The following is a 71,476-nucleotide window of genomic DNA, read 5'->3' as shown; positions in this document are numbered from 1 at the left end:
TGGGGTTCAAATCTCAGCCCCACCTTAGCTTTTGAGTCTCAGTTTTCTTATCTCCAAATGGGGCTGATGAATAATATATGACAGTTGGAAAAACCAGATGAGAAAAAATTTGCAGAGCACTTAGCATAGGTCACGGAACCTAATTAGCGCTCAGTAAATGACAGCTTTCTCATTATTGCTGTTGCTGTTGTCCCAAATGCCTGAGGTCTGACGCCTGTTGAAAACCACGTCTGTGTACATCAGAAACCATTTAATTGCCCTGGAAGAACATGCTATCAAAACCAGGAGGCTATCGCCAGGACACAACACTTTGGAAGGGAACAGAACACAGCAACAAGAAGTAAGCAACAGGAGCGGCCGGTTAGCTCAGTTGGTTAGAGCGCGCTGCTCTTAACAACAAGGTTGCCGGTTAGATCCCCACATGGGCCACTGTGAGCTGCACCCTCCACAACTAGATTGAAACAACTGCTTGACTTGGAGCTGATGGGTCCTGGAAAAACACACTTAAAATTAAAAAAAAAAAAAAAAGGTAAACAATAGCCACAACAATAACGCAAAACTTTGTCCAGTGCTCTGTATTTGACAAATAGTGTCCAATCATACTATTTCACCAACGCTATTTAACATGCTCCCTGTCCTGAGATAGGGTGTTTTCGTTTCTTTTCCCTTTAAAAAAATACCAAGATGCACCTGCCCTTCCTCTTGCTCCTACACCCCCCAGCTCCTCACCTGCAGGTACCAGTGTTTCACCAGCCGCAGGAGGTTCTTTAGCTTAATAGGTCGACTTTTCACAAAGCGCCTCTGCAACTCCGTGAAGCTTGGTGAGAACTGCCCAGGGCGGCCGCCAACGGTTATTAAGTTTTCATAGATTTCCGGTCGTGGTTTACAGTCTGGGGAAATATTTCCTGGGAGATAAAAGTGCCTGGTCAGGAAAATCTGCCCATTGAGGTGAGGAAGATGGGAAAAGAACTACAGCACATAGAGTGTGCAGACATTATCTCATGCATTCCTCGCTACAGCGTTATTTTTTCCCACTTTACAACTAAATAAGGGGAGGTCTTAGAGGGTTTGGTTGCCAACTCAAAAGTCAGATAGGTAAATTTTAAATAACTGATGTTGACTAAAGACTTCACCATATGTCAGGCACTGGATCTAAGCTCATGGTATCCTCAGAACAGCTCCATGAAGTAGTAAATGCCATAGGAAATGCCATTTTTTGTGAGTCAAACATGGTCAAATATTGTCTATTTCCTATGATTCAACTGGATATTATTATCCCATTTAACAGGTTGGTACATTGAGTCTTGGAAGTTTTAAATAGCTTGCTCAAGGTCACACAATTAGTAAGTCTTGGAGCCAAAATTTGAAGACCTTAAGAGGTCTGTTTTTAAAATGATTCCTATCAGTTCTTGCAAAGACCTTGAAGTGCTTGCTTGCCTGGGTGTTTCCCAGAGGATCAGAGAAGAATCTCTTCGTTGGGTTGGGTAGGAATCCATTATCTGGGAGAAGTCCCCTTTTCCCGCAAGAATGGGCTTTGGAAACACCTGATTTATGGGAAGATTTCATTTTCAAAGTATAGCTCCAGACCCATCCCCCTGAAAAAGAACAAACTCCACTCTCACCCATTGGTTTCCACTTTCCCAAACCCCCTCCCGAGGCCAGGCTGCTGAAGGGCCCCTGACTAGGTTCTCTGGACCCAACCCATCGCTGTCTTTACCTAGAGCATCGAAAGCTGGGAGCACATCCACTTTAATGACATCACTGCTCTTCCTGGCCTGGACCAGGAAGGACAGGGAGCGGGAGGCCCTGCTTCCTGCTCTGTGCTGGGCCACAGTGATGTTGTAGGCCAGGCTCCTGCTACAGTGATCCAGTTTCTCCTCGATGATGTTTAGGATGGACTCACAGAGCCAGGCCTGGTGTTGGAAGCTGGAGAAGCAGCTCAGGAACAGGATCAAATCCACATCGGAGCTGTGGTTCAGCGTCGTCCCCTTCCCAGAGGAGCCGCCCTGGGGAGGACATCAAAGTTGAGCTTCACCTTCCCCTGAGGCCTGATGTTTTGAGGTGGGGGTGAAGCCAGGAGCACCCATGTTGGGCTAGTCACACAGGTCCCCAAAGGAGCCCTTGGTCTCCATCATACATGGACTAGAAAAATTAAGTATGTGTTACACAATTCTAAGGCTATAAATGAAATGTAAAGCTCCATTGCACCCCAGACCCTAAACCCTTTCCTCCAGAGGCAACCCTAGTTACCAGCTTCTTACATACATCATTCCATAAATGTTCGATGCCTCCACTTCTGCCATTCAACATGGTAGCCACATGTGGCTACTGAAATTTAAATAAATTAAAATGAAATGAAATAAAAAATTTCAGTTCTTCAGCTGCACGAGCCTCAATTTCAAGTGCTAAGTAGCCACCTGATTATATTGGACGGTGCATATATAGAACATTTCCATCATTGGAGAAACTTCTATTGGACAGCTCTGGCTTAGACAAACATTTTTGTGTATACATTTTATATACATATTATGGGTGTGTGTATGCACAAATGTACATTGTTAGACTTTTTATTTTGAAATAATTATAGATTCACAGGAATTTGTAAAGATGGTTCAGAGAGGTCTGATGTGTCCTTTGTTTGGTTCCCCCCCACCATGGCTACCTCTTAGATAAATGTAGTGGACTACCAAAACCAGGCAATTGCCATTGATACAATGTGTGTGTTTAGTTTTATGACATTTTATCATATGTTCAGATTCCTGTTATCACCACTGAAACCAAGATACAGAACTATTCCAATTCTACTTCCTCATTCTACTTTTTAATAGTCACAGTTACCTCCCTCCCCTCCACCATCCCTGAAACCTGGAAACCACTAATCTGTTTTCCATCTCTATAATCTCACGATTTCGAGAATTATATAAATGGAACCATACGGTATGTGAGCTTTTGACGTTGGCTTTTTATTTTCTCTCAGCACAAGGCTTTTGATATTCATCCATGTTGTCACATGTATTAAGAGTTTGCTCCACCAAAATCACCCTTGTTACAGCTTGTTACTCAAGTTTTAACTTTAGTCCCAATCTGCTGGCTATTCTCTACTTTTCAGAGTTGTCAATCATTTGCTTTTCCATGTCTCTCCAGAGTTTTAGTTGTGATTTGTGAGATTTTGTAAGAGCCTTACTCCATCTGGGCCAGCACCAGAAGCTTACAGTCTCTTAAAATATTTAGAAATACATGTGAAACAAAACATTTTCTAATTATTTATAAACATAAAATGTGATTGTAGTATATGAAAATTTTAACAGTGCTCATTTATGCATAATACGGTCATTCATTAAAAAATTTTTTTGTTTTTCCCCCCTATATTTTTGTGATTAAATGTATTACTCATGTAATTTAGAATATCATGAAACAATTTGACCTCAGGTTCCTATGTGACCTGAATTTTGGCATTGGGTTCCTTGAGCTGAGGAAACAGAATAGTAGAAGAGAATCAATATGGTTTTCCGCAGGTGGCAGTGATTAGCATAGCAAGAGGTGACTTTGAAAAAGACTCTCCAGGCCACTCATGGTAGGAAACCAAATGAAATTAGTAGGTTTAACTCTAGAAAAATACAACACTCTCACCACAATATAGATGGATGAAACCAAGAAAATGAGACGTAATTCAGAAAATCTAGTGCTTAACAAGGTCGAGAAAGGCAGAGAGAGAAGAAATGTTAATTTATGTGCAATGTACCCTCTTCCTCCCAATATGGAAATGGAAATGTAATGAGCAGGTGTCCTTTCTGCTATGTTTGTTTACCAAGATATATCCAAATAGAGTGTTTAACTCCATAAATACTTTGTACTAGGCATTTTCCATGCTACTCAAAATAGTTGGAGATAGTCAAGGGGTGTTTAAACTTCTGGAAATAGAGATCATTGAAAGAACAAGAGGAAAGGGAAAATAATTGTTTTTTCCTCCAGACAGTCTCCACCTGTAATAGTGGGAATGGGAACTTCAAGATATGGGTACTTGGAGTAACATAAATGGCACGTCTCCAGTGGAAACAGCACCTTCGAACCCATAGAAAAGCTTTATTTAGAACCTATGTTGAAATATTTGAATACTCTCAAACCCATCCTTCAGAGAATATGCGTCCCATTTCTGGTTTTGATGGGCGTTTCCTTTTTCCATTTAAGGTCCCGAAAACAAAGATTCTGATGGAGCTCTAAGAGCAGAAAGCAGAGGTTGCAATTCCTCTAAGAAGTTCAGATATGTGGAACAGTCAGAGCCCAGAAGTGCAAGGCTGGCTCTTTTGAAGCAATTATAGGAGCTTGAATTTTTTGAATTTCTGTTTGGAAGCTCCTAGTTTGCTGATAACACCCCCTGAGTCTTTGGTTTCAACTTTTTTATTTAAAGATTCTTTAAAGCTGCATGTCCTTCCTTTTCAGCCTTACCCTCGGTAGTCATTGTCACCCATAGGTAAAGAGTGATTTATTTAAGTTAATGTTAGTCTTTCATTCTAGTAAAATGAGAAATATCTAGATTTACAGTCAAGGAACTTTTGATTTAGGGTGATATGTTAGAAGTTGAATTACAAATTAGTACTTTTCCAGGAGGAACCATGCTATAAATGGGTGTTGAATTTCATAATCAGCCCTGAAAAATCCATGTAACCCTGGAAGTACTCTCTGGTATTACATAATTGCTAGGTAGTTTCTAATATAACTGTATAACCTAGTGCTATTTTAGAAGAAAAATATAGAAGAATTTGGGGTAAAGTAGATTTTGTTTTCTTTTTTTAAAAAAGCCATCTTACTGCAGCATATAATGAATTGTTTATTGGAGATATTGTGTATTTATTTATTTTTAAGGAGGGCGCAGCTCACAGTGGCCCATGCGAGGATCAAACTGGCAACCTTGGTGTTATTAGCACTAAGCTCTAACCAACTGAGCTAACTGGCCAACCCAAAGCAGGTTTTCTTAAACAAGAAATAAAATCATACATTTTATAGAGACCTGTTACCCATCTTCCACTTGCCTCCCTGGCACTCAGAGAGCTGGGGGGGGTTGGGAGGGTGGGGAGGTGGGAGGGTGGGGAGGTGGGAGGGGGGAGGTGGAAGGTGGGGGGGGGGGGAGGGGGGGTGGGTGGGGAGGTGGGGAGGGGTAAAAGAAAGGAGGGGGAAGCTCCAACATATATGGTACTCAGGAATGTGAGCAGTCTTTTGTTAATTGGCCCACAGATATTAATTATTCCTGTTGCTTTCTCTCTCTTCAGGTGCTGTGATTTAATTTAGAACATCTCAGACATTTTCTCTTGCCAATTGCGATAATCATCATCATCATCCTTTAGATTTGTAGGATTATTTACCGTTTAAAAACACTTCCCCACACTTTATCTCATTTATTCCTGATAACAAATTGGGTTAAAGGGGTGGAGGCAGAGACTGGGAGAGATGAAATGACCCGTCTCCCCAGGTCACACAGTCCCAAAACAGGAGAGCTGGGATTCGAACCCCCAGGGTCTCCCAAGTGCTCACCTTCACCACCTTCAGCACTCTGATTGTTTGGTCTCCAATCAGCTCATCATGGAAGCACACATCCCTCAAGAACCGCTCACTTCTGTCCCAGGCGTCTTGTACTTCCTCCTTCCAGGCCCTCTGGGGCTGCAGGCTCTGCCTCACAAAGGTGTCCAGCTCGTCTGCAGGGGTCTCATACAGGCTCCGGGAGGGTTCCATTTCTGCGGGACCCGGCTGCCCGATGGAATAAACCTCTGCTTCTGCCCAGCCCTTTTAATGCTCAGGAGTCAGCTCTCCCGCCAGGTCCTCCCTACTCACGTCATGTTTGGAAATCGAAACTGAGTTTGCAGAGCTAATTTTCGTTTTCCGTTTAAGGCTGCGAGAAAAAATGGCTGGGAGATAAGAATGAGACTTTGCTTCTCGCCACAGTCTCTCTCAGTCCTAGCGTTTCACAGAGTGTCCCGGAGCAAGGTCTCCCCCCAGGCCTCATGCCGCTCTGCACGGAGAGTAGGTCCCACCCTCTACTGCAACTGGGTTCCCCCTCCCCCTCTTGGAATTGGATGGTGTTTTTGCCCCTGGGATCAGGAGAGGTTGATGCCTGGGTGAGGGGGCAGAGGCTTGGGCTGAACCCAAGGAGTCCTGGGACGTGGGATGGTCTGAGCACACCCTTTATTTTTATTTTGTTTTTAATCTTAGTCATCCCCAACAACTCACAGGAAAGAGGAAGTCTAAATTTTCACTGGTGGTTCTCTCAAGAACTTGATTTTGAACAGCAAAGGACAGTTTGGGGGGGTGGACGGGTGGCTCAGTTGGTTAGAATGCGAACTCTGGGCAATGGGGCTGCTGGTTTGATTCCCACATGGGCCAGTGAGCTGTGCCCTCCGCAACTAGAATGAAGTCAATGAGCTGCCACTCAGCTCCCGGGTGGCCAGGTGGCTCAGTTGGTTGGAGGGGGGGGGGGCTCTCAACCACAAGGTTGCCGGTTCCAACTCCTCGACTCCCGCACAGGGGATGTGAGCTGAGACTCTCCGAAGGGATGGTGGGCTGCGCCCCCTGCAACTAACAATGGCGACTGGACCTGGACCTGGAGCTGAGCTGTGCCCTCCACAACTAAGATTGAAAGGACAACAACTTAAAAAAAAAAAAAAAAAAAGGACAGTTTGGGGAAGACACAATGGCCTTAAAAGATCTAAATGTGAATTTTGGAGGCCTAAAGAGGTGACCCTATAAAATCAGTAAAACAAATGGTAGAAAATTAAACTCAGATTCAGCAATTATTCCTGAAAGAGGACCTCACATTTGCTTGTGGGGGTGGGGGTGTACATAAGTGCTTTCATAGTCCTTGTAAATAAAAATCTCATTGATATTGTGAAGGTCACAAACACCCACCTACAGGATGCATTTTGAAAATATCCTAATGCCACTCTGTGGTTTGTCGAAAATGTCAGTATTCAAAAATGCCTCTCTGCCCTTCTTCCTATGGGAAGGGAAGACACTGGGTCCTGAAAAACAGGCTTAGAAGACACAAAAACTGCCTTGGAGATGAGAAAAACACTTATGTTGAAGATGCTGTGAAGAGTTTGAGTAAAAAATAGTTTTTGAAACATGAAAGTTGAAAAGAGTAATTCTTATTAGTCATACAACGTTTGAAAATATATAGCTGTATTGAAACCATTAAATAGTATATGTGCATATTTAATTTTCCTAAAGTTTACGTAAGCAGAACAACCTCAATAAATTTTCATTTTCTCTTTGGGAAATATTATTAGCCCATTGGAAAAATTGACTTAGATTTGAGGTCATGTTGTACTGGGGCGTTTTTGGAATACATATCTATACATGTATATATGCGAAAGTAATTGTCGTTTAAAAGGTTGAAAATAATTGCAAAAACTGCAATTACTTTTGCACCAACCTAATATATATCTATATATATAGATATATATATAGATATAGATATATATATACACATATATATATTTCATATATCATGTATATCACACACACATATATACATATTCCTGTTTTAAAGATTGGGACATCCTATACATGCCCTTAATATGTCTCTGCTACATTTTGACAATTTTCCTTTCTCCTCTGCTAGGTGGCGCTCCACAACACCTAAAAGAGCAGACTTCCTAATTCCTAGCATCCTACTTTGATAGAAAAAGACTTGTGTGGTCAGTGCTTCTCCTTTTCCAGAAGGTGAATGGAGACCAGGGGGTTTACCAGGGCTCGTTGACATTATGGTGACAATATTAACTCCAATAGTTACAACTGGTCGAGCACTTAGCATGTGCAGGCTCTTTTCCTGGATTAGCTCCTTAAAACCCCACAGAACCTTGTCGTGTAAATCCCATCCTAGGAAATTTGACTCAGAGAGATGATGTGACCTGCCTGGAGTCACATAGCACATAACTGGGTAGGCTGTGATTCGAACCCAGGTCATCTGAATTCCACATGCTAGAGACTTGACCCTCACACTGTACTGCTGATCAAGGCAGCTGCTCATTACTGAGCTCCTACATGTGGTAGGCAGTGAATGAGGCTTGGAGAATACAGAGATGAGTAAGAGACTCATTCAACGGGTGGTTTGTTATGTGTCCTCTCCACTGGGCACCTTGAGGAAAGGAACCGTGTTTCCCAACGTCTAGAACAGGGCCTGAGTTCATGTTGGCTGAATAAACCAAAGAGCTTCATCAGATTTCACAGCAAGAATAAGCACTTCATTACTAACAATTATCACCCCAATAAGCTTTAATTTTAAAAAAAATTTAAAAATAAACACTTCAGTAACCTGACCATTTTTAGTCTATAAGAGGGACAGAGGGTGGAGGACAGGGGAGATCCTGTGACCACCTACGTGTTCAGTCAAGGCATCTATCAAGGATTCCCACCTTTGGGCCATTCCAAAGGGCCCTCTGGTTCTGCGAATAGAACTTAACATTTTAATAGTTTGTCTCTCAACATGGTGCACTGAATAAACTACAATCATTACTCTTGAATCAACTTATTGATGGAATGAAAAAAATGAAACTAGACCACTTTCTTACTCCTTATACAGTGACTTCAGTGGTATAGCTTGTATGCGATGATATTTGAGGCTCAACCGTGTGTAGCCAGAGCCCATTTTGATGCTGCTGAATGAATTCGCACGTGTATCTTTTGTTTGAATCCATTATCTTTTTCTTTTTGTATCCCTGAAGCAAGGCGCTGGGAAATGCATTCACAATAGTGAGAATTATTGACATCTTCCTGGTAAAAATATTAACAATTTATTCCTAGGTCCAATTTGCAGAACAGATAAATGCTGTGCTCGCCTCCTTCCATGATCACATCAAAATTACAACTAAGTTACAGAACAATCACTCTGGAGAACCATCTGAAGACTAGCTGAATGGAAATCCTATAACTAAGCATATAAAAAGCCACGTCGAGACTGGTAGGAGAGGTGGAAATGCAACATGGGCTGGTCCCACACCCACGGTGAAGAGTGGGATGTGTCAGCTGTGGAGGCCCCCTCAGGAGCAAGGGGGAAAACTGGATAGATACATGAAAAAAAAATGAAACTAGACCACTTTCTTACTCCTTATACAAGAGTAAATTCAAAGTGGATTAAAGACTTAAATGTAAGACCCAAAACCCTAAAACTCCTAGAAGAAAACATAGGCAGTAAACTCTGACATTGCTCTTAGTAGTATTTTTTTGGACAAATCTCTTTGGGCAAGAAAAATAAAATAATAAACAAACAAATGGGACTACATCAAAGTAAAACATTTTTATGCAGCAAAGGAAACCATCAACAAAATGAAAAGACAACCTACTGGATGGGAGAAGATATTCACCAATGGTACATCCAATAAGGGGTTAATATCCAAAATATATAAGGAACTCATACAACTTAATAAGAAAAAAAAAATCTGATTAACAGATGGGCAGAGGACATAAATAGACATTTCTCCAAAGAGGACACACAGATGGCCAATATCCATATCAAAAGATGCTTAACATGACTAATCATCAGATAAATGCATATGAAAAACAAAAATAAGATCTCACCTCATACGTATCAGAATGGCTACATCAATAAATCAACAAACAAGTGTTGGTGAGGATGTGGAGAAAAGGGAACCCTCATGCACTGTTGGTGGGGTAACAAATTAGTGCAGTCACTATGAAATACAATATGGAGGTTCCTCAAAAAATTAAAAATAGAATTACCTTATGAACTCCAGCAATGCCACTTCTGGGTATCTATCCAAAGAAATGTAAAACGCTTATTCAAAAAGATGCATGCATCTTTATGGTTCATTGCAGCATTATTTACAAGAGGCAAACTATGGAAGCAACCTAAGTGTCCATCAACAGACAATTTAAAGAAGATACGATATATATATACATATATATATATGTGTGTGTATATATGTAAAAGATGCATATATATGTATATATACATATATATGTGTATATATATATTTTTTTTCACGGAATATTACTCGACCATAAAGAAGAATGAAATTTTACCATTTGTGACAACAGTAAAGACCAAGAAGGTATTATGCTAAGTGAAATAAGTCAGACCAAGACAAATACCATATGATTTCACTTATATGTAGAACCTGAAAAACAAAATAAAACAGAAACAGACTTATAGATACAGAAAACAAACTGATGGTTGCCAGTTAGGAGGAGGGTAGGGGTCTAGGTAAAAAAAAGGTGAAGGGGTTAAGTAGTACAAATTGGCAGTCACAAAATAGTCATGGAGATGTAAAGTACATCATAGGGAATATGGTCAATAATATTGTAATAACTATGTATGGTGCTAGGTGGGTACTAGACTTATTGGGGGCCTCACTTTGTAAATTATGTAAATGTCTAACCACTATGCTACACCTGAAACTACATAACATTGAATGTCAACTGTAATTGAAAAAAAAAAAGAAACTATTTCTAGGTCAAATTTCCGATCTCTTTGTCACCAGCTGAGGAGCCACCTGAATCAAAAGGGGGCTTAGAAGATTGATCTTGCAGTTTGGTGTGAACTTAAAACACCCAACAGACTGGTTATATAGGAATAACTATTTAGATGAGACAAATAGAGATTCAGTACAACACAGTGACTGAAAGTGCGGGTGCCTGATGGCCCAAAAGCACATCCCATTTGAAAGCCCCATGTACCTGAGAAGGTTACTTAGCCCTTCTGTGTCTGGGATCCCTGTCTGTGATACGGAAATGTTCATAGGACGTGCTTATTAATATTATGTTCAATGGCTAGAACTAAATACAAAGCCTGAAGAAAAATGGTTGATATCTACATTAAGTGATAAATGTCTGGGAGAATAAGCAAGGAATGCAGAACTGGTTGCCTCCAGAGAGGGTACATGGAAGGCTACAAGACAGGAGCACGGAACCTTTCTTTTCCACACTGAAGTGTTTTAGAGGTCATGGGAAAAATCTATCTTGTGATGCTCGCACCCGCACTATAGGGTGAGCTAAGTAAGGGCCGTGATCCGTATTTTATGGTTCAGGGCATTGACATTTAGAGAGATTAAGTGACTTTCCTAGAGTCATAACACTCATGAATGATGGATCCGACCGGGGGTCAGAGAGGGCTGCCTAGGAACAGAGATCCCCGAACACCTGGACATGAGATAATGTCCTGACACCTGAACCAAGAACTCTCCTCACTGCTTTTCCCACATCCTCCTGCCCAAAACTTGCTCTGTGGAGATAGCTGGTGCCCCAAGGAGGTGCCTGGCCCAAGAAAACGGTTCAAATCCTGACCCAACTCTTGGTTTTATGTTTTAATCCATGACCCGAAATACAACGCCTTTCCCTGAAATGAAGACCCCCCCCCCCACCGTGGACTGGGCGGATGCAAGCATGTGTCCATCTCCTCCCAGTTGCCCCCCCCCCACTTGATTCTACCGCTGCCTTGCAGTGAGACTTCCTGGGGGTCAGGTGACCACCCTGAGTGACCAGTAGTCTGTTTAACTCCCAACGGGGAAAACCCTGGACATTCCGAACCAACTGCCCACATGACAGTTGCGCAGTTTGCCTTCGATCAAACAAACCCAGATGATGAGCAGTTAACATCACCTGAGAAAGGGGTCTGCTGGGCTGATGCTTTGGGGGCTTAAAGCCTGAACTTGACAAGCCCCCAGGGTCTCACTGATGATAGATCTGAGCAGCCTGGACTCTGGCTTGGCTGAGAGTGGGCAGTGGCTACACTGGCTCTGAATGTCCCTTTCCTGCCCACATCCACCTTGACCACAGACCAGTCTCTGTGTACAAACTACAGCTACTACTCTGGACTCCGCTGACTGGTGTTACTTCAGCAGCACCTTCAATGTGGGGGAGTGTCGCGTCCAGCAGGACACGAGCTGTGGGAAGTGGGAAGGGCGGTGCAGGGCTAAGAAAAGACAGTGGCCAGGATTAGAGTGCGAGCGGGGCCAAGGGTCTCAAGCCTCAAGGACTGAGCCCCGAATCGGGCCAACGCGTAGTTTTTATTGGTTAACTTCTAAGGAGGTAAAAGATTGTTAATCTCAAGATCTGTGTGTTAGTAGCCTGCTGGCTGTCTTTCCGAAAGTTCCCATTGTGTTCCAGCTTGTACTTTGCCTTCACACACACGCACACCTCCAAGGAATCCATTGAAGGGGAGGGACCGATATGATTCCATCGGGCCTCAGTTTGCCGAGACTTCCCCTCAAAGGAGCTTTTCCGATATCTCTCCATGGGCCTCAGTTTGCTGAGGCACTCCCTTGTGAAATCCTGGGAAGAGCGCCGGGGGAGCAAACGGTTTGGCAGCTGTTAAGGCAACAGGGGAGGGAGGACATTTATGTCTCTACCTATCATTTGGCCAGATACACGTTTTTGTGCTGCTGAACCACTGCTGAGGACACCAGGAGGTTATCTTGATCGCAGATGGTTTTCTTGTGAATTCTGGGTTTGAATCCCTTATGCTCATCCTTTTCATTTTGTAACCTTGAAGCATGATCCTAGAAAAGTCATTCAAAATAGCTCTGTTGATATATTGTTGGCAGAAGACCATGGGAAAGTGTTAATTCATTCCCAGGTCACACTTCCGCTCTCCTTGTTCACCAGCTGCCTCGGGAAGCCAACCGAATCAAAGTTGGACTTAGAAGAGGGGTGTCGCAGTGTGGTGTGCCCTTAAAATACCCAGTACACTGATTGAGTGGGGACATGACTTTATTCTAATGAAGGAATATAGAAAGTCAGCACAGCACAATGACTGAGCATGGCAACTGGTGTCTGATGACCTGTATCAAATAATCCTGGAAGCCACATGAACCTGAAAAAGTGACACCCCTCTGTTCTCAGTTCCCTGTTCTGTGATATGGGGCCTACTTATTAGTATTATGAGGCTAAATATAAAAAAAACTCAGATAGAGCTGGAAGAAAAATGACAGGTCCTGTATAAGTGCTACATAACTGTTCAAATACTAAATGTATGGAAGACTAAGCAAGAAATGTGGGAATGGCAGCCTCCAGAAAGGACACATGGGTGGCTCCAGGGCAGGGGAGGGGGTGCAAGGTTACTTTCATCCTTTACACGGGTGTGATGGAGAGTATCTGTTATAGGAAATATCTGGTAGAAATCAGAGGAAGCCACCTAGGCTTGAAGGTTCTTTGGGGAAAAAACAGGTTTTGCATTTCTTGTTTTTAATTGATACTTACTTTACAGATCGCAAAGTGCCCCAGTCTTAAGCGTCCAGCTGTATGGCTTCTTATAAACATAAACACATCTGCTGCCAACACCCGGTAGCACACACGCAATGTCCCCAGCACCTGGGCAGCGTCCTGCACAAGGACAGAAGAAGCACACCTGAGTCACCAGGTTACCAGGATGGAGTCACGTACTCCAGGGGTGGTCCAAGCACAACGATGGCTCCTAATGAGCTCAATGTTAGTGTGGCAGCACCGTTGAAAGGTGGTGGATCTGGCCAGAAAGCTGGGGGAACCCAACCAGGCCCTTTGGGATTCGCTATGGAAGTGTGGGGGCAGGCAAGGGTGCCCAGAGAAGCTGCTCAGAAGCATCTGGGTTTTCACACAGTGGAAAACCCTGCTCCGCTAAGTGGAGTGCCCAGAATAATCGATGGCTACCGTTGCTAGGGGTGCTTTTCTATATTTGTGTTTCGTTTTATAGAAAAACATTTTAAAAGCAAGTGGAAGCAGATAAATACTAATGTAAAAATGTTCCAAGTGAAATAAAAGATCTGTGTAAAACTAGCACTAAATCTATACAACAAAATATGAACTTGATCTAAATGCAGCACCTTGGGAGAGTGGCAGCAGTGAGGCGGCTCCGTTCTGGGTCCTGCTGAAAGGTTCCCGACACTGTGGCAACCCCACCCCCTCTGAGGACCCGGCTGAGGCCAGGTCATGGCCTTCACAGGCGTCAACCAGGACCTGCCACACAAACCCAGGTGCTAGAATCCTGGGGAGGCACAGACACAGATGCAGGAGGGCTCCTGGGGGGCTGGGGTGAGGGGGTGCAGGGACGCTCCTCAGGACCTACAAGTGACCTTGGGCGCTGACATCCCAGGGGTCAGATCCACAGGAAACTGGAGGCTTTTGCTGCACTAGCCTGAGGGTGTTGTCTGTCAGCTGAGCATCTATAAGTCTTATAGGGGCGATTGCACCTGGGCATTTGGCAGGGCAGCCTTAGGTGACTGGTTCCCTGGACAGTAAAACTGATACACAGGAAATGGGGGGAGGGGGTCTCTAGGACTCCAGGATGGAAAGGCCAAGTCCCTCCCCCCTGGGCCCTGTGAGGAGCAGGAGGTCTGAGGACAGGTGGGAGAGGGGACCCTGCCCCTCCACCCCTCACTCAGTACGACCCCACATGTCACCTGCACAGTAAAATAGGACTGAGACATGCCTGTGCGTTCGACTTAAAAACCATCATGCAGTGGTAATAAAGACATAAGTTTTATGGCTAAATGTATTCCAATGGGAAAGGTTACAGAAGACACTGCGGCTGCAAATGTAAGGAAACCGATTACATTTGTTTTATTTATTTACAAATTTGGAAATTAAAGAAACCTTAGCAATTTGTAATCCTATCCCCTTACCATATCCCAAAAGGGCATGACATTTTCTTCGATATTTTTGTGGCTTGTTCGATTTTTACATATAGAAAAACAGCTTACAGAACCTCAGCCTGAGAAATGGTGCCATGAGGTGAGCCAGGCCCTCGGCAAGGCTCCACAGAGGCTGAGGGGTCCCCAGGGGTTGGGCAACACCCAGGTGGCTTAGGATCCTGCAGTGTCCCCAACTTGATGCTGGGACCGCAAAGTACCCACCGAGATGCAGAGATGGAGACTCTCCCAGAGCCACTAAATTACCTTAATGAACATAGTTCTGTACCTTCAACTGGGTTGTTAATGAGATGTCCTCTGTTGTTTGGCCAGATGCAGACCCCTCTGGCCCACTGCTTGCATGAGAAGGGGCCACAGGACATCTCCTCCTTCTTTTCCCAGGAGGCTCCAAGTGGGGGAGGCCCGCCGCCCCCCAGTCTCCTCACACCCAGTGATGACGGTCCCATGTTAAACCTCCACTAGGGGATGCTCTTTAGGACACCAGGTGGTTGAGTAGGTCGGTGACCCAGGAGAAAAGCTCAGAACACCTGTGCAAAAGCTCAAGCTCTTCAGGGACGGTCTGTTAAGCCCCTTTGCACTGCAAATAGAAAACTCTTTTTAGGAGAAGAGTGTTCTCTTGAGGACAGTGCTGCTAGCGCACAGGCTGTCGCTGAGGCCGGCATTGTTGAATGCCATCTTGACTGAGGTGTCAGCGGTTAGAGACTTACCGGACATCCCCCAACAAGGAAATCACGTATGTCATCTCCATGTACATGGTCAGATTTCCCTCTGAATTCGGGGGGAAAGGAAGACATGCAGCCCGTTTCGGGGGACTGTCACTTAGACAAAGAAGGGCCAGCTTACCTTGGGGATAGTTGGAGCGTCTCCCTGCACCCCTCTCCTCTGCGATGTCACGGGGCTCCGGGGACACAGAGGAACTGTCAGTCCTGGGGCTGCCGCTCAGGACTCACTCAGGGAGCTCTGCCACCCACTGCAGGAAAAGCCCCAAGTGGGGAGCCCAGGGCAGAAGCAGACGCCACAAGGCCCACCAGCCCTGGTGACTGCCAGCCCCGCTCCCTCAATGGGCATGGGTGAGGGTGTGTGGATGGGGGGATGTCAGAATGGCAGCTGAGCTGCTGCCAGGCCACCCTCTGTGCTGGATGAAGGACGGGAGGCTGAGGAGCGGGAAAGGAAGAGAAATAGAACCCTTGGCATCCTCGCTGCAGAGACTCTAACCTATTTCAAATAATCTAAAAAAGGGTAAACACTGAAATGCATGCTGTGTTTCCATGACAGAGTTTCATGCTCCTCCACCCATTTTAACGCATCAAATTTCCCTTCTTCTTGAAACGTTTCAATCCAGTTCAGCGTCCATGCAGTCATGTATGCGGCTACTGTCTTCATCGTCTATAATACTGGATTTTTTGCGTTTTTACCCTGATGAGATACGCATAATGCTTTTCCTAATTTGTGACTATACAGGTCAGTAGCATTAATTGCATTCACAATGCTGTGGACCCACCTCTACTAATTATACCCAAAACTTTTTCATCATATCCAACATAATCTCTGTCCCCATTAACAAATCACTCCACCTTCTCCCTATTTACGCGATGCACACCGGTGTACAGATACCTGTGTGATACTCTAGTGGTGACACGTGACATGATGCTCTTGTCGAATCTCATAGATGTCACAGCACAGGGAGTGAATCATAATGGAAACTATGGCCTTTCATTAGTAAAAATATCCACAATATTTCACTACTAATTGTATCACATGAATATAAGATGGCATCAATAGGAAACTGGAGGGGTGGGAGATGCGAACTTTGTGTATTATCTGGACAACCGTTATGGTTATCTACACCTGTTCTCAATCACGTCTATTCATCTTTACAAATCTGCAGACGCTGGAGTAGGGAGGGATCTATTCAGCGAATGTTAAAAAATCACCTGCTGTCTAGAGGCCCCATCTACCCCCAAGGTAACATGGCAATTCTTTGTCTGAGCTGGAACATTAGCTAGAGACGTTGTATTCGACATGAATGACATTTTGACTTGTCAATGCGTCTTTCTTTACTTCGATAGTGAGGGCACTAGCCAGTGAGGACATTTGAATTTGCACACATGAAATAAGAGAACATGACTTCACATTTTCATAATTTTCTCCAAAATGGGAAACTGAAAAATTGTTCTTGAATTAACTTCAGGAGAATTATTCCACATCACCTTCCCTGGGTTATTTAAGGGATGGAGGCTGCGGTGTGGCAGGATATGCACTCTTCTGGACCACTTCCTTCTGATGGCAGTTGACGGATTGGTGCTAATGGCAGCACTACTTTCCTCATCCTGGCTGCTATGTCCGACAAAATGTGTGACAATAGAGAGGGCTTGTCATCTTCCTGGAAGAAGACCACAGAGAAATTGGGAATAATTTATTCACAGTTCCGACTAATGATGCTGGGACTACTAGGTACCCACCAAGATGCAGAGATGGAGACTTTCCCGGGGTCACAACACAAAATTACCTTAATGAACATAGTTCTGTACCTTCAACTGGGTCATTTAAGAGATGTCCTCTGTTGTTTGGCCAGATGCAGACCCCTCTGGCCCACTGCTTGCATGAGAAGGGGCCACAGGACATCACTCCTCCCCCTTTTCTCGGGAGGCCTCTAGTAGGGAAGGCCAGGCCACCCCACACTGTCTCCTCACACCCAGTGATGAGGGTCCCACGTTAAACCCCCACTAGGGGATGCTCCCTGTGAATCTTAAGGGGTCAGTAGTGCAGGGTGGGTCCTGCAGGGCGAGGTGGTAAATGCATCCAGGGGACTCTCATGAAGAATACGACGTGAACGCCACAGCCTGAAGTTACCCACATGGTGGCCGTACAGGAACCTACTGTCCTCTCCTCCAGGTTAAGGAGGCTGAGGAGGGATGGGCCCAGCAACTGTAGAAGCTTATATGCCTGAGAATCTTCCTCAGGAAAGATGTGCTCAGGACATCCTTCAGTGGCCTGCACTGATTCTTTACTCTCCCCTCATCTTCCCTGCACGGCCACAGGCAATAGGGGCCACCAGAGAGCTCTCCTCAGTTTGCTTCCTTTTACTAAAAGACAAAAAATAAATAAGTTAGAAAGCTACAGGGAACAGCGCACATACGCGTTTTCATCCCAAGCACCACAGGTTCTTTCTCCGGAATTGCTTCGTCTGCTCTTTCTCCTGAAGCACTTCTGAAGGAATCTGGAAAACGGGAGGGAAGAGCAGAATCGGGCCTGTGCAGAGCCACCCACTGCAGGAAAAGCCCCGTGTGGGGAGCCCAGGGCAGAGCCAGACTTCACAGGGCGCTCCAGCAGGGTGGGCCCAGCCCTTGGACTCCCCGCCCAGCGCCCTGCATGGACCACTCAGGTTGGTCAACAGGATTGAATGCTGTAGACGGGGTCAGGCGCCAGGGCGATGCTGAGAGAGTGACAGTGGAGGGCGGGGAGGGGAGTATAGACATTGACGATCCCAGAACCCAGTACCTGGATGAGACCAGATCCCTTAGGAAGAGAATCAGAAAAAGAGAAGGAGGACCTGGGGAAGGGTCACACACGGGAGCTTATGGATAGGAAAGAGAGAACATGAAAAAGAGATGAAGGAGGTAATTACTTACAAGTGCTCTTAGGCTCACTCTGTGGGCGGCTTCGTCATCCTGACAGCGGTCTTCGTTGGGACAAAGGCGGCAGCCATGTTGAGGTGGCCACGGGGAAGGAAAGGGGAGAGTTAGAGTCCAAGTGAGAGCCCAGGGTCCTGCTGCTCCTGGGTGATGGAGCCGCACCCAGGACCCATTCTGTCCTCACGTCTACACTTGTTCCCCAGAGCCTCCTGGTCCTGAGGCCTGGGGTCCTGTCCTGGTCCTGCTCAATCCCAGGAGACAGGTCAGTGGTGCTGTGAGATCCAGTGTGTCTCCTAGAATGTGCCGGCCCTGGAGGGTCAGGGGAGGCAGCTGGGCAGAGGCTTAGGTCACATGAAAGCACATTCAACACATCAGCCTCGGCTGGGGTGTGGAGGCGGAAGCGAGCTCTAGAATAGTGGAGTGAAAGCTGTGATGCAGAGGAATTCTTCTTTAACTCATAGCGCCCTTTCCATGAGGAACAAACATGAGGAGAGAAGCAGAAGGTGCTGTACAAGTCCTGAGCGTAAAGCGGGAGGGACTTGACTTCTCAGAAACGAGAAGACCCTGGTCTCCACTTGGCAGAGCCTATGAGCCAGTTATTGTGTCCACCAGATTAAGGCCATCGTAGGTCAATTACGAGAATGAAACCACAGTCTCTTGTCCACAATTCTCAGGAGTGCTGACCAATCAAATGCCAAGCTCTGAGATTTGGCTGGGGTGAGGGGAAGAAAGGGCTGGTCTTGTAGGAACGATGAGTTTTATAGAGCAAAGCAAGGAAAGATGATGACAAACACCACACTCAGACCCCGGACACAGAGAGCCCCGTGTCCGTAACATCACTGAGACAACCCATCAGACTTCCACACGTATTTCCTTTTTCTGTCTGATGTCACATCCCCCTTCCTCAACCTTCAAAGCAGCAGGCGACACACACCTGTTCCCATGAACTCTCTCCCATTTAATTGACCTGAGTCTTGTTAGCTGTGTGTAGAGTCTTCATTGTCACTTTCAGTGTCAGAGAAGCTCTCTGCCAGCCAGTCTTTAGATACAGAGACATGAGCAGTGATGTTACTAGAAAGAGGGCGCCCCCATTCCTCCTACTTGATGTGAGACTGTGGAGAGTCACACAGCATCACCCTGACCTTTCCTTCAGGTTCTCAGCTCTTCCCTGTGCTCCATGGGGTGCAAGTTTTTGAACAAGATGTTGGTCACAGATGCAAACATTTAAATCAGAAAGAGATGCTGAAGGAATCCCCTTTTAATTCCTCCTTGCCCCCGGCCTCCGACGGCTCTTCCCTCCAAACTTATCAACCTGGAATTGCAGCTCTTATGTTCACATTTGAGTGTGCCTAGTGTCACTGAGCAATTGGATGTTTTATGTTAATTCACTGAGTTAATTAATGATCAAGTGAAACGAATTATAAACAGCCACACCTGGCCTCTGGCGGCCGCAGTGGAGAGCCCAACTCTCGCTCTAAGGATGTGGAAGATGTGCCCTCCCCTTCACTGCCAGCTCCCCCAGAGTGGTCGGTGGGTCTGAACTGATCATTTACTTGTAGGAATGGCAAGGACTCATGTGCATGTGTCAGGTGCAACGGAGGCTCTGGGGACACTCAAAGTCAGGGGACACCCTGACTCTGCACTAGAGCCTGGAAAGGCAGTGGCAAAGACCCCCTAAGGGGGAGAATGACTTGTACAATAAAAATGACAAAACATCGCTGAAGGAATTGAAGACACAAACAATTGGAACCACACACTGTGTTCATGGGTTGGAAGACATAAAATTGCTAACATTTCCACACAACCCAAAGTGTTCTGCAGACCCAATGCAACACCCTTGAAAATCCTACTGTCGTTTTTTGTTGTTGTTTTTTTAAGATTTTATTGGGGGAAGATTTTATTGGGACTTTTTTTTTATTGGGGAACAGTGTGTACTTCCAGGACTTTTTCCAAGGCAAGTTGTTGTCCTTTCAATCTTAGATGTGGAGGGCGCAGCTCAGCTCCAGGTCCCGTTGTCCTTGTTAGTTTCTGTTAGAATCCCTTGTGGGACTCGAGGAATTGAACTGCCAACCTTGTGGTTGAGAGCCCACTGGCCCATGCGGGAATCAAACCGGCAGCCTTCGGAGTTAGGAGCACGGAGCTCCAATCGCTTGAGACACCCGGCTGGACCCCTACTGTCATTTTTATAGAAAGAGAAAAATATCCTAAAATACATATGGAACCACAAAGGACCCTAGTAGCCAAACCTATATGGAGAATGCAAAATAAAGATAGCGGCTCCACCCTTCCTGGCTTCAAAACTCATGACAAAGCTACAGTCATCCAAACAGCTTGCTGCTGGCATAAAAGCAGACACATTGATTTGGGGAACAGAAGACAAAGTGCTAAATCACACACATATATGGCCAAACGATACTCAAGAAGGGTGCCAAAACTAAACAATGGCAAGGGATAGTCTCTTTAACAACCAACAGAATGAAAAGGCTCCTACAAAACAGGAGAAAATATTTACAAACCTATCTGAAAAGGGGCTAATATACAAAATACACACAAAACTCCAACACTCAGTGGTTAAAAAAAACAAAAAGAAGAAGAATCCAACTAAAACTTGGGCAAAGGCTTGAGCAGACATTTCTCCACAATAGACATACGAATGGCCAACAGACCTATGAAAAGGGGTCAACAGAATTAACCATCAGGGAAATGCAAATGAAGAGGACGGTGAGGTATCACTGAACACTGTTAGGTTGTGTATTATTTGAAGAAAAAAAAAGGATAACAAATATGGGCAAGGATGGGAGAAAGTGGATCCTTTCTACACTTAGTGTAAATGTAAAATGGCACAGCCATTATGGAAAACAGAATTGAGCTTCCTCAAAGTATTACAAACAGAACTCCCCTAAGATGCAGTGGTAGCTCTTTTGGGTCACATGCCAAGGGAATGAATTCGGGATCTCAAGGGAATACCTGCACGCCCTTGATCATCGCTGCATTGCTCACAACAGCCCCGATCTGGAAACAGCCCCAGTGTCCAAGGACAGGTGAAAGCGTGAAGGAAAGGTGGTGTATGCATTCAATGGAATGTTGTTCACCATTAAAAAGGAAGAAAATCTGCTGAGAAAGTTTTAGAGATCTGCTGTGAAATAATGTGCCTATAGTTAGCAATACTGTGCTGTATACTTAAAAGGTGCTTAGCAGTTAGATTTTATGTTAAATAAAAAAGTAGGTAATATATATTAGAAGCAAATAAAGGGGGAAATGGAATAAAGAGAAAGCATGGATTAAGGAGTGAGGGAGAGAGGAAGGAACAAAGAAAGGAAAGGATTGAAGGAAGAAAGGACGGAAGGGAAGGAATGAGGGGAGACAGGGAGGAAGATAAAGAGAAATGGAGGGACGATGAGGGAGGGAGGGAGCAAAGGAGAAAGGGTCTGGTTGTTACAAAGGAAGATACAGAAACCACTGAACAGGAGGAAAGCTCCTCTCTCCAGGTTGAAAAGAAGACATCTACACAATGTGCAATCCAGCAACATGGCTGCGTCCTTTCTCACCCCCATTCAAGAAGCAGCCAAATAGCATCTTAAGCCTGGGCAAGGCTGGGCTCAGGGAACGATGTCCTACTGCTTCTCCTGATCTTGAAACCACCACCTGGTCACCCCCTGGCCTGGGTGCCCTTCCTGCGTCTTCCTCTGCTCCTCTAAATTATTGTCATGACAAAGTCTGGCCCAAGGCTCTCAGAGCTGTTCTCGCACCTGGAATCCACTGGACAGCGCGCTGTCAATTCCTGGAGCCCAGCTGTGGGGAGCCTCGTTTTGACATATCAGCGCACACATCTGGGTTCCCTTCAGCACCACGAGGAGACAATGATCTAGAGATTAAGGATTTCTAGGACAGACGTGTCTCAAGTAGACAGTCTCTGGGATAAACAACATTTTACATTCAAGCAGTGTAATTTTTTGCTTGCTTGGGAAACATTGCAACCTACTGGGCAATCAAATTCTACTAAAATACATTTTCACACACAAGTCCTGGTACAAAGGACACTCAAAGCAGAATTTGTCTCATTTTATATGCATAACGACTTAAACAACTGCCTTGACCTGATTTCTGACAAAGCCCTTCAGAAGAAAGCATGACCCTATTTCCACAGGAAGTTACGAGAGGGACATGAGGGGCAGAGCACTCGTCACTCTGCTGAGCTGCTCTTTCCTCACCTCGCGATGCACAGCGTGCCCTTCGTCCTCCTAGGACGGGAGCCCAGTGCCACCCTGACGCTCAGGCCCTCACCGTGACCTCTTGGTTCTGTTCAATGTGCAGTGTTTCTTGCCCGCACAGAAAACCATAGGTAGGATGAGTGATGGGAGGCAGATATTCCACGTGAGAATGACTTTGTGTGTTTTTAGCAAGAGTGTGTGAAGGTAAATGTTAGACCTCTGTGGAGGAAGCCACAGTGAATTTCCCTCAGATCTCCCTGGAGTCTCTCCTGGTTCAAATGACTCCAGAACTGGACGTGACATGGGGCTACACCAGGGCCCATCTGCAAAAGGAAGGAGCCCTGCCCAGCGTTCAGCTAAGTTGGGGGGAGGAGTCATTCGTAGGCCTTTAGTGGAAAAGCCTTGAGACTGAGGGAAGTGGCAGCAGTGACACATCATGACCGTTAAAACGCCACAAGCCATACTAAGAGGCAATGATAATAATTAAAGGAAGTTGTCATTGATGCAGTAACAGAGGTTCTGAAATACAGTTTCCCCCTTTAGAACTCAGTGAGCATTGCCCTGAGCGCTGAGGGCTTTGCTTTCAGGTTAGTTGCGGTTTACTTGGCACACAATGGATGCACATGTGTAAACTTACATGTGATTAGTACATGCACTTACATACCTATCCACTCCTGATGTCATGGTGATGGGAGCTTTTATTGAGAAAATTGGCATCTGCAACAGTGGTCTTTAAAGGGGCATAAATCTGGGGAAATCTCAACACACAAAATTTCACACACGTGCACACTCAGAATCACGCCATATGGATTCATAGACGCACCGCCATGCACGCACACTCACACCACCTAGGTGGAACTGGACAACACGGCCTCAGTTCTTCAACTAGAAAGCCAGGTTCTATCACCACGTCCCCAATTCTCATTGCCAGCAGGAAGCTGGCATCAGGTGGGCTGTGCACACTAACGCCAGCAAGAAAGCCCCACCTTTGTGATCTTCATTTTTTTGTCACCAAATGAGGGATTCTAGAATCCATTCCATCTCCAGTGTCCACTGAGTCTTCCTGAAATTACAGGAAATACCATGAGAAGCAGATCATGCCGGGTCGTGTCTGCACAGCTCTTTGGTTCACTTCATGACATTAGAAAACCAGATGGGAACTCTGGCAAGTCAAGGGAACCCAAAGCAAGAACAGAGCAAAACTGCTCATTTCAAAACATTTGCTGGAGGAAGTATCTCACACAGCCATTTTGGCTGATAATTTCAAAATTTTCTTCGAAAAAAATAATTTCTCACATGACAAAGCTCACTTCCCTACAACATGTAACTGATGCTGTCATATTTGAATGCCCTTCGAATCAAGTATCATCAGGTGGTAATAGGCTTACACTCCACACTCTCTCCACCAAGAAAATTGTCTGTGTCATCTGTAACGTACAGGCTCACTCTCATTTTCATATCTTAGTTTTACTGAAAAATAAAGCACCATTCCTATCACAGAGGAAGGAAGGTGAACTTACCTCGAGGGTAATGAGGCCATATCACCAGCGCTGTAGCTGGGAAGCTCCTCGGTCAGGCCTTCAGGGGGCTTTGTGAAGACAGATAATACCCCACCCCCATTTCTTCCTCATGTGCTCTCTTTCCTATTTATAAGCTCCTCTTGTGTCAGCCATTGCTGGCACTACTGATGAATTTCTCTGTGAGCTTTCCTTTTTTTTTAAATTAAAACAATTTATTAGCTTTCTTTTAATATAAACAGGAGGAAAACACCACATCAGTTGTAGCATTCTTTTCAAAATAAAACTGTAATCAATACTTAAATCTCCAAGCTCCGAACTCCCTAAACAATGTTTTTGGAGGTGGCATATTGTAATATTTTATACACCATTATTTATCATTTACATTTCTAGCCTTAAAAAATGGGAAACCACGGCACTCAATATAATTTGAAGCCTTGCTATATATAAATTATTCCTTGGCCCAGAAATTCTTTGTTTACAGTCAAATTTCCAGGAAGACATTTGAGAAGGTAGGAGAAATATTAAAAGCTCAATATTAATACATTGGCTGCAACAAGAAAGCTTAATATGTAAAATTTTGTGCTTCACTCAATGTAAGATGAAAAGCTTAATATTGAAAATTTACAGAATTACATCAGTTTAAGAGAAATTTTATTAAACTTTCCAGTGATGTTTTCTAAGTCTAGCGTTGCTATTTCTGCAGCAGTGCCCTGGAGGGTCCAAGCACATTGTATTAAAGCTGAAAACTGCCCTGAGACATGTGGGACACCTTCTATTTCACCACCTCCATGTTATCACTGGACCACCACGTTGGTTGGAATTATGAAGATACCTTTTGATGCATTTATTTAACAAAGGAAAATCATCAGAAAATGAGGAGCACCATTATAGCTTGTAAGATATGCAGCATGGAGCCAATAGAAGTAGATAATCAATGACTGATACTTCTCCTTATTACCCCAGACATGCTAATGTACTCATAAGTAGTGCTCGCAAAGAATCTGAATGTCGAGTGTTATCCAGCAGCTTTCTGGTTTAAACTGATTGCCGATAATGACTAGCAGCTTCAATGATGTAGTCGGGAGGAAGAACCCTACAGTATGTAACGGTGCTACAGTCTGTGCCTAAGTGACAACAGGGGTGTTGCCACGCAGCAGCCTACCTGTCTCTCCTTGTACTTGCCCCTAGAGAAAGGAGAGACTGTGAGACGGATCCTTTCAGGGACTTTGCTTCACCTTTGTGCTTGCACCTTATGCCTCCCTGTTTGGCCCCAGAAAGATGGCTGGTCAGCCAATGACGAGTAAGATTCCCCACGGGGGGGGGGGGAGGGGCAACTCAAGCCAGGCACAGTCGAGTAGGGACCAACAGGAGAACCCATGGGGTTCATAGACGTGGGCACAGCCCCCTACCTTCCCGCAGCTAAGGAGAGCCTCTGTCTCTGTGGCTGCATTCCTTCCCAAAACCTGCAAGGGAAGAGATTCAATGATGTGCTCTCCATCAACTCATATGCATATAGGTTTTGTCCCTTGGGGAAGTACATACATCCTGAGACTTACTGTTCAGCTGCCTGCAGGCAAGGGTGATTGGCTTGAATCAGTTTCCTATTATAATGTATGGGATTCACATCTTGAGATGACAAGCTTTATCTCCTTTACTTTCCCACCTAAGTAATAAAAGCTAATGCGTAGGCCTGATTGGGGGATCAGTCCTTGAGGCTGCAGTCCCTTGGCCCCGCTTGCACTCTATTCATGGCTACTGTCTTTTCTTAACCCTGTGCCGCCCTCCTCGCTCCCCACAACCCTCATTGCGCAGGACAAGGGGAAAAACCTACTGCTGGGGTTTTTTTGTTGTTGTTTTGTTTTTTTCTGTTTTCTTTGCTCATTTATTCAGATCTTTAGATTCCACACATAAGTAACTAATTGCTGGTTTTTGAGGAGGAGAGGTGATGTTTTTCCAATCCTTGTAGATGAGAGGCTCTCATGTCTCCCTTAAGAGATGATGGATTAGAAATAGAGACAGTGGAAATGTAATGGCTCCGTGCGATGTCAGAGGGATAGTGGATGGGGGGAGGCGGTTCACACAGTGTGAGGGATATAAATGATAAACGTCTAAGTATTACTTTGTCTTGTGCACCTGAAACTAATAAAATAAAATTAAAAAATAGTAAGAGATGATGGCATTAGAGCGCTGAAAAACAGGGAAATGATCAGCACTTAAAGACCGCCTTATAGCAGGTCTGCCTAGCTCGTCATCACAAACTCTGGGAATGGCCTCTAGGTTCTGTGCTCTTTGTTTGCTAAGAAGAGCACATTTAAAATCCACATTGTTGTGCTGTCCCAAGAAGTGAAAGTAATAGTTGTCGCCAGCGTGAGTGGCCGGCAGCTGGTAAGAGCTGGTGAGAGCTGCAGTGAGCTGCTGACATATGACCAACGACTCATCCCCTGGGCGGGGGGGGGCAAGGCTCATCACACCAGCATGGGCCAGGGAGCTGTGTCCTACACAACTAGACTGAGAAGCAACGTCTTGCACTGGAGTGGGGAGCGGAGGGGGGGGGGAGGCGAAAGAACAGGGGGGAGTAGTAGCTGCCATAAAAGTTGGGTGTAACATCCACATTACAGTGAAATAGCTCCCCCAAAAAATGCCTTTCCATCTCATTCCCTCGCTACTGGACATGTCCTTAAGGGTCTGGCAGCAGGCCACATTCCACACAGCCTGACTGTCCCAAACTTTGGAGGCAAGAAGAATGGCTCCCCAAAAACAATTCTTCTCCAGTTAGTGGGCCAAATGTCAATGGCAGGATACATTAAAAGCCGGTCTATGTAAATCTAAGTTGTTATTGCCCTTCAACGCTTAGCCGTGTAGCACTAAGAAGAGTACAAACAAATCTGTAAATCAATTTGTGTTCAGAATCTTGCTTAAAATGTTCCTCTGGAACCGTTCCTCGTGTGAGTGGGTGTGATCTCTCATCAAAAATATCCAAGGATCTATTTCCATCTCTGTTCTTTATGTGGTAACATATCGCTCAGGTCACACATCTTACTGTGGTTGTAAGTTCAGGGTGGCCGATGGTGCCCTCATCCAGAAATACCGTGGAGCACGGGCTATACTTTGTAGCGAGCTGCCTTTGAGTGACATGGCTGCTCTTTCTCTTTTCTCGCTCATCCATGGGAGATTCGCTCAGGAAAATTGTGCTTGCCCTTGGATGGTCAGAAGGGTCTGATTCCAAAGGTATGTCTTCGGGCACCTCCTGGTCACGATGTGCTGCAGGTGGTGGCCATCGTCGTCTTGGAAATCCACCTCCACGAACTCTATCCAGAGTAGCAGGCGACGGTGCTACTGCCACTGCAGCCCTGGCCGCCCCTCATAAATCTCGGACTTGTAGTGTGGCTCCGCCGGCCCTGAGCACCAGCCCCACTTGGGGCTGGCATTACGGCACCAGGGCAGAAGCAACAGGTCAGTGTGTTCCCCACGGGGCACTTCCAGTCCTCGCCGCCGTTGCTGCCTTCGCTAGGCCCGGGCTCCACTGGGCGCGGTGGGTCAGGCAGCCCAGGCTGTCTACACCCTCCACACACACCCAGGCCCCGGCTACCCTGTCCGCTGCCAGGCAATTCCACCGCTAACGCCTCCCGCCAGCTAACTAGTCTGTCTCTGTGAGCTTTTAATAATACAGACCTGGGGCCTGAGTGTGTGGATGGCGGTGATTAATAAGTAAGAGGCGAGCTGCTGCCGGCCCCTCCTCCTCGCTGGATGAAGGGCAGCCAAGGAGAGGGCGGGAAAGACGTGAGAAGAAGAGTCTCTGTCCTCCCAGCTAAGGGGAGCCCCGTCCATGGAACAGTCAGTCTAACAAAGAGGACACAGTCACGGGCACGCTACCGTCCAAGGTCACACTCGTATGACAGCTCCGCCTGGTTAGAAGTTTGGCTGAATTGCCCCATCTCCCTCCCTACGTCCAAGATCTTGCCTTCCTACAGAATTCACAAGCGCTCCTAAGTGTAATCAACTCCTCTGTAAGATCAGGGAACTTGATGAAAAGCTAACTTTACTGGGGAACCGAACTCAATTCTAGGCAAAGTATGCCATCATATTTCTCCACAATTTTGTTTCAGAAGAAAATGTCAAATACACGAGATTTGAAAGTACAGAAATCCCATTATTTAAAATAACCACTATCGTCCCTGTGATACTTCCCTCCCAGCCTTCCTTCCTACACCACGTGCGTGCACACTGAGTCAGGATCTGTCCGTCCTCGCACTGGCCACTGACAGTGAGATAGTTTGTTATGGGGGGCCTGGGGGGAGCACTGACGCTCTTGACCCCACTTGCGCGGGAGATTTGCAACGAGGTGATGGGCACGGGCTCCCCACCAGGTTCACTTTGAGGTGTCCTTGGCCGCTGCCCCTTGGGTACGTGCTCACACGGTTTGAGCGTTTTTAAGGCTTGTTGTGATTTTGTCTCCCTGATTCTGGAGGCAGAGGCTGAGGAGTGACTGCGGGTCTGAGAGAGGCTGATCTACACAGTCCTAGTGCGGGCGTCACGCCTCTGAGAATCTGGGAGCTGAGCAGGAGCACGTGGACCCTACACGCGCCTTTCACACCAATGACTCTGCCAAAGTCGCTGTGAAATGCACCTGTCACTGCCCTGGGCTGTGCGACACGGAGGCCCCCTCTCACGATGGGCAGCGGGCCGGAGCTCAGTGGGTAGGAGTGGTCAGGAAAGGGTTAACATAGGCGATGGTGGCAGCAGCAGCAGCAGCAGCAGCAGCAGCAGCAGCAGCAGCAGCAGCAGCAGTTGGGGTCCAGTGAACAGGTGCTTTGTGGGAACACTGTGCCCTGAGTTGATGTTGGCAATTACTGGACAACGAACTACTGAATTCTGAGAAAATCACACCCTAAAAAGCTCCCTGCTAGACACATTCAGAAACATAGCTTTAAACCCCAACACACCTTCTCGTCGGTGCAGGTCTCTCTCTTAGACTGCCCATTCTGCTTTGAGCGTACTTAATAAATCTGCTTCTGTCTTCCTGCTTTGTCTTGTGAATTCTGTAACTACCCGTGAGCCACCATGACATTTTGGTGACTGTTTTGGAGAGCTGTTCTCTCTCCCTCCCTTCGGGGAAACTCTACCCTTTCTGAGTACCTAAGTTCCAGCGTGTGGTGCAGTTGGCAGCGGCAGCTTATCCAGGGTGAATCCACACATGCTGTTGGGTCCCTTTTTCTTTTTCTTTTTCTTTTTGAGTCTCTCGAGAGCCCCTGATGGGGTTTCTGGGAATTGAAGATTCTAGGCTAGGGCTATTCTCCGGCAGGGTCAGAAGTCCGGTGTACACCCTGTGGGCCTCTCTTTAGCCTTCACAGGTGTTAGACTCCTTTTTCTATACTCTGTCTCTACTTCCTGTGATCCTGAGATTCCAGAGGTACATTTGGAAACTTTCTGGTGAGTGTTGCATCTGGGGACAACTATGGAGGTGCCAATAATTGCCACGGGTTGGTGGGGTTCTTAACCCCAAGGCAGGGGTCCCTGATCCCAGGGCCTATTTCCTGCAGGGGGACGCTCCCAAGACATATGGCCAGTTTGTCCTTCTAGGATGTTCTTAGTTCTTGGAGATTCTCTGAATCTCCCACTCAGACCGACACCATCTCCCTGCTTCCTCAGGACCGTGGGAGGCAGATCATCTATCCTCAGACTGTCCCCTAGGCTGTATTCTTAAAAATTGGATGTAATTTGATCTGTCATCCCTCAAAAAGAACAAAATAATTTTCTTTTGCAATGTTGCTTGACCACAGTACAAACTAGATGCCGTGAGGTCGCTAATAGAGACATCAGAGTACACGTTCCCTTTTCCATGGCAGATTTAGCCCAAATAGAGACCAAATTAGGCAATTATTCAGAAGAGCCTTCCAAATTCATTAAAGAGTTTCAGGGTTTGACTATAGCTTTTGACCTCATTTGGCAAGATATATGAGGTGTGATCAAAAAATATGGTGAATGTTTAAATTAAAAAATTATTATATTAAAAGACACATTGCCATTAATCCCGTTCAAAATACTCCCCCTCACTTCAAACACACTTATCCCATTGTTCTTGCCACTTTCTGAAGCAGTTCTGGAAGTCCTCTTTCATGAGTGTCTTTACTTCATCTTCTATCGTGACAACGCTCCGGATTACACATTGCTTCTGGTATATGGCAATTTCTGTCAAAGATATTGCAATGTGTCCTCATCCACCTTATTCACTGGATCTGGCACCGTGCAACTTCTGGCTCTTCCTCAAAGTCAAAATGACAATGAAAGGAAAATGTTTTTAATCGATTCAGGACATTGAGGCAGTCACGACAGCGCAACTAAAGATACTCACGGAAGAGGACTTCCAGACCTACTTCAGAAAGTGGCAAGAATGATGGGATAAATGGGTCTGAAGCAAGGGGGAGTATTATGAGGGGGATTAATGGCAATGTGTCTTTTACTGTAATTTTTTTTAAACATTCACCATATTTTGTGATCACACTTCGTACATATTATTCTCACCACTTGTACTTTAGAAGAAAAGAACCATATCTGGGCCATAGCTCAAGGATACACAGATCAATTAGTAGCCTGACAGCCTGACCAATGTCAAGTAGAAGCAGAGGTAGTTCCTAACTGTGATCCCAACTGGCACTACCAGCTCCAAGCCCAAGGCAGGTGCAGAAGAGACCATATGGATACTTGCCTCATTGAAGGCATGAAAAAGGGCATCAGTAAGCCTGCAAATTAAGAAACGCTCAGAGAACCCCAGTCAAGATGGCTATCATCAATAAATCAACAAACAGCAAGTGCTGGCGTGGATGTGGAGAAAAGGGAACGCTGGTGCACTGTTGGTGGGAATGCAGATTGGTGCAGCCACTATGGAAAACAGTTTGGAGGTATCTCAAAAATCTGAAAATGGAACTACCTTATGATCCAGCAATCCCACTCCTAGGTATCTATCCGGAGAAATCCAAAACTCCAATTCAAAAATCTTTATGCACTCCTATGTTTATTGCAGCACTATACACAATAGCCAAGACCTGGAAACAACCGAAATGCCCATCAGTAGATGACTGGATTAAGAAACTGTGGTACATTTATACAATGGAGTATTACGCAGCCATAAAGAAGAAAGAAATCTTACCATTTGCAACAACATGGATGGACCTAGAGAACATTATGTTAAGTGAAATAAGTCAGAAAGAGAAAGACAAATACCATATGATCTCACTTATATGCGGAATCTAAAGAAAAGAATAAGTGAATGAACTAATCAGAAACAGCTTTGGAAACATGGAGGAAAAACTGAGGGTTGCTAGAGGGGCGGGGGGGTGGGGATAAGGGGAAGGTGAGAGGTTTTGAAAAATAGTCGGTAACCACAAGATGGTCATGGGGGTTTGAAAATTAATTTGGGGAACGTACAGAGGGATAGTGGATGGGGGGAGGGGGGTTCACACAGTGTGAGGGATATAAATGATAAACGTCTAAGTTTTGCTTTGTCTTGTGCACCTGAAACTAAAAAAAACAAAAACAAACGCTCAGAGAGATTACTTAGGAACCTAATGAGAATCTGGCTTTTTTTCAATGCCGCCTCGCTGACACCATGCGGAGATATACTAATCTAGATCCCACTAGTCAGGAGGGCATTACTATTCTTGCTATTCATTTTATCAGGCAGGCAATCTGCTCTGGAAATTCCGAGAATATTACAAAAGCTAGACCTAGGGCCCCAGATGCCTCTCCCCATATTATTAGATATGGCCTTCAAGGTTTTCAATAACCAACATGAGGCTGAGAAGGATTCCAGAGAAAGGTGGGGTAGGGAGCAGGATCAGAGGAGGGCTCACCTCATGGCTGCTGAACTTGCTAGCGCCCTGCCCACACAGCTTTACCCAGGGACAGGCCCCCATGGAGGGAGATCCCAGAAGACGGGCCCCAACGTTCACTTCAAAGGCCATCAAGAAGGACACTGGAGCAAAGCGTGCCCTCGTTAGGCACCTCTGGGCCCATGCCCCCTTTACAAAAAGGAGGGACATTGGAGAAGGGACTGTCTGTCCTCTCTTCCCTCAAGGAGGGGGCCATCCTGCTTCCACACTGGCCCAGATGACACCTAACCTCTTGCCTGACAGGCCCCAGGGTTCGTCCAGGTTCCCCTTCTTCACATCACAGAGGCTGAACCCAGGGTAACACTCCAAGTGGCAGGTAAGAATATTATTTTTCTTACTATGGGAGTGCAAAGGGAACCACTTACGCTGCCCTTCTCCAGTGCTCTGGCCCGCCTCTTGAGTTTTCTCCTGTCCTTACTGGTGTAGAAGTCAATCCTACTACCTACCTGTAGGCACACATTACCCTTGCCATGTTGCTTTGGAAATCTAGCTTTCACTCACAGTTGTTTAAGTCATGCCCCGTCGTCTCACCCCTTTATTAGGCTGGGACATCATGCAAAAGCTGCAAACCAGTCTCCAACTTCTTCCCTCTGACCCGACAATAACGGCTTTATTACAACTATCCGATCACTCAGAGGAACTTATAAATATTCCTCCAGAAATAAGAATCCAAGTTCCTCCTATAATGTGAGACCAAGAGACCCCGAAATGAGCCAGCCATATTATCCCCGTTCAGACTAGATTTAAAAAACCCCACTTCTTTTCCTTGCAAACCTCAATACCCTGTTAGTAAAGAGGCCCAACTTGGCTTACAGCCAACCATTGAAAAATTCCTTAATCACAGCCTCTTAATTCCCTGTAACTCTCCTTGCAACATGCCCGTTCTGCCAGTTAGGAAACTGGCCAGTACTGCTTAGTTCAGGACCTCCGGATAATAAATGAGGCAGTTATTCCAATGCACCCACTAGCCCCAAATCCATACACCGTATTAGGACTGGTTCCTTCCAGGACGATGGTTCATGGTTCTAGATCTGAAGAATACTGTTTGGACCTTGTCTCTTTAACCTCCTAGTTAAAATGGTCTCTTCCAGATTACAGCAATTCCACCCCAACATTATGGTTATGCAAGGTTTTCAGCCAATCCCCACAAGGGGCTCTGAGGTCCCCTCTACCCCTTAGGATCAGAACTCCAACCACCAGCTTCTATCCTGCGTGTCCTCTGAGAGGGATCACTCCTTAGCCACAACCTGTGACCCCATCACAGGACCGTCTCTGAAAATTACCCAGACCCTCCTAATCTCTGTCACCCATGTCCACTCCTCCCACTCAAGGGCTGGTCCCATCCCACTACTCTCCCAGGCAGCACACAGTCAGGCAGGGACCCTGTGCGCATCCACCCATGGAATCCCGCCATGAAACCCCAGTTTCCCTCCTTTTTTAAAACCTCTGAATTTAGACTGCTGAGGCCTGGTATTGGATTTTGACATCTACAATCACAATAGTTGACCTGTTCCCAACCCAGTGAAAGTAGTGGCATACAGGGTTTCAGCTCCCGCTCCCCGCACAAGAACGCAGGATATGGTGAGGCCAAAAAGGAACACCCACGGAACCATAGGTAGGGGAGTCATACCACTATATTCTCGCTGGTGGCTGTGTTGGAGACACAGGGAGCAGGAGCCACATGATCTGCAATCTGCCATCAGCTTCTCTGCCAACCAACCAACCAACATAGCCACCGCAGTTATATCAGTGGCTAATGGCTAACCGGTAACAGCTGATGGCCAACTAGTCACAGCTGATGGCCATCTACTACTGGAGCCAGCACCTTTCCACGTGAGGCCGAGAGCGTGGAAACTGCTCTCTGGGACTCTGTCCCCACAGCAGTGTGGCTGTGTTCCCTCTGTATCTGTTCTCTGGAAGAGTGCGTACAAAATTGGCACTAGGAAATATTTTCTTTTAATTTAGGAAGGAGAAGGTGGCATTTGTAAAATGGGAATGCAGTGTCTATTTCTCAGGCTTGTGGAGAAGGTTTAATATGAAAATGCACGGATTTATTAAAAAAAACCTTCCACAGGTCCATTTTGGACCTGGACCTAAGAGACCTCTGAGGAAAGAAACCTGGAGCCCAAAGGAAGGGGGAACGTTGGGCACTAGCAGAACAGTGACAGAGGTGGCCATGGCCTCGAACGGAACAGTGATCCCTCCGAAAGCGGGCCGGGTGTTAACATAGCTCACCGAGGAACGATGAACCTGGAGGAACCGTGAGGGGGGCGACACGCGGGCCAAGCCTTACAGTTACCCTGGCAACGACGCGCGCCTGATAAGCGGATGCGGCGACGGAAGGCGGGGCGCGGCTGGAGACTGGGATGGGGTTTCCGGCGGAAGTGGGCTCTTGGACCCGAGGAGCCTAGGAAGATGCTGCGTGTGGTGTGGTGGTGGCTATGCTGCCACCTGTGCAGCTTCCTAGTAGGGCAGGCGGAGGCCCAGAGTCCGGTGGAGTCGTCGGAGCGGAGCCGACCGTACGCGGTGCTGCGTGGGCAGAACCTGGGTGAGCGGCCTCGGGCTGACGGGCGGGCGGGTCGGGCCTGCGCTTCCGCCTCTTGGGGCCCCGGGAGCCTGACGCGCCGGGTGGACTGCGGCGGGGGCGGGGTGTGTGTGTGTGTGTGAGCGTCGCGGTACCGCCGCCGCCTCCATTCCGAAGGCCTGGGGAAGGAGGCCTGAGCTTGACCGCTCAGCGGAACGCCTGGTACACAGTAGTAGCCTCGCGAGACGTGCTGGGTGCATGAATGACCTCCGAGTCCGGACACTTGGGTCTCAGTCTGGGTCCCCTCCCCTCAGGCTGTGAGGGTCCAGGCTAAGCAACAAGGCGCATAATATATACTTCACCCCTTCTTTCCTAACAATAGTCATAGTAATAACTGACATTGGTTGCGCATTTCCTGTATCCCGTGTGTGGTGCTAAGCACTTTGTATACATGATTTCATTGGAGCCTCACCGTAAATAAGAGAGGTACGGTTTTTAGCCCTATTTTAAGATTAAAAATAAAACTCCGAGAGATGAAGTGGTTTGCCCAAGCTTACGCAGCTAGAAAGCGGTGGCGGCCAGTACTAAAACCTACGTCTTGTTTCGGAGCGTCTCTTCAACACGCATACGCATATACACACGTCCATATACATGGCTGCACATGGGTGGCTTTGGAAGGGATCCTGGAGCTTAAACTTGGCAAACTTCAAAATAACTCTGCCTTTTGCTTGGCCAAAGTCTTTCCTTCCACTCTTCCTTATTGTGTATCTCAGTATCTACAAAGTTGCCATATGGTATCATTTCCGGATTATCTTAATTACACGAACTTATTGTCTGTCATATTGACCACTTACTGTGTACCTAGCGCTCTGCTAAGGGGATTCCAGACATTGTCCTGCTTTATCCTTTAGAAGAGTATTTCTGCTGGTAAGTTGGACAAGATGATTTGTTGTTGGGGTGTGGGGAGTAGAGAGAGACTTTCTGAGCCCTGTAAGATGTTTAGCAGCATCACCAGCCTTTACCCACTAGATGCCAGTAGCACACCTTACTCCCAGTCGAGATAATCAAAATATCTCCAGACATTGCCAGATGTTCACTGGGGTTAAAATCTCCCTGGTTGAGAACGAGTGTTATAGAACAGTAATCTTCAAAGGGTGATCTGCATATCAGTGGTGTCTGCAAACTACCATGTTTCCCCCAAAATAAGACCTAGCCGGATAATAAGCTCTAATGCTGATTAGAACATCTTTTGGAGCAAAAATTAATATAAGACCTGGTTTTATTTTACTATAAGACCAGGTATAATATAAAATATAATACCAGGTCTCATATTAATTTTTGCTTCAAAGACGCATTAGAGCTGATTGTCTGGCTATGTCTTATTTTGGGGGAAACAGGGTATATGTTATCTGCAAAAGAGATGACTACAGAAATTGAGATTAAGTGTGTAGAAATTTAACATGTTGACGTTGCAACATACAAACCAGTCGAGACCAGTTCAAGGTCCCTGAACTGGAATGATTTACAGATACAGGGACCTGCTTAGTAGTCATGCGCACCAGGGCTGTGTAGTGGCCTGGGATAGACTAACAGTTGTAAAAACGAGTCCTTTACCACAGATCATTTGAGAAACACTGCCCTAAACAACACTGTGTAGTATTTCTATTTCCATTTATGCAGAAGAGGAAACAGACAACAGATTGTGTAACTTATGTAAAGCCATGTAGCCTGTAAATGTAGATGAGAACCCCGACAGTCTGACCCCAAACCCTGAATTCTTGACCACTGTGCTGTGTTACCTGTCTTGGTCATAACTGCTTTCATTTATCGTGCACTTATTCCATGTCTGGCACTGTGTTAAATGCTTTTCATAGGTTACCATGTTTAGGCCTCAAGAAACCCTTGTGAGATGGGTTTCATTTTCCCCATTTTATAAATGTACAAAACGAAGCTCATTGATGGGAAGTGACCATAAGGAAGGACCTAAATAGTCTTAAGGTTCTGCCTGGGCCTGCCATTCAGGCAACTATAATAACACGTGCAAAGTACAGGAGAGGTAAAAAGATAGAGTGGGAGAATCCATCAAACTCCAAATGGATAGCTATCCAGATGTGTACCTAACATCTCATGGTTTAAAACTTTTTTTTTTTTAAATGATTTCCATTCTCCAATTCCAGTCCCCTGCATACTTCCTTTGGGAGTTTTAATTTCCAAACTGCAAGAGAATGGTTTAAATGGACTAAGACAACTTTAGGTCCAGTTGCAAACTGAACCTTAGAAATTTACGGAACTCAGGGCTTTGAAAATTAAAGCAGTTATTTAGGTAACAAGGGTTATTTTGAGATTGGACATTCAGCTCATGTAAGTCAGATTTAGTTTAACAGAGACCTTTAAAATTACTGCTGGCCTTTTGGAGTTGTGACACACTGTTTTTGTCACCTTTTTCATCCTTCCTCCTCCTCCCTCACCAAAAAAAAGATGAGATTTCTATATGGTCAGTTTTTATTTATTTTTATCTTTTATTTTTCTATATGGTCAGTTTAAAAATAATAACTGGGTTAAGTGTGGGAGAATAATGTAGGGGGTCACAGATATGCCTCAAATTACTGATTTAGATAAAACTGGTCAAATCTTGGATTTTTGAGAGAAACAGTAACTAGACTGGAGAACACCTATGGTTAGGCCCCGGCTGGAACCTGGGATGGGCCCACATACTTAACATACACATAAATGTACATTTGTTTGTTAAAAGTAACATCATTTTTAACTCTTCCCATGATCTCTGAGATAGTCACACAAATGGAATTGCACATCACTGTAACAGAATGCTGCTTATGTTAGTTTAAAGCCCAGGTTCTTATGTCTAGTCCTGTACCATGCATCAACTTGAATTATCAGTGGTAGGTCCCATTTCTCACCTGAGCACCTTTAAATTATAGATGTGTAATTTATTCTTAAAAATAGAGTATTGCTTCTTTGATCAGAAGGCCCTTGTCAAGACTCATCTAGAGACTGAAATACTTTATTCTTTATTGAATCTCCAGTTTTTATAAATAGCTTGAAAAATATACTTGGGCTCCTTGCTTTTTCTCAGTTCATGTCATTCTTTGCCTCCAACCCTCTCTGTAAACTTAGAGGAAAATCCATGTTTCTTTCCTTCTACGTGGACTGACTGCAGCCTTCTTCTCTGGCTTCCTTTCCTACCTTGTTCCTTTGTTGCTCCCACCTCTGCCTCCTGTTCGTTGGCTTTCTGGCTTCCACTGGCCTCAAGGCCCTTTGTTTGCTGAACCTGGGGCCTGCCGTGCTCTCCCTGCAGATCTCCACGTGGCCAGCTCCTTCATTTCTTTAAGGGCTCAGCTTGTGTGTCCCCTCAGATGCTTCGTTCACCACTATACTTACTGTTGCCCACCCCTCCCCCATCACTATCGCATTCGCGTTTTCTTCACGGCCCTTCAGGCTCTCAGTGGCTTATGATCTCTCCCGCACGTACACGGCCATGTCCAGAGAGGGGGTGTGTTAACGCTGTTTCCCCTGTACCTGGCGCCGAGTGGCATTTGGTAAACCATCGCCAGTGAATGGGTGACTTACGGAACCTGGAGCTGCCGTTAGGAGGTAACCTGTATTCCTTTTGCAGTGTTGATGGGAACCATTCTCAGCATCCTGCTGGTGATCATGATCCTTATGGCATTTTGTGTCTACAAGCCCATTCGGCGTCGATGACATCCGAGCAACAAGTTCTTCCACGAGTGTTTGGGAACAGATTCATTTGTGTTGCATACGGGTCAGTGGAGAAGTTGGAATCCGAACTTTCCTGCTTGGAAATGCCCTTTGGTCTGGACAGTTGGTAAATGGTAAATGATTTAGAAAAAACATCTAGCAGTTATTTTTTTCCTAACACTGTAATGCAAATAATTGGCCACTGAACCTGCTTCTCAGTGTTTCTTTTTATATCTGACTGTACTTGTTAAAAGTTAAGACCTGACACTCCAAGGTTCAGTGAAAAGATGGAGTGCTCATGAGAAAGAAAACACAGTAACTCTGTGAGTGACATAAAGACCACATTGGAAAGAATCAGTCATTAATGTTTGAAAATATTAAAAAGAGGAAGACTTAACGTGCAGACATTCTTTACTGAAGTACCATTTGGTAACAATGGGTTAAGCATCACAAATGTTTTTAATTATACTGAATGGGCCTAGAGTGCTCTGGCTGCAAAGCTGTGGGGATCGCATGCTGTCCCTTCTCATGCAGCATCGGGCTCTGCACGCAGACGTCCCGTTGAAGTCAGGATTACGTGAGGTGGGCCTATCTGTGATCATGTGCACCCCGGAGCTGCAAGGCTCCGGGTTTGGACTGGAAATATTACTGATCCGCCCATCTGAAGGAGAACTCCTTCCTGCTCAAACATACTGATCTCTCTTGTACTCTACTGAAGTCTTTTCAGCCCTTGGTCTAAAACTGGTGGCAGCTTTTCAGATTTAGAATCTAAGAGACTCAGCAGGAACTCATTGTTTTCGGCCCTGGGTGGGGAGGGCTCAACCAACAGAAGTGCCTGTTCACTGTACCAGGCAGAGTGGCGGGTGGGTGGGTGTTTACACAAATTTAATTTCAACTTTGAAAATGCTGCTATGTGTTTGCACTGTTGAACTGGATTTTTCCCCCAATTGTAGTGATACCTTCATACTTACAAAGTGGTTATCAGTATTTATTTTAAAGGTGCTAGGTTTAATTTTGTTATTAAATTGAAATGCTTATCTTGTGCTCCATTCAAGCACAGCACTTGATTTTTTTTTTTAACAACTTGTCCATAATGTGAAAGAAATAACTAATGTGGGATCCTGTAACTCTTTTGACTTAAGGATTTTGTATGTAATCCTAACATTGAGCCATTAAAATTTTAGTTGTTCTGTGCTTTTTAGCAAAATGTCGATTAAAATTACAGTGAAATCTTACATGCTGTCTTACTCCTAATTATTTTCCAAGCGTTTAAAATACAGGTATGTATGTTTGAATCTGATTTAATCTCTTAAGGAAGCACTGTTAAGTGGGATTTTAAATTCATATGTGAAATAACACTATTGTCCCAAGGCAAGGTATTATTTCAGAAAACTGAGCCATAATTTCTTGGGCTGGGCCAGGGGTCAGGATTCTTGTTCTAGCTCTAATTACAAATTACAAACAGGCTTAACTTCTCCAGAGCCTCAGTTTCTCATCTGTGAAATGGTGATACACACTTTATCTTTCTTAATTATAGTGAAGATGGAATGATTTGAAAACTCACACACATGGTGGGAATACCACAGTTGTCTTGTATCATAGAAATCTGTGGTTACTGATCGGATGGAAGAGGAGTGGGTGGGATTCTGAGAGACTGGCATTGACAGTTAAGTCCCATTCATCTGGAATGCCACGTTTTGATATGCTGCCTAAAAATTTTTAGGATTTTAAAAGGAAAACAGTGAAAACTTGCCAGATCCATAAACCTTGTGACTTAATGTTTGCTCAGTAGTCACCAGCCAGAGGTAGTAGGATCATGTTTGTTTTCTGAAAAACCCTTGCAATAGTTATTCCACGTACAAATGCAAAACCCAGCCTGTATCTTCATTCCAATGTTACCATCTGTTCACTGAGATTTCAAGCAAAAGTAAGACAATGGATGTTTGTAGAAAGAGGCTTATTACAGAAAGACGAGTAAAGATAAGGACATCTATTCTGGGGGAGAGAATTATACTAAAAACTTGCATGCGCCAGAGACTGACCAACTACCATGTTTCCCCGAAAATAAGACCTAGCCGGGCAATCAACTCTAATGCATCTTTTGGAGCAAAAATTAATATAAAACTCAGTCTTATTTTACTATAAGACCCAGTCTTATACAATACAAGACCGGGTCTTATATTAATTTTTGCTCCAAAAGATGCATTAGAGCTGATTTTCCGGCTAGGTCTTATTTTTGGTGAAACAGGGTAGTACTTTAAAGTGGATATTACATTCCTAACCTTCATCTTTGGGAGTGTGGGGTAAAGGGGTAGCCCAACCCTAGACCTCTAACTGAACTGTATTCAGAATACCTACCAAGTACCCAAATGAACATGAGTAACTTAACAACAATCATAAAAATGAGTAATTTTAGCAAATACTAAGCTTTCTTTAAAGTTGAGATTAAGAAATCTGAAAGAGGCTCTGGAGTCTTATACGAGGTCTAACAATTAAGTTTGCGAACTTTTTGCAATGATCAATGTTGCTAACCTTTTTTGGTATCAGAGCAGTTATTATGAATTTTTATCAATTGGACAAATAGTAACCAAGTTTACTACTTGGAAGTGCTGAAAAGCCTGTGTGAAAAAGACGACCTGAGCTTTTCGCCAATTCATGGCTCTTGCATCACGACAATCACCAGCTCACACGGCACTGTGTGTGAGGGAGTTTTTAGCCAGTAAACAAATAACTGTATTGGAGCACCCTGCCTACTCACCCGATCTGGCCCCCAGTGACTTCTTTCTTTACCAGAATATAAAGAAAATGTTGAAAGGAAGACATTTTGGTGACATTCAAGACATCAAGGGTAATACGACAGCTCTGATGGCCATTCCAGAAAGAGAGTTCCAAAATTGCTTTGAAGGGTAGACTAGGCGCTGGCATCAGTGCATAGCTTCCCAAGGGGAGTCCTTCGAAGGTGACCGTAGTGATATTCAGCAATGAGGTATGTACCACTTTTTCTAGATGAGTTCTTGAATTTGTCAGATCTCATATTACATTTGGTTTCAGCTGGACCTCAATCTTAAATCCACATATATTTCTAGACATAGGCCTAGTGTGGACTTTGAACTCCATTACTTACTGCACTGTAAAGAATCATTTGAAGTTGCGGTAATCCAGCTTGTCTTTGATGTCAGCAGCAAACGGACCAAGCTAGTGGTTATTATTAAGTCTTTCTCTCTCCTGTCATTATTTACAGACTTCGCTTTCTTGACACCTCACATTATTTGTTGCGATGAGCTTGTTTATGGAGCAAAGTGTCTTAGGAACTTTTATATACTTAGTTCCTAGTAATGTCTTTTATATAGAAGTTACTCAAAGTTTGCTACTGATATTGGGCCATCCAAACGTTACTGAACCTAAACTTAGTTTTTTAATTACAAAAATCCATAGGTACTACATCTCAGCCTAAGAAGAATAATAGTTTTCTTCAGTGTCTCACTAGCTCAAAGTATTGCTCTTTACTTTCCCCTAAAAGCAAAGCAGCTTCTTCATTTTCCCAGAATTAACCAAGGCCTCATTTCTGGAACCAAATAGTTTTTACTGGTCACTGTCTTGTTTTAATACCAGCATATCTGGCGTAGGATAAGTCTGGATGCCCTAATTATCACCTGAATTTCTAAGAACAGCCTCACATAGCACTTTGACTACGAAGGAGAGAGCATATTCAGTCACATTAGAGTTGGTGTTGACTTGGCTTCCCTTACTCTGGAAGAGCCAGTCCATCTCCCACAGGAGGGCTGCAGCCCAGACACTGGCTGGTTTAGTTTCCATTTGAAGCAAGCAGCGTGGGGTGCCCGCACTGCATGCTTGGGCAGGGAAGCATGTTACCTTTGTAATATGCAACAGCACTGGGAAGGCATTCCAACAACACATAACAGGAAGTGGTACATCCAGTGACTAGAAAACCAGCATGAAAGGAAGACTCAAAGGCCATCTAGGATGTTGTACGAGCACCCTCTAAGGAAGCAGTCTTTATTTGCATTTTAAGAGAGTGAACACGTGAAAACGCTGCAGACAGGTTGACAAAAAGCTCAGTCCCTTTTAACTGACTTCCTGGGAGAAAGACGTCGGGAAGCAGAACAACGGAATGCAAACAGATTCACCTTCATGAGTAAACTGTGGCCTAACTGCAGCCATTGCCAAGAAGTGTCCTCAAGGTAAATACTAAGTAAACAAAACGCCAAGGTGTGTATCTGAAACAAATGCGATGCTGCATATACTGGCCTTGTGTGCAGAGACGGAATTTTGGTCAGAACATGACAAAAAAAAGGCAGATGGAATCAAAAGCACATTTCTTTGTGACTAGGAACCTTTTACTGGCAATGCTAACTGTATGATACAGAGTTCAACTGGAACAGTAGTTTATGTTTTTCTTCCCATCTCATCCAAAAAGAAGCGCAACAGATAGGAAACTGATGCAAAACAGAGGAGGATATCGTTTACCAGGTTATTTCAGTGCAGCCTGTGGGAATGAATACAGGGGCCAGAGTGACGGTGCCCTCAGCTGTATTCCCCAGGGTTCTGTATGTTGTGTGATGGTTATTTACAGAAGGGTTACACAAAATAGTTCACTACTAAAGGTATCCAAAAAAGGCCTGAGAAAATCTGGTTAAAATGTATAACCTTGTATTGCTACTGATGGGAGTAGTTGTTTTTATATCTTTTAAAAATAATAAAAAGATTCTTTTTAAAAAATATATTTATCCAGAAAGATGTTGATTTAAACTCTAAAAAGCAATGTGGACTCATGTTCCGTTTTCAATTCAGAGCCATGGAGTTCCCTGTGTAGTAGCTAGCTCCCTTTTCTGACTTCCACCCCTTCCTCTCAAGTGAGCCGAGGGATGTCGTGGGTCTTTCTGGGCCTCTGCATGGAAATCCTGCACTGGGGAAGGCGTGGAACACACACACTTGTTTTGGTTCTGTGCTGTTCCGGTATTTTGGCCAGCCTGCCCACTCCAAGAACAAAGCTCAGGTTCTCCTTGCTGTTCCTTCAGGGCCAGGATTAGCTGCCTTGGATTTCACCTGGAGGAGCCTGCTCTCAAAGGAACTGCCTTTACAAATTCCAATCAGATCCCTCGTAAGTGGACTGAGGTGGTTTGAAACTATTAGTCATTTTGAAGGCTAAGGCAACATCTGTGGTCAGTATATCTGGATTTGATACAACTAGTTAACCCTACTCTAAAATAGATCCTGTACATATCTCCTCTTTAACTTGAGCTGAGAGTGGAAGGAATAGAATACGGTGGAGATGCAGGAGGAACAGTGATGGTGTCCTAGAAACCCTGTATAAAGGTAAAAATAAAAGAGATCGGCACAGATTATCCATTTCTTTGGTGAACTGTAAAGAAGTATCTCATAAATTTTCATAAACCACACTATACAAAGGCTGCTGCTCTCATATATAAAAGCACCTGACTCTGCAATAACTTGTTTTGTTATCACTCCTTGGTAAAAATGAATCTACAAACCTGCGGGGATTGGGTTTTTGTTTAAAGCTGGTAGTAGAAACGTGGCCTGCAAGCCAGTACAGCTAATGGAAAGTGACGATGCCCTCCTCCCCTTAGCCTGGAGATGGGGCCTGCCAGTTCCCAGCCCCTTCACCAGGGGGCGGCGTGGATGGACCTGGAGTCCCAGGTCCTGCACCTCCGCGTAAAGAACGGGGCAGCGGGCAGCTGCTGTGTACAGGGCAGGTGCAGCCCCTCTGCCCCAGGGCCCTGGTGACGCAGCACTCCTTGCAGCCCCGAGCCTCTGCTTTGTGCAGCCCGTGGGCAGGCAGGTCTACTTCTCAGTGAGAGACAGCTGTAAGACTTGCTGGAGCTCCGCCTCCTCCTCCCGGAGCCGCAGCTCCTGCTCCTCCAGCTCTTTGACAGACAGCTCCATGGCCAGCTGCAAGTCGCTATCAAAACGGCTCGTCCCACTCGAGGCACCAGGGCACAGGCCTTTGGAGCTGGCGAGGAGGCTTTCCTGGATGGCCCTGGGTCGGGAAAGAGGGGGAAAAGAAACAGTGACAACCGTCATCATCATGGCGGCAACAGCAACTACATTTCTTGACTGCTTATCAAATGCAGGCTGTGCCAGGCACTTAATATGCACCCTGTGTGCATGACGCCATTCAGGCCCATATAACGGGGGGCGTAGATGCTGCATACGGGTGAGAAACCCGAGGTTCAAAGAGGTTAAGAAACCTGCTCAGGAGAACTCATCACTCAGCTACAACGTGATGGGGCTAGGAATTGAACTTGGATCTATTTTAAAGCAAAATCCAAGTTCTTCAACAGGTTTTCATACGTGCCCAAAGTATGGGAAAATGGTTTGTATAATGAACCTTTCTGGTTTCTGCGGAGGGAGGGAGGGAGGGAGGGAGGAAAGGGAGGAGGGAAGGGAGGAGGAAGGGAAAGGAAAGGAAAGAAAGGAAAGGAAAGAAAGGAAAGGAATAAACTCTAATCATCTCTGTAGCTCTTCCCCAAAATGTCATTATCCTTTACATTGTATAAACTTCCCACTGTGTGACCACAGTCTTCTCAGAAGATCAGACCAATCAGAAAACCTTTCCTCGGGACCTGTCAGCCAATGGCACTGGCCTGTGAACAAGTCAGCAATTCTATCACCCATTTCTGGAAACTCAGCCACTGAGATCAGAGCTGTTTTAATGAGTAACTGCCACAAGAGGAAGCAGGCAAGCTAACACTTGGTCAAGTCTCTGCCCCCAGGCACAGTGCGGCATGTACAAAGCGCCTGTGCCAACCTCAGTTTAACCATCAAGAGTCATGTCCATCACCTCTCATACTGGGCATCGTAGGCATGCATCTGGTTGATCCCTCCATTCGAAGCTGGTCCTGAAAGTTCCTAGGAAAAACAAACATCATGGACATGAATACCTGTTAGAAGAAACGTGTCATACTGATAAGGAAATGAAAGCAGTGAGAACAAAATGAAAAATATTTACATGCCCATGATTGATAGTGGTGTCAAAAACTAATAGGGACTAGGGTTATCTCTAAAATGACACCCAAATGTCAGGTAGTATATGGTACACTACCCTGAGTAACAGCTTCTCATACTTGACACAAAATCAGTCTATTAAAAACAGCTAACTTTGGGCAAAGTTTAAATGCACAAAGCCCAAAGGTAATTCTTGCAGAGCAAGATTAGAATCCATAATTCGAGTCATATGCAGCGTACCAAGGTTTCAATGACAGACCGTTCATATGACGGTGGTATATCATACAGCCCAGGTGTGCAGTAGGTTTGTAAGTGTACCCTGTGAAGTTTGCCCAATGAAATTGCCTAACAATACATTTCTCAGAATGTATTTCCACTCCCCCTTATTAACTGGTACAAATTGAATTTGTCATCTGTGACTGGCTACTCCGCTTTGCAAAATTTACGGTCACCAAGATTTATGTAGATATTGGAGGGAAAAAAATAAACTCACTTATATAGGGAAAGAAAAGGCGTACTGGACTGACAGTGACGTCCAAGGACTGTCCTCTTCTGGGAGGCCTCCCAAAGGGAACATGCCAGCTCTGGGGTCTGGCCCCTGGCCCCAGCCTCCAAAAACTGAATGCCTCTAAGAATGGGTCCACATAGAGGGGAAGAGGCGGCTCACACTGCTCAAAGTCTAAGGCTCAATAATAAAGCCAGAATGTCAAAAACCCGAGCTGGGGGAAGCCCCAGCGGGGAAGGGACAGGAGATGATGCTGGGGGAGGAGCACCTCTAGCCCCGGACTGACCAGGCAGCTGGGGGAAGAACCACATCAGAAGACAAAGGCAACTGTTCTTCTGCTGTTCGGTTCCTTTTAGCTAGAGACTCAGAGAGTTTGGGATTATACCCCTTACAACAGAATGAAACATCTGAGTACAAAAAGTAAAAATTAAAATTAACAAAGAACCAACGTTTTCATCCGACCCCTTATTGAGCGACCACAACACAATGACTGGTCTTCCTTGGGGAAGAAGTTGAGACTAAAATCCACAAACCTTCTTATGACACTGCTGACACACAGATAATATTCTAAGGGAAATATGATGGTGTACACTAGCATGAATTTACTCTTTCAACTGGAAAATGCTACAGTGCACTGAAAGATACACGATGATTAGGTACATGGATGAACACGAGGAAAAGGTAAGTCTGTCAGGAGACATCCTGGGAAGGATGCTGATGGGGCGATGCAGATTATGAGATGCATATGTCATATAATAAGCTTTTGTAAAAGACAAGGGGTATAAAATATAAATAGTCTCTGTAAATGCCACCAATATGCCAAATTTGTGAGTTAAGTCTTTCGGATTAGTCGAAAACTGAGGCTGAAAGGGAGAGCCCTGCCATCTATTCTGATAAATGCACCTGGCTCCTGCTGGACTCCAGTAAGCTCTGCTGGATGGCAAACTGCATGATCTCGTAATCTTCGTCCTGCAAATGCATGTTTCTGCCATTGTCTTGGACATGGTAAGATTCGGGAATTTCAAACACGGATTGATCAACCTCAAAGTTTGTGACCGGGGAAGCTGAAACACAAAAGGTGACTGAGTTAGTAAAATAAATTTCCACTTCAACTTTGGATAAACATTTTTTAAATTAAAAAAAAAATTAGATTAAAATAATTAAAATCAAAGTTTGCTACAACGTGAGAGAGATTTTGAGGAAGAATAATCTTGATGGAGAAAAGTACCAGAATATTACTTGTTTCTTTTTGCCTTGATTATTTTTCAGTAATAAAGTTAATGCATAGTCATAAAAAAAATACAGAAGACTATAAAATGAAAAGTGAGGATCTCTCTCCTTATACCATTTCTCATAATTCCAAATTCCAGAGGTAACCAGTATTTACTCATGTGTCCTCTGAGGAATGTGACGCGTGTATATATATATAGATATATATATATATACACATACACACGTGTCACATCAATGTGTCTTTTTATTTTTTCTTTTATTATGAAATATAATAAACATAAAATAAAAATGATAATATAAAACACCTGTGTATTTTTCCACTAGCCTAAGACAGAATCTTATTTACCACAATTTCTCACATCAATTACGTTTCTGTATACTAGCAATGAGTAACTGGAAAATAACAAAGTAAATCCATTTACAATAAAATCCAAATATTAACTGGATTAATGAGAAAGGGGCCTGAGGAAATTGGGGGAGAGTGTGTTCTTTTTCAATTAATCCAAACTAAATCTAAAATTCTTTATTCAACACAGAGGTCTACTTCATAAAAGACTCCAATATCAAACAAAATTAGTATGACTGAATTTTTTAAAAAAATCACAAAACCCAACTTTTTTTTACCTGAGTTGGCCGGGGTCCCTTCCACACTTTGAGGTACAGTTTCTTCAGCCGTGCTACAGCCATTAACATTTCCAAATGTAATCCGTGCATTTAAGACATGAAACAAGGGAATTTCTACCAAAATAAAAGCTTTTATAAACTTTACTGAGAATAATAATAGCAACCATCATTTCATAATTAGCCATGAGTCCTTACTATGCTGGTACCATGCCCAGTACTTTTTATAAGTATGATTTCATTTAATCCTCTTAACAAGCCTTCCCAATATACAGATGGGGAAAACAGAGATTCAGAGAAGTTAAGCAACTTCTCCTAGATCACAGTGGGTAAGTGATGGAACCAGGATTCAAGTGTCATGAATGTACCACTATCCAAAATGTAAATTGCTCACAAGTAATATGAATTGTATATGGTTCTACGCATACTAGTTCAGGCCCATCAAAGGATCTTGGTATCAATTGTATTCCTTAATTAACTATCTAATTTGAAGTTTCACTTAAGTATGGTCTGACATTAAAACAATGAATGTGTCACATTTTTATGCCTTTTTACATCTGCTATCACCATCAATAAATAGAACTGATGGTTGGAGAATCTCCTAATTTTGGTATGCAAAATGAACCAAGAATCATGACGCTGATTTAAACCAAATTAAACTAAAGAAGAACTCTGACTGCCTCCATTATGTGTACTGTGGGCTACTTTCGCCTACAGTGCTCCAATTCCCTAAAGCACATTCTGTCACCCACTCAAAGGGCAGAACCTCCAAGGGCTCCTGTGGTTCACAGTACCTATTTTGACAGGAAATCCAGGTGGGAATTCCAATTTGATGAAATCTCTCAGTCTTGCAAAATGAGCACTAGTTCTGGCCATCAGGTCAATGATGGGAATGACTTGCTCCACAAGAGACAGAGGAAATTCCTCACACATCCACAGCGTTGCTTTAAACCTGCAGGATTTGACCAAGACAAGACTGAGGGCATCTCTACCACACAGGGACATTGAATTCTGTACAGTAGACAAGACAACACCAGCTTCCTTACTCCATAGTTTCCCATTTAGCTTACATCTCATAATTCGGAGCCATGAAGGGACTAGACCCACGAGGAATTCAGATCACTCTGAAATCTGTCAATCAGGAAAATGACCTCCACTACAACTTCCTGCAAGAGCCTTAATCGATAGGAAGCATGAGGAAATGGCTAACTGGTGGAAACCATTTCATTTGGTCAGCTGAAGCTTGTTTGCAATAAAATAAGGAATTCTTATAATCAGTCTTTATTCTATTTGGAGAAGGGCTAATAAGATGGGCAATGCTACTGTTAGCTTTTGTCCAATTAAAGTAATTTCAAGTTATTTTTAAAGGCAGGGGACAGAAGAATTAAGATGACACCATAAAACAGCCCAATTCTGCAACAAACAATCCGCAAATTGAAAATGGCTGCTGAATCTCTTACTTTTGTGTTCTAATCGTCATCTCTTTTGGCCTTCCGATGTCCCGGTCTCTCAGATCAAACTCTTCATTGAAGTACTCGTCAGGCATGATGGCGGTGGGGTTATTTGCGGTGGCACATTCTGTGGTGAGGTCCTGCCGGGTCAGAACTCAAGGGAATCAGAAATGCCAAATGATCCTCACAAGTGGAGGCCTACGGCACTCAGTCTCTGACATGTTAACCAGCTACAGCTCAGGAAGTTCTACTCATTAACTTTTTGTTATTAAGTTACTGGACAGAATAAGAAAATCTACAGAAGTGTAAGTCTAATGGCTTTCTCCATTTCAAAATATAGTTCTCCACTCTCCTTTGCATTTTTATCTCCTGATTATAGAAAGGATAAACGAGAGAAAAATATAGAAAGCACGTGAGATCTGGAAGAATTGGCGTTTAAGTTCTAACTCTGTTACTCTCTAGCTTGTGACACAGGAAAGGTAATTTCATTTTTCTGACCCTCGGTGACATATGTTGTAGCAATTTCATATAGTTATTGTGAGGATCAAGTAAGAAAACGTTTGTTAAGGTGCTCTGTTAAAATATAACATCCTGAATCTTTTTTAAGTTCCATTTTTAGAGAGATCGTAGTTTACAACAGGTAAGAGAGAAAGCACCTGATTTCTCTAACTACTACCCTTCCTCTGACATCTTTATTCTTTTTTTTTTTTTTTTTAATTTATTTATTTAAGTCAAGTTGTTGTCCTTTCAGTCTTAGTTGTGGAGGGCGCAGCTCAGCTCCAGGTCCAGTTGCTGTTGCTAGTTGCATGGGGCACAGCCCACCATCCCTTGCGGGAGTTGAACCGGCAACCTTGTGGTTCAGAGGACACACTCCAACCAACTTAGCCATCCGGGAGCTCAGCAGTAGCTCAGTTCAAGGTGCCATGTTCAATTTTAGTTGCAGGGGGCGCTGCCCACCATCCCTTGCGGGACTCGAGGAATTGAACTGGCAACCCTGTGGTTGAGAGCCCATGGTCCAACCAACAACTGAGCCATCCGGGAGGCAGCTCAGCTCAAGGTGCCGTGTTCAATCTTAGTTGCAGGGGGCAGAGCCCACCATCCCTTGCAGGACTCGAGGAATTGAACTGGCAACCTTGTGGTTGAGAGCCCACTGGCCCATGTGGGAATCGAACCGGCAGCCTTCGGAGTTAGGAGCACGGAGCTCTAACCACCTGAGCCACCGGCCGGCCCCAACATCTTTATTCTTAAAGACTCACTCATCTAATTCTCTTCCAAGGGAGTATCTCAAATTCTAGCTTGGGAGTACTTATGGTCTTTTCAAATAGAATGGCCTGTTCAGGATTCAGTAAATGCCATCCCAAGCACAGAGATGTCACCTCCTTTCAACTGCACTGAAAGCTTGCTGCTTTAACTTACCCCTTGGGCACCAAACTGGTGTTCCACGGTTCCCAGCAGAGATTCCAGCGGGTTCCTGTCCGCTACAGAGAGGGGGAAAGTTGAATGTCTAATAATTACACTTTACTTAGGACTATACAAAAAGACTCGCATCATATTTTAAAGTTTTCGATCAAGCTACTTGCATTAGGAAATCCATGTATGGACAGGCTGATCAAATCACAATAACCATCCACTAATTTATCCTTTATAGGACACTTTTTATTAGGATCTCTAAATTAGATGAACAACAGTTACAAGAATTAAAGCCGAATAATAGAAAGAGCCTGGACTCGGGAGTGAGCCAGATCTGGATTCCAGTTCTCACCTGGGCTGGTCACTGCCCACGTGTCCTGGGCCTCAGTTTCCTCATCTGTCAAAATGGAGTCACAGTATTGTGGTAGCCGCAGTTAACGGTGGTGGTGTTAACAGTTACTGTGTGCTTGCCACATGCTGCAGGCACTAAAGGTTTATGTGTAGTAACTCATCTATTTCTCCCAATAACTAAGAAAGGTCTGGGAGCACCTCCATTTCATTTTTGAGGAAACTGAGGCACTGAGGGGAAGTAACTTCACAAGGCCACAGAACTGGCCACTGGCGGAGCTGGGATATGGTGACTATGGATTGGCAAGGTTTTTGCTCAGAGCCCAAGTTCTGTGCAACTTTTTCATTGTGATAGTTTGGACTAAATCACTCATTCCAGTGATCAATATTCTCCAATATCCGTATCTATTTTTTTGGCCAAATTCAACAGTTGTTCTTCGTAACACATAAACAAGCCCTCGTGAAAGGTTTTCATTCTAACTGAAGCCAACGATGGAGAAATACCTCCAAGAATGAGTCAGACTAAGGAAATTTTTATAAAATGGAAGTCAGGGGTAGGATTAGCACCACCAGAACACAACAGCCTCCGAACTTAACAGCGCCAACAAAGGCCGAGAAAAAGGGGGGAGGATTACCTTTGTATCTCTTTTTTTCTTCCTCAGTCAGGTGTTCTGTCCGGATTTTGGTTATCACACTCACATTGTTTACTGTGTAAACCTTGAGAGACGTGTGCAAGAGAAAACAGTGACACAGGGAATCAAAACTCAAAAACTAAGCATAGCAAGAGCAAGAATGCTGAAGCCAAAAAAAAAATAAAAAAATAAAATAAAAATCCAGCAAAATAAAAATGAGAAATGGTTAACACTCATTAGGATCCTTCAGAGAAAATACACAAGCGATCAGCTTAGAAGGCATCAGCAGTCACTTTACACATCTGAGAGCTTTACGTACTGAGGAGTTAACAGTGACAGGCTGTATCTCTCTAATTGCCCTTCTTGTTGCTAAACACTCTCAAAGAATGTCCTGGCAATCGAGGCCTCCCGCTGGATTTCTATTTTGCTAAGTAAGGCACCCAAACCTGCCTGGAGTTACTCCTGATTTGTGGTCATCTTATCATAGGGCTGCCTTAGACAGCCATCTGCTGGGCAGAAGGAAAAAGGAATGAACACAAGGTTCTCTGTGCAGATAAGATACACAGTCCACTAGCAAGTCGCTCTTTTACTGACAAAAATTACTTTTAACTGCCAGAGAAGATGCCCTGTTATCTAGGTTGACTGGGGACTCTGGGCGTCTGGAAAATCAAGTATCTCGGTTAACAGAGAATTAACTATATCTGCCATACGTGGATTCTCAGCATTCAAGGGTTCAGGAAACACACACAGCACTGGAACGAGCGTTACTAAATGTATCTTGCTGAGCATGACATCAGCGTTCTCTGCTTGCTCAGAGGTCACCAGAGGATTCTGCAGCGCCTGGCTCCATCACTGTGAGCCATCAATCCCTGTTGTACTGCAGGGCCAAGGAAGGGCCAGGAAATTGCTTTCCAGAGGACAGAATAACAGCTGTCTCCACTGTGACTGACGACTATGTTCTAAATTCACTGATGTCACGTAAGTGGGCTGTAAGCCTACTAGTTACAATTAGCCTAACTAAAAAAAAAAGGAGACTCATAAAAGCTACTTTACGATTTTTTAAAAAAACCCACTCAGGTTATAAAAAATAGACGAATGAGCGTGTTAATTCTAATTCTTTCTCTTTCCTTTTTTCTTTCTTTTTTTAAGAATTAAGGAATTGTCATTTCTACCGGGACAACTGGTACCTGTACTCATTTCTCTACAACATTGCTTCTCTTTGGCATAACTAGAGACCTCCTTGGGACATGCTATCCCATTTTCTGAAAGTCAAATGAGATAAAAATCCAAGTGAGAAACACACTAGACAAGGCTTAATCCCCAGAGCACCTCCATGGCACAGATCATGACAAAATCTGAACAGACTCCTCATTTGCACAGAAGCTAAATAACTATATTAAATCTTATTTTAAGAGTTTCCTTTTACCTTTGCTTCGTAACCATTAACAACTTCTGCTTTATCTGTCCTCCAGCCCCAGAATCCGGATTTAGTTCTGATAAAAAGTGAACACCACAAATTTCTACATGTACAATATGCCATTCAGATTTATCCCTGCAGCCTTTATAGTTTTTCCCCAGCTTAAGTTAGTGAAGGACACTTGGAAATTATGGTCCGATGGTCCACAAAAGGATGTTATCAATGACAGATGGCTTAAGCATCCCCCTGCCCCCCTCCCACACTTATTAATTAATTTGCCTCACCCCCGGCACAGAAAGCCTCCATTCTTGGCGTCTTTACAAAAACTGCCAGCATAGGCAACAAAGGTGGTGACATTTACTGGACAGCTGTCCTAAAGAAGTGAGTGAAGATGACCAGTGTCCAAGAGCTCGCCACAGGTGGTATCTGGGTCAGACCATTTATCTGGGTCATCTTAACGATGGGCACGGATACCAGTGGCTCTGGCCCCATAAGTCGCCGCATCTCAGTCGAGGAATTCTTAGAACAAGGAGGTACAGACCGTCCTGCTCCGTGGGAGAGAGCGGGTGGGGCAGGGACTCATCACTGTGGCGAGCTGCTTGGAGAACCCCTAACGCTCGCAAGACGGCGTGGGAGTCGCGCATTTGATCAGTTTTGGTGCAGCAGGGGAAAAATTTTAAAAGCAGTTTTTCAGCTGAGCCGTTGGTCCCAGCTCAGTGGAACTGCTTTTAAAGTAGCCCAGCATTCCAGCAGCAGCTGCAGCATTGGTGGAGTGCCCGAAAACCCAGTTATTCCACTCAACACACTCCTGGAAAAAAATGTATTTAGGAACCAAGAGCAGCCAAGGGGCTGTTTCTTTTCCAAAGCAGCTCACCCTGGGAAATGCTGCCGCGTGTCAGGGAGCCCTGACCAGACGGCCCCTTTGTCTAGGACATCACATCCTGGCTGCACTGTGACTGCTGCGCTTGGCGCCGTGCAGGGCAACGGCCGGCCTTCTGCTCTGACCCTGGAGTGAAGTGGGGCATCACCCAAGGAACTCCAGGAACAGTGGCAGGTTAGCCAAGTCACAAAGAAGGTATGCGATTGTTTGCTTATTGTGTTTCCAGTTTGCTTTTCTTCTAATGAGATTTGCTAAATGAAATTAGGTCAGATGAGGTATAAAGAGTTTCGTGTGTGTATTATAGCCCATCGGAGAAAGGAGGGATCAGAGCTGTCATTTTCCTATTAGCTGACCACGATTAGTGCACCATGACCCATGGAGGGAAAGAAAAGAATCCTAAAAGGATTACCCAAACCAACTGACATTTCAGAAACAAAATAATCCTGGAGTGCAGGTGACTAGGGACCACACCCGACTGATTAATAACCCAGAGTCCCCTTTTAGTCATTGATAATTGAAAATCGAGATACTCCTTTCAGTTCACAAACAAATTCAGGCCTCCATTTCTAAGTCTTTCACTAGTCACTTATACTTCGGCAGGGGAAATCATCCTTTTCTGACACCGTCGTCCGAGGTCCCAAAGGATGCCTAGGTCTGCTCCACTTCATGCTTCACGTGTGCTGAGAAAACGGAGCTGCACTTTTCCCCCGGGAACCACTACACTCCTCACTCACCTCCCTCTGCTCTGTGAGCAATTCTGGCTGTTTCACGTCCTTTTCCATTCCCACTCTCTGACAGTTTAGGGTTTGGGTTATTTTTATTTTTTAAATTAAGGAATTTATTTTGGTAGTGTATTTTGGTAATGATGCGACACACTGAATTCCATCCAGTAGAGGCATCTCCTTTGGGGTAATCTGAGCAAGTACTAACCCAGATAGCAGTATCCACTAGTCAGGCGCCAGTTACTTCACAGAGTTCTTCCACTACTCTGCCATCTTGACCAGAAGTCTTCTGACAGTTTAGTTATTAAAGTCAATGCCTACATCCTAGTTTAAAACCAAGATTCTAATAACTCCTTGGCCCTTGATAAGATAATAGGAGAACACTCAGCTTCCCTCTCTTGCCGTTTTCACCTCTACCTGTCTCCACTGAGACAACCATACCAAAGGCCACTTAGCAGGCGCTGTGGCTTGGAGGCTGCTACACAATTTGGAGACAGGCTCTGATGATGGCAGGGAATGTTTTCTTTAAGGTGGGCAGAGCATAATCTTTCAGAGAAGAGAAAAACCAAAACTGCAACTAGAGGGTATATATTAACAGGCCAAAAATTCATGCAGGAAGGGTATTAATTTGCAAGCATCAAGCCCCAAGTAACAGACGAGAAGAAAGAAATGGATGAAAATGACTATCATAATATAAGAGAGTCACATCTTCCAAATTCAGTACATGAACACTCACACCTCTGGTAAGAAGTAGGTATGCACTCTTTTCTACCAGCAAAACCTCACACTTGAGTGGCTCAAATCCTTGCTTGATGCACGAGAAGCTCACTGATCACATAATTTAACGGAGCACCAGACACAAAAAAACTGTCTTCCAGAAATTCTCTCTCAGCAACCCACTGTCAGTTGCAAAAGGAGGGTTAGCTTGAACGGTTTGAAAACCCTGTGGCCATACAAATACAAAACGTTAGTCCGCAGGACAAATGGAATGCGCCATCAGTTCCCATCTACACTCAGTGGGTAACAGCCAGTAACCATCACACTCTCTTCGTAAATTACATTTAAGAACAAACAATGACTCTAGCAACTCTGCTGATGAATCAGAGGGAACAGTGGCTCTTCTGATGACATCTTAGAGCTGTGGACTTAAGAGACTTCATCGTAGATTCACTCCGTTTTTCCTTTCAGCTGAGAAACAGAAACCTAGAGAGATGAAGCCACTTGCCCAAAGCCGATGTTAGTAGCCTTGCCGATGACACTCGGTTCTTTCAACTCTTGTCCCTACTGCTGGGCAGTGACAGTGAGGTCAGGTTCCTCTACCTTCCAGCTTTGCAAACCGAGCCCTAAGCTGAAGTGCCTTCCCTGCCTGCAGAGGCATTTGCTGAAGCCTGGATGTGTCTTCCCCAACCCCTGTCAGCTAAAACCACTGTTAGTCCCTCAACCTTGCTATCCCTGGAAGACAACAGCTGTCACCTGCGAGGAGACTGGCGATAGGGCAATGGCCCTGCCTCAGGGGGGTGCCACTACCACAGTAGCAACATACCCAGTGTTTTGGGGTTCTCTTCTGCTACAAATACCCTAATTCCACAGCTCAATCTAAATTAGAGTAAAAGGGCACTTAACAAGTCTTAGGTGTGACTAAACAGAAAACTCGCAGTTTTAGTATATGTGCTGTTGAAGCGAGCACGAAACTTGCAGTTTTATTAATAAATTTTATATTGGAAACAAAGAAAACAAGAAAAAAAGAGGACAGTTAGTATATTTATCAAGAGCAAAGAAAGTCTAAATCCAGGATAATCTTCCACGTTAGCTCACGTTATGCTGCTTTGGTTTAAGAGCTGGATGTGACATCCTAGGCAAACACTCAGGGCTCTCACAGATTCCCTAGGCTCAGCGTGTTCTATAGCGGAAACACTTAGGCTAACGGCCGTGCCAGCCTCTGCTTCCCTTCCAAGGGCCCTCCCGCCTCTCACAGCCCAGAGGCAGATGACCAGAGAGTGTTCTCATTCAGGGTAACAGAGACGCAGACCTCTCCAGAGGTTTCTTCAGGTAGGGTCTGGCACAGAACTGAAACCTCTTCAGACTCTTGCTCTAAACTATTAGGCCTCACGGTAGGGGAGCTGGGGAGAGAGGACCACATTTAACTACATAAATGTGAATTTGATTGACCAACAGCAGTATAACCACATTCAATAGTGGATCAATTCCAGCTTCTGGAAACTCAAAGCTCCATGGTTTGGGACTAGGAAATCTTGTGGATCCCCAAACACCAAAACAAAAATAAAATTCAAGTAAAACCCATTAGAAAGGGCCCATAAAAGAATATGAAAACATTTCTCCAAGACTTAACCAAGGTGCTATAAAGATGATACATGATGGAGAATATCAGCTATGGTTTCTGTTTGGTTAGAGCACAGATCAACTTTCAAACCCACTAGTGCTTCAACTGCCGTATTAGAAAAATCCCAATCCACCCATAATTTCCAATCAATATATACAGGCCACTAAAGATGGCAGTAAAAGGATGAGACATTAAAATGCAGAACCTAAACTCGTACCTTTCAAAAGCAATATTTTTAGTATCAAGGTTGGTGTTAATGACTGGGCTTGTGAGCCGCCTCTCAATTTCCCTGCTTGTCGGCTTCATCAAGTCCAGAGTGAGGCGCTCCATTTCCTGGGAAAGATCGAAGTGCTCAGTGGTGACCACTTTGTCATCGTGGTTGACTTCCATCAGCTCCGCCCAGTTGTCTGTTAATGGAAACAAGGGCATAACTAAGCACAATGCAAGAAAGAGGCAAAAACAAGGAAGTGTCAGTTGTTAAAACACATCATCTTTCTAATCCCCACCCCAGGTACCATCTGATAAAAGACTAGTGATTATCAATTCCCTACATGCACAGGAATTATCTGGCCAGCTTCCCAAACTCATAGACTCTGGGCCATCTTCTCCAAAATGCAGACTTGAAAACAATTTGCATTCTTTGTGAGTAACACATTTCTCTGGGTACATTTTAAAATACAAGATTGCATAATATAAATTATTTATGCACAACACTAGGTAAGCCATGCCATTTCTCACCCTCCATTAGGAGGGTCATGCCTGATTATAAATGGCATGTAAAAAGATACAAGGCAGAGTCTTGTACTCAAAGGCTCAAGGACGTGAGACAGACACGTGTCAAGAGGGTAACAGTGTTGGGTGGTAAATGATACACACAAAAGAACTACATAGACAAATAAGATACAGGAATCGAGACGTGAATCATTAACACAAACAACAAATATCCCAGAAAGAATCAGATAAGGCACATGAATGTGGACGCACTTTGATGGTTACAAATCACTCTGTGACTCAGCATGAGCCATGGTTACTACAACGGCATCACTCACCTTCTCCCTTAAATATAAAACTACGCCTCCCTCTTATCCAGCTCATGTTCTCAAATCCCAGCAATGTGATATCCACACGCAGTTTGGCACCACTTTTCCAAATGCGACAGACATCATTCGGACATATTCTGGAAACCAAGGGCACTGGAGAAGAGAAGCACACGACTGAGAAAAAGCCCGAGACCGAGCGGAACACTCCGGTCCTGGAAGCCAGGATTCTGACTTGAACGAAAGCACAGGAGGCTGGGCAAGGTGGTGACCGTCACACAGAACTGGACTTGGCTCCCATACTTTGATAAAAGAAGTCTTAAAAAATAAAAATGGAAAAAGTACAGATCTATGTCTTGTCCAGAGGGAACGCTAAATGAATTTCCCAAGAGTATTCTCAGTCTCCAAATGAACCCCTCTCGCCGAGTGCATCGGGGGTTAGGGTATGTCCATCTGGCCTTTCTCATTCACATCTGCCACTCGTGCCATATGGCTGCGGCCTATCCGCCAGATATGAAGGGCAGTCCTATCTACCCTTCAAAATATCAAATGTCTAAAGTGTGCTGCTTTTTAACAAAACCTGAAATCAAAGTGATTTCTTGCATTATAAAGAAAAACTCATTAGTTTCACAGAAAAATCTGAAGTTCTCTTCTTTTATATACTTTTTACTTCACTTAAATGTTTCATCACAATATGACGTCTTGCCTGAAAGAGAAGTCTGGAAGTGAAAATGACTGAAAAGTCGGAGTTAGGAGCTACTGTTACTGAGCTACAAGAAATAAAAGTAGAATATCTATGAAAACTACTGTCAGTCAATTGCCTTACATAAGATTTTGGAGAAATACACCCATTTTGTAAAAAACAAGCTATTCCAATATTCATCTCTTCTTCTTCCTTAGAATAACAAGTTTAAAGGAATCAAGTTGAACCACATAAGGAAATGAGTAACTAAATTACGGCAAATCTATTCACTAAAATATTATCCTTTTAACAATAATACGGATAAATGTCAGCTATAAGCGACAAAAGAGACGAAAATGTCTATATGTTGTATTTATGGATGCTTGGGAGAAAAAGTCCTATGTGTGCGGGAAAAAGACGGGAAAACACCCAAAGCATTAATGGTAGTTGTGCTTAAGTGGGGTCATCGGTGACAATTTTTCCTTACTTTCATCTATGCATTTCCTAGACTTAAAACATGTAACTTTATAAAGGAAAAATGAACCACAATTCAGGCTAAGTAAATTTGGAAAAAGAAATAAATTATAAACCCACAGCCACTCACCCCAGCTGGTGAATTCCCATTTCATTTGCACATAGAAATCCGGAGTCTGAAGGACAAAAGTTTAAAAGAAATTACCCTTGGCACTATTAACTAAACACAAACATAGTAAAGATTAATAGGGCTTTTTTAAAGTGGGGGAGGGGGAGAGAACAAGAGAAGAAACAAAAATTGCAAACCCGTCAAAATAAATGCTTATTTTATATGCAGGCTGTCATTTGATCTCGATATAAAATGTCTAGACAGTTAATAAAGTTAACTGAAAGCAACAAGGTCAGCGAGGGATAAGAGTTGAATCTGATTTGGGGGCTCAGTCAGGTCCCTAACAGTAACAGGAAGACGAGCCTGGGAGGATGGGCTTAATTTAAGGGCAGCCACGCAATGTGGATAACAGGCTGTTCTAAGCAAAGAGGAAAAAACGTCAATCCATTTATTCTACGGGGAACTCGAGTGTAAGAGGCTTTGTTTCTGGGAAAGGGTTCATATTTATCAGACCACTCTGTGAAACCAAAAGAGGCAGCTAGACAGCGCTTCCCCAAGAAGTGGCTATTTCCTTTCCTTAACAGAAGCCTTTCGCTCCCACTTTCCTCTTAAACCGTTTAGAATTTGGCTTTTTGAAGTTTTACACCACCATATCAGCCCGGTTTTAAGATGATTTTTCTGACCTACCATGAATTCTTCCTTTTATACCCCCTTTCTTTCGCCTTCCCCCCACCCTCCAGTTCAAGCTGTCGTTTGTCAGTGTAGTTGTGTAGGACATAGGACACAGCTCCCTGGCCCATGCTGGTATTATGAGCCTTGCGCGCCACTCCACCCCCCTTCCCCAGGCAGTTGGTCGCGGTCATCGGTTGGCCGCTTATAGCAGCTCACGGCAGCTCTCGCCAGCTGCCGTTCCCTCACGATGACTGCCGGCCACTCACGCTGGCCACCAGCAGCTCATGGCAGCCCAGCTCCAGGGAGAGCCGTTGTTCACAATCTTAGCTGTAGAGGGTGCAGCTCACTGGCCCATGTGGGAATCGAACCAGTGACCTCAGCGTTAGGAACACGGTGCCCCACCCACCTGGGCCACTGGGCCGGCCATGAATTCTTGTTAAAAGTTTCTTGGAGAGCTACTTCATTTCTTAAGTACCATCCTACTCAATTTCAACAGTTACCATCCAAGAAGAGACTTGCTAGAAATTCCATGTGTTTTTCTGCTCCCTACCACCTCTAAGGTTTGGCCATGGTTTTTACAGAAGCACAGGACAGGAAGACCAAGAATCTACCCCCGAGTAAAAGCAGCCAGGATTCCAATGAAGAGCGAAGACACTCTCCAAGGGCAGTGGATAAGAAAGGCGGGCATGTTATAAGGAGACAAAATGTCAACAACAGCCTCTGATGCCACTAAGCACACCGCTCATTTACGGGCGGTCTGTAACTTCAAGCAGAAAATACAATTCCGTGTAGTTTATTGTTGTGGATCAATACGGGTAAAAAAAAAAAAAAAAGAAAATTCTTCACATTAAATTTTTTAAGTGAGCAGTGACTCCATGTTAAATAAGTCATTTTCTGTTTTGTCAAATGGACAAATGATGTTTTTAGCTCCTCATGCAGTAAGTTAGATAAGAAAACAATAAATCCATCAGATCATTGTACACTAAAACACATACTTATTTTAAAAACAATGCATTTAACTGTTTCATATGTCATGGAAGGTTTCTTTGTAGTACCTGGAAAATTTATATCTTAGGCAGGATTTAGTTTGAGTGTCATAGAAATATTTTTTTAAAAGAGTGCTCAGATAGCGAGTAGTGATTATCTTACTTCTAGCAAAATTATTCCTTTTCTCAACAGAACTGTTAATTTTTCTCAAGAAATGTGTTTTGACTAAAGTTGTAAAGCTGATTTATCTAGCAAATATCTTTGGAGATATTTTGGGGAGCTCACTTCTGTGCTTAAATTGACATGAAAATTGAACCACTGGTATTCTCCTGTCACCTGCTGCCCTGGGAATATTACAGATGATTGACCAATAAGATGGTTTTTGCAGGCATAACAAAGATTACCTAAAGAATGGCAACCATCATCCAGAACGATCCATGAGCCTAGAAATACAATTATTTAAGAAAGTTGTCTGAGTGTCACAGAGCCCATACACTTTAATTCACAGGACAGATTAAACTGCCCCAAAGCCAAAAACTGTAAATAAATCAAGGCAATGGATTAGAAGTCGCAAAAGACTAATGGCCAGAAGTGACAGAAGTGGCGAGAAGTTGCCCACAGACCTCTGAATCTCAACAGGCCCTGAAAATCCCCGTCTGATGCCCCTCACAATCTCCCCAAGATGACCTAGGCTCAGGATGCTACTTTTAAGAAATCAGGCACCTAGACAAATTAATTGTTTAATGTCCATTTGTCTTAGTTCTAATTTTAAAACAGCACTTAAAAGGGTAAGTCTAGTGACCTAGAAACATAATTTGTGAAGGGCCTCACACATTTAACAAAGCAGCAAGGCAAGAAATAATGCTATTTAGTATCCACTATATTGTAGTCACAATTCATAAACTCTTGAGGAAGCCACAGAAGAATGTCAACCTGTGTCTCCAGCTATCGTGTCAGCATCTAACTCAAATGATGGCAATGCCACATTTTTATGGCTACCTCGAGAATTTTTTGGAGCAGCTCAGGAACTCCTTCGAGGGCCATGGATGTGTTGTGGTAATCTCTATGTTGAAGAACTGTATACACCATCTCGGGGTCGCCAGTGCTCACGGCCTCGTGTAGAACTGGAAAACAAAAAGGTGAAATTTAATCACCTAGTATTCTCAGACTTTCTGACACATTCCAAAGCCAGTCTGAAAAATATCTATATAAATCAAAACATCTATATAAATCAAAGACCAACATTTTCTTCCGAGAGAGAGGTTGCAGTCCCACGTTATCATGTATGACTGTGACTTCTTATTGCTAGCTCTTAAATGAATGAAAAGAGAATGAAATTGAGCATCCTAGGTTCTTGGTCAAACCTTTCCATCCTCCCCTTAACCCTCTTTCTTACCACTGGCTCTGAAATCCTGACAACATCTTCAGAGAGCTGGCTTTAACTACGTGATCACACAACTGTGGTGACTTGTAGATCGGGCAGGCAGGACTGGTGCCTGTGTATATCCTGGCTCAGGAACACAAAATTACTCTGAACAACAGGAACAGAGCTCACAGTGAAATGCCAGGATTTCACTGGAAAAGGCTACTTCTAGGCATAATTTCTTTTTGATTGTGTCCATCCTGATGGATTCACTGGAGTTACCATCACATTCCTCAAGGGAAATCTGGCCTCCACACTTGTGTGTGGTGAGAAATGTTTGCACTGAGAGCTGCTTTCTAGAGGAGGAGTCTACCCAGAGCTTTTGGCCCAGGACACAATTCGAGCCATTGTGCCACAGATCAGCCAGCCGCATCTGGGGCTCTCATCTCCTCACCCAGCCCCTCGTCCCAAGAGAGAAAGTCTTAAGATAAAGACGACTCTGAGGACGGTGATAATTAGACTGGTCTTTTATTCAGAAAGAGTAACCAAAATGGAAAGCTTTCAATGATTTTTAAAAGTATACTTGCCTGTCCAGCCCTCACGATTTTCTTTTGTAACATCTGCTTTATGTCGGAGCAAGACTCGAGCAGATTCCAAATGTCCCAAAGAAACAGCAAGATGCAATAAGGTTCGACCTCGGGGATCCATAGCCTCCACATTCTGTAAAATAAACAGACGTTTATATAATTGGATGTATTATATAAGAAATGTGGTGATGTGTTGGAGAGACAGTATCAGTATAAAAAGAGAAAATAGTATTTACATATTAATGACAGCAATACATGAAAAAATGAATGCTTGCATGTGGGCATGGTAGAAATATGAATTTGGGGGGGGCTATAAAGATGATAGTTACTGAGTTCCTTTTTCTATACAGATAAGTATCTAATAAATACATGCTGGCGCTAAGCCTCAGATCATTAAACACAGTCTTTAAGTTCTCAACTGCACTCAAATTAAGTATAGATAAAGCGAGGGGCTCTCATGAAATGCAACCACCCCTCATGACACGGATGTGGGGGATTTCTTAAGCCCATATCAGCATTCAAGGCTACAACAGGAAGTGCAGGCCTTTAACCAAAACCGAAAGTACAGAAGATAATTTGGGTCAGAATAAAATTACATTCTCTAGCGGAATTCTCACCAAAACACCACTCTCGTTATTGTGTACTGAGTTCCAAGTGGCCTGAAGTAGCAGCATGGCGGGTCCTACAGACAATAAGCATGATCCACCCGGAGTGTGTGTGGACATATTTATAGCTAAAGGGAAGGACACACATACGCCATCAGTCCTGTTTCCCCTCAAGGGTTTTCTTCCTTGTGCTAGATGTACCCATGTAGCGTTTCCTCTCCATTCCTATTCTGGCCATCCTTCCAGCACCTGCACTGGTGCGAGCTCAGTCTGAATGGCTGGGCCCAGCCTTCCAAAGACAGCTCTGAATGCACGTTCTTCTAAGGATGCAATAAACTGCCACAGGACTTTTGGAATACAAAAACTTTTAGTGCCATAATACTTCTTAGAAAATGTGCTTTGTTTTGATTTGAGATGCTAGTTGTTGTGCAGGCATTAACTGCAGCCTCCAAAGATAACCAGAATGTTCCACTTATTGGCCACAGGGAAGGAAGGTAAGCAGGGTAAACTACTCTGGGTAAACTACTATCCAACTGTTATTGAACCTTCCTGTTTTGCTAAGTGTATCACAGCCTATCGTGCAATGAAGAGAGGAACTGTTACTGTGGAATAAAAGAAGTGATTGAAGACATTTCTGCTAAGTGAACACACGTCCTCCTGAACCAATCCCAGGCCTTAGTGTTCTCTCAGGCACTGAAATACCAATATATCTCCTCGAACAGGGCCCACACCACCTCCCAGAATTCCCTGACTTTTCTCAAGGGTATGGCTGTCCATCTCACCAAAGAGATCGAGAATGCCAAAGGGTAGGATCTGGGTCTTAATATTTCTTCTGCCACTCTAGTCTCTAATTTGCATTAAATCATTGTTTCATTTTGTTTTGTTTTACAGTAATATGACTAAAAACTATGAACTTAGTTGAAGTTTAGTAAGAAAGAAATAATCAGCAAATTTATTATCTTCTTACACATCTGTTATATAAACTGTCTTCTTACCTAACAAGTCCAAATTACAGGGAAGGTGCCAGGTTTAGCATACAGCCTGATGTAAAGGAGAGGCTTAACAATATTTACCACACAAAAGGGGAAACTACTTACGGCAATTCACACCTCAGAACATCTCAGACTAAGGATTAACACTCAAGCTCATGGGCAACCATTAGCTATGATGTTTAAAGCCAAACCCAAGTACATTAAGTTGTTGACTTTTTTCTAATTTGGACAACAGGGAAAACTATATGTATATGAGCCACAGCCATACACTTTGCATGGCTAATTGTAACTCTTCTGAGCCTCCTGTGCCTCTCTTTCTCATTTGAAAGAAGAGAGTAAGAAATGTTATGGTGACAATGTAATTAAAAACATTGGATGAATAAGGATTAGAGTGGAAATTAGTGAGATGGAGGATGTAAAAATCAATAGAGAAAAATCAGCAAAACCAAAAGTTGGTTCTTGGAAAATATCAACGAAATTGACAAACTTTCAGCTTGACTGACCAAGAAAGAAAAGCGAGAAGACTCAAGTCACAAAAATCAGAAATGAAAGCGGGGATATTACTACCAACTCTACAGAAATAAAAAGTATTATAAAGGAATACTATGAACAACTGTATGTGCATTATTTAGAGAACTTAGATGAAACGCACATATTCCTAAACAGACAAACTAACTAAACTGACTTAAGAAAAATAAAAATCTGAATAAATTTATAACAAAGATATTGAATAGGTAATTGTAAAATGTTCCAGGACAAAAACTCAGGCCCAGATTACTTCCCTGGTGAATTCTACCAAATTTTCAAAGAATTCATGTCAATTCTTCACAAACTCTTCCATTAAGAAAAAAAGAATAAAACAAGAGGAAGGAAAACTTCCCAGCTCATTCCTCTCATAGGTATTTACCTAAGAAAAATAAAAACATACAACCATACAAAAACGTGTACACAAATGTGCATAGCAATGTTATTCATAACAGCCAAAAAGCAGGGAAAAAACAAATGTCCGTCAACTGGTAAATGGATAAACAAAATGTGTGTATATATATGTATGTGTGTGTATATATATATATATATATATATATATATATATGAAATGGGATATTATTCAACCATAAAAAGGAATGAAATGCTGACAGATGCCACAACACGGATGAACTTGAAAAACATCATGTTAAGAAGCCAGACACAAAAGGCCACATATTGTCCGATTCCATTTACAAGAAATGTCCAGAATAAGCAAATCTACTGAGACAACAAGTAGATTAACGGTTGCCTGGGGCTGAAGGGGTTGGGGGAAATGGGGAGTAACTAAGGGGTATAGGGTGATAAAAATGTCCTGGAATTGAATGGTGACGATTGTTGCACAACTCAGTGAATATACCAGAAACCAATGAATAATATACTTTAATGGATGAATTGTATGATAAGTTAATTATATCTCAATAAAGATATTTTTAAAAAACCAATGTATACATGTGTCTTATGTAATACATAAAACTAACATATCATCTATATACTGTCTGATGAGTTACTGAATTTCTCTTGAGCTTCAGTTTGCTCCCTTGTAAAATGAGAGCAGTGAAAAAAACCTACCTTACAGAGTTCTTACAAGGGTCAAAGTACAATGCCTAAGCCCATAGTAAGCACTAAGAATTCGCTCTTATTATCATGCACCCACACTGTGGAGTTTCATATAAGCTGTCACTTTCTTCCTAAAAAGGATCTGTTCAAATTTCATTAGTTAATTGTAGGGCTTAGGGGCTTCAACGAACGATATTAGTTCAGTAAGCAAGAGTTTTCAGAATTTCACTGGAATTCACTTTTGAGGCTGATCATTTTTTTTTGTTTCTTCAGTCATGAGCTGTTCCACATTAAAAGTACCCACACCTTTTAACTATACTAGTGCCTCCCCCCAAAAAAAAATGAGATTTCTCACTTCTCCTTCCTCGTTGCTAATTTAAGCCCACCAACTTTTCTTGCTCAAAGCCTCCTTTCCCATCGTGCTGTCCTTGGAGGCAGGAAAAGGCTGAACTTTGAGTGCAAGATGTAGAGACAGACAACACACTGGGCCAGGTCCCTCACTAGCCTCAGGTGAATTACTCAACCCTCCAGTGAGCTGGGACCTAGCATGAAGTAAGTGCTCCATAAACTACCACTGTTACCTCTTGAGGGGCCCTCGGGCAATCACCCTCCTTCCTGTGCATTCTCAGACTGCCTTGGTCCTCTGTGGCTGTGGCCTGAACTGGTTCCCCCACTCCAAGTCAGAGGGGGAAAGGTCTCTACAGGCCCGGCTCCTTTGGTGAGCCTGAGCCGCTGAGGGCCGAGGGGGAGCACCTGAGAGTTGGCTCCAGGCTCTTATCTGGGATGCTGGCCCCTGGCTCATGGCAGGCCTCCAGCCAACAGGCACTGACTTGAACGTGTGCCCAGTGGCCTCACCCAGCCTTGCTGCAGGCTGGGGTGAGCACCCCAGGGTGGTTCCCTGTCGGGCTCCGAGTATTGCTGCTGCCTAGACCCTCTTCCTCTTGCCTGTGTTTTGTGCTTTCACCTGCCGGTCTCTAAGCGGGGACTGCCACTCTGTACCCCTCTCAGTCCCAGGATTTTCCCTCCCTTCTCTAAGGTGCATTGACTGACCTTTGCGTTTGTCCCCTTAAGATTTCATTCATTCTCTCGGCATGGGTAAGAAGGCTAACGATGTTTAACAGACCTCTCTCACTAAATGACAAATGGCATAACCATAACGCAAATCATTTCAATTGTACCGACCAACTTCAAGGCCCCACTGAATAGTAAAGACATTAGAGCTGATGGGTTAAGAGGCACTTAATAAAATGCCTCTGTTGAGCAAAAGTTGAAGGCTAGAAACAATCACAGTTGACAAAGTTACATAAACAGCCAACTCCAGCCATTAGCAAAAGGGAGGGGAGGGGAGAGCTGACTCACACACACTCAGAAACAGGGACTTATCCGCTTCATCTGGATGAACTTGATTCCTTCTGTGCTGCTGTTCCTAGAACAAAATAAAATTCTTACAGCTACCAGGATGCCTGCTTAAGTCAGACTCGTGGGTTGGAAAGAATGAAGGAATGGACAGCCGAAACTTACTGGCAAACAAAACATTAAGTGAAACAGCTGGTTTTATTACTGGGGTAAGTAGGAATTGTTTGTTTTTAATTACACAATCAATCTGTATTCCTTGTAGAAAAACTGGAACATACATAAAAGAAAAGCTAAATACGCGCGATCATAATAATAACAGCAGCAACTATGGTAAATAGTATTGCACCCGTTAACTATGTGCCTGCATTTTCAGATCAGTTCTCTGCCTTATTGTCCACAATCCTGAAATGGAGGCACTTTTACTGAAAGAAGCAGAGTGGAAGGGTTAAGAATATAGGAATAGGACAGAGTTCAACTTTCTGGGTTCACATCCTGCTTCAGCCACTGGCTAAGTGTGCAACTGGGCCTCTCCACCTCAGTTGCCTAACCTGTAAAATGGGAATCGTAACAGCATACACTCAGAGGATTGGTGTGAGAATTAAATCTAAAACTGCACATAAAAATTTCAGCACAGCGCCTGGCAAAATAGTAAGCTTCCAGTGTTACTCGCCTCATTTTTACAAGTGATAAAACAATTCAGCAAGGGAAAATACCACACCTATTCAAACAACTTAATCAGCATTAGTACTAGCCATTAACCCAACTGACTCCAACTTATAGAAGTAGGTAGCTATTTCATAACGAACAGAGGATCTCAATAAATAGGAAAGCGACAAAATATTTTCTGCCACGTATTTTAATGGTATCAGTTATCAACCTCTTGACCCTGAACCAGTTACATAATTTGCAGGGCCCAGTGAAAAATGAAAATGCAAGGCACCTGATTCAAAAAAATAATTACGAATTGCAAGACAGTAACAGCAGAGTAGGTAGGTAGCCCTTAAAACCAGCCGGCTCAATGTTACAGATTGAAATTGGACTGCATGGTCATGACAGTCAAGCTTCCATGGTCAAGATGTTCTTTATGAATACATTTCAACTATCTCTTTCCCAAAAGGAACAGGTATACTGTGAAATGATCTACAGTGATAACCAATAACCAAGTCAAAACCAAATAATAGCAAGTATGACTATTCCTCCTTGACAGTTCAAAGCATTAAGAACCAATTTACTCCAGAAAAATCTGCTGCAAAATTATAATTCTCTAATCACAAGTGTCCTTAATGTTTTTCAAGGTAAAAGGCACTGAGAACTTTCAATGAACACTTTTATCACAGCTTGCAGAAAAAAAGAGATCATTCAACTATGCCACATTTTGGATTCTAAACCAAGCCTTCATTCTTATCAAATAAGCTTTTCTATGAAGAAAAACTGTGTTTCATTTAAACTCTTTTCTTCACCTCCAATAACTAGGAAACCCGCTGTTTTCAGAAATCAGTATTGAAAGAGTGTGTGGTTTAATGATGAAGATGAACCTCTCTATCAAATTGGATGTCAGTTCTGTACTTTGTACTTTAATCTTGATATTTCGCAAGAAGCTGGGTGGCCTGATACTGAGGAAGTGCAGATGCAAAAAGCAGCAGACCTGAAAACCAGGACTGTCCAAACGTCCAAGGTGAGTGAGACTTAGAGTTAAGAGCAAAATGATGGCCTCCCTCTGAGCCATGTCTAGTAACAGAAAGGGAATTAAATCATCAGGAATACTAGGGTGCCTAATGCTGAATCCTTTACTCTGGGGGCACGATCTAATTAAGACCAATGACTCTGACAATAAAAGTTTATTCTCGCTGGATGGGGGATTTAAATGAAAAAAGAGCGACTTCTGTCTTCCAGTGGGTGCTCAACAGATTTAACGGCAACATGGCAAGGTGTACGAACACGCTTAGTAGTAACCTTTCATCAAACAGGATGACGCTGACTTTGCTCAATGTTCGCCAAACAAAAGAAAGCCAATGCTCCCTTTTCCCTCTAAAATTTCTTGACAATTAGAGTGTCCATTTTGAGCCATTGAAAAAACCAGAACTTCAGCACACTGGATAAAATGCCGTCAACAAGAACAATTATATCAATTAACTACAAATCCTCATCCTAACTGCTAAGCCTGTTAGCTAGTAACTGGAAGGGCCAATCACTCCCAGAATTGTTGAGATGCCTTTAAAGCAGGGTTTCTCAAGTCAAATACTGACATTTGGGGGCAGATAATTCTTGGTTGTGGGGGGCTGCCTTGCACATTGGAGAATGTTGAGCAGCATCCCTCGCCTCTACCACTAGATCCCAGGAGCATCCACTCCTCACTTGTAACAACCAAAATTGTCTACATGCATTACCATTTGGAGGGGCGAGGAGTCAACATCACCTCCCACAGAGAACCACTGCTTTACAGAGATGGCAATACATAAAAGACAAGGAATCAAAGCACTTTAGAACAGAAAGGGATTTTAAGGATCCAGGGCACCAAGTGATTCTCAAACTTTGGTACCTATGCGTCTGCCTCCCCAGGCCAGAGAGGGAAAATGCCTTGCCCAAGGTCACAGGGCAAGTTAGGACCTGGACTCCGAACGCAACCAAGACCTGCCTTACAAAAAGGGTGCACGGGGTGAGAGGTGTGTGTTGTTCTTACCTCTCGGGAGAGGCAGTGGAACCTAACTGGTGAAGACGGTGCACTCTGGAACAAGCCGGCCACAGTTAAAACCCCAATTTGGTATTTAATAAGTGGGCAACCTTGCACAAGGCACCTCACCTCTGAGCGACTCAGTTTCCTTTTCTATCAAATGCAATAATAACACTACTATCTCCTAAGATTGTTGGCAAGGCAAAAAGAGATAATGTAATAAGGCCCTCCGCTCAGGGCCTGGCACACAGTAAGCACTTCATCTATGTCCCATTATTCGTACTGCCCCAAGACTGCAGAATTGAAGGGGTCAGCGGAGCGCCGAGGAGAGAGGGAGGCAGATGGGCTCAGGGAGGCGAACCGACCTGGGATTTCCCCTCCTCCCTCACCCGGGCGGGACCCCCGCCCCGCCCCGCCCCTCACCTGGCCCCGCAACTCCTTCTCCAGCTGCCGGTAGTCGTTGTTCCAGACCAGGAGGTGCAAAGGGAAGTGGCCACTGGCGTCGCGGACCGCGGACATGGCGAGGAGGCCGCAGCCGGGCCCTCACCGCCCGCTTGCCAAGCCTCAGCCCCCGCGGGGTCTCCGGCACCCGCCCTCCCGGCCGCCGGCGAGCGCAAGAGCACGGCGAACGAGCGAGGGGCGCAGAACGCGGCCGAGCGGCCTAATGGGCCACGTGCGGGGTGTGTGGGAGTCGGGGGTCCGCGGGCTGGTTCGGGGACTCGGTCGGCCGCGCCCACCCTGCGCCCCGCCGCGCCCCGCCGCGCTCCCGCCGGCGCTGACAGCTACCGAACCGACTTCTGCCGGCGGAACTGCCCCAAACAGGGAAGTGCCGGGAGCGAACCACTACACGCCGCGGCGGGGAGGAGACAAGGCCAGCCACCTGGCGCGGGGTCCGCCCAATCCCACCCACCTCCAATTCCACACTGGGAGACACAGTGTAATCGACCAGAAAAGAGCTAAAATTATCTCCTTTAACCCAGGATCTGAACAGGGAAAACTCAGTCTACCGTCACCAGACCCGTTCCCCTGCTCCACTAACCTCATATGGTTCTGTCCACAACTGGGCCTCTTCCAACGGCTCTGCGGTCAGGGGGTGACAACAAGGCCTGGGCAAAACCATTCCAGCTACTGACTCCCTTGCAGCCTTTTTGGACCTGGGCAGAGGCTTCCATGATTGGTCAGAAGCCATTTTGGAAATGGGCAACACCAAACAATTTTAAAAGAGGGACTATAAACCCTGGCGAAGTGGCATTAAATATTTGCATTATATGGAGGTAGTTCTTTCTCATGGTTTCTCAAGGAAGGGCATTTTGAACCAGATAATTATTTCTAGGGGGGTTGTCCTGTGCTCTGTAGGACATTGAGCAGCATCCCTGGCCTTTCTACCCACTGGATGCCAGTAGCCCTACCCAAAAAATGTCTGCAGACGTTGCCAGTTGTCTCCTAGAGGAGAAAAATCATCCCCAGTTGAGAACCACTGTTCTAGCTGAACTCCAAAATAGGTTATGATTCAGTTACTTATGGTGGTGGTTTATTCCACATACGAGTGTCATTTATTTTTGAAGCTAACCACTTGAATTTTGGTTATGGCTGAAAGGACTAATAGACAATACCCAGACTTGACCACAGCCTACAAGTATAAAGCTCATTCTTTGAGTTTCAACTTAAGACTCTATAGCTCCTT

The 71,476-nt window shown here is 44.3% G+C and overlaps 3 protein-coding genes, 1 long non-coding RNA gene and 1 pseudogene across 4 annotated transcripts in view; 1 reads left to right on the top strand and 4 right to left on the bottom strand.

Moving 5' to 3' along the window:
• The window catches only part of LOC109445463 (2'-5'-oligoadenylate synthase-like protein 2), an 11,519-nt gene extending 5,488 nt beyond the window's left edge, over positions 1-6,031 (bottom strand). Inside the window, exons 1-3 of the mRNA XM_019727871.2 lie at positions 5,530-6,031; positions 1,718-2,006; positions 730-905 (exon numbers count right to left, since the gene is read on the bottom strand). Of these exons, the coding sequence (XP_019583430.2) occupies positions 730-905; positions 1,718-2,006; positions 5,530-5,727 (663 nt within the window). The 5' untranslated portion in view covers positions 5,728-6,031. The remainder of the gene's footprint in view (positions 1-729; positions 906-1,717; positions 2,007-5,529) is intronic.
• Positions 6,032-15,512: 9,481 nt separating this feature from the next.
• LOC141569161 (uncharacterized) lies at positions 15,513-34,257 on the bottom strand. Its single transcript, XR_012492591.1, has 4 exons — positions 34,121-34,257; positions 18,263-18,312; positions 17,770-17,850; positions 15,513-17,013 (listed from the first exon to the last, which is right to left on the bottom strand). It is a non-coding gene; the product is annotated as an uncharacterized LOC141569161 (long non-coding RNA).
• LOC109461317 (cyclin-Y-like protein 1) lies at positions 26,377-27,931 on the bottom strand (annotated as a pseudogene).
• On the top strand, positions 34,199-39,361 carry LG16H12orf76 (linkage group 16 C12orf76 homolog). The gene is made up of 2 exons (XM_074321362.1): positions 34,199-34,433; positions 38,044-39,361. Exons 1-2 carry the CDS (start codon positions 34,214-34,216, stop codon positions 38,127-38,129), a joined length of 306 nt encoding a protein of 101 aa, XP_074177463.1. The 5' UTR covers positions 34,199-34,213; the 3' UTR covers positions 38,130-39,361.
• A 2,745-nt stretch (positions 39,362-42,106) lies between these two features.
• ANKRD13A (ankyrin repeat domain 13A) lies at positions 42,107-70,591 on the bottom strand. Its single transcript, XM_019757481.2, has 15 exons — positions 70,216-70,591; positions 62,585-62,717; positions 61,634-61,758; positions 58,997-59,042; positions 57,723-57,866; positions 56,891-57,080; positions 52,740-52,806; positions 51,317-51,398; positions 50,340-50,401; positions 48,933-49,063; positions 48,267-48,424; positions 47,476-47,589; positions 46,522-46,682; positions 44,950-45,017; positions 42,107-44,145 (listed from the first exon to the last, which is right to left on the bottom strand). Exons 1-15 carry the CDS (start codon positions 70,309-70,311, stop codon positions 43,950-43,952), a joined length of 1,773 nt encoding a protein of 590 aa, XP_019613040.2. The 5' UTR covers positions 70,312-70,591; the 3' UTR covers positions 42,107-43,949.
• Between the last annotated feature and the right edge of the window lie 885 nt (positions 70,592-71,476).

This window comes from Rhinolophus sinicus, linkage group LG16 (genome assembly GCF_036562045.2).
Source record: "Rhinolophus sinicus isolate RSC01 linkage group LG16, ASM3656204v1, whole genome shotgun sequence".
In the NCBI taxonomy this organism is placed as follows: Eukaryota; Metazoa; Chordata; class Mammalia; order Chiroptera; family Rhinolophidae; genus Rhinolophus; species Rhinolophus sinicus.
This window is presented reverse-complemented; position numbering and strand designations above follow the sequence as displayed.

Excerpts from the sequence above, each read along its gene's own strand:
- LG16H12orf76 (XM_074321362.1), top strand. The coding sequence starts at position 34,214 with ATGCGGCGACGGAAGGCGGGGCGCGGCTGGAGACTGGGATGGGGTTTC. Across the intron at positions 34,434-38,043 it reads GCTGCGTGGGCAGAACCTGG|TGTTGATGGGAACCATTCTC; the intron begins GTGAGCGGCCTC and ends TTCCTTTTGCAG.
- ANKRD13A (XM_019757481.2), bottom strand. The coding sequence starts at position 70,311 with ATGTCCGCGGTCCGCGACGCCAGTGGCCACTTCCCTTTGCACCTCCTG. Across the intron at positions 59,043-61,633 it reads TGCTCCAAAAAATTCTCGAG|ACTCCGGATTTCTATGTGCA; the intron begins GTAGCCATAAAA and ends TTTGTCCTTCAG. Across the intron at positions 45,018-46,521 it reads TGGAGTCCAGCAGGAGCCAG|GAACTTTCAGGACCAGCTTC; the intron begins GTGCATTTATCA and ends TGTTTTTCCTAG.